Source organism: Nipponia nippon, unplaced genomic scaffold (assembly GCF_047370975.1).
Source record: "Nipponia nippon isolate SJK-2023a ecotype South Korea unplaced genomic scaffold, ASM4737097v1 scaffold_2, whole genome shotgun sequence".
Lineage (NCBI taxonomy): Eukaryota > Metazoa > Chordata > Aves > Pelecaniformes > Threskiornithidae > Nipponia > Nipponia nippon.
In genome coordinates this window covers 2032554-2101369 of record NW_028262336.1, presented here as the reverse complement: position 1 = coordinate 2101369, position 68816 = coordinate 2032554, and the positions used below count along the sequence as shown (strand labels likewise).

General features: G+C 45.3%; 1 protein-coding gene across 5 annotated transcripts; it reads right to left on the bottom strand.

Annotated features, from left to right (window-relative positions):
- Positions 1-16552: 16552 nt before the first annotated feature.
- Positions 16553-60481, bottom strand: WARS2 (tryptophanyl tRNA synthetase 2, mitochondrial). Of its 5 annotated transcripts, XM_087757553.1 has the most exons (7): positions 60354-60413; positions 42260-42518; positions 37506-37763; positions 23829-23909; positions 22006-22091; positions 19237-19355; positions 16553-17159 (listed from the first exon to the last, which is right to left on the bottom strand). In XM_087757553.1, exons 3-7 carry the CDS (start codon positions 37632-37634, stop codon positions 16711-16713), a joined length of 864 nt encoding a protein of 287 aa, XP_087613679.1. In that variant the 5' UTR covers positions 37635-37763; positions 42260-42518; positions 60354-60413; the 3' UTR covers positions 16553-16710. The 5 variants fall into 5 exon arrangements, with proteins under 5 accessions (XP_087613679.1, XP_087613677.1, XP_087613678.1 ...); XM_087757551.1 differs by lacking the exon at positions 42260-42518 and having other exon boundaries at positions 60354-60481; XM_087757552.1 differs by lacking the exons at positions 42260-42518; positions 60354-60413 and adding an exon at positions 59941-60041.
- Positions 60482-68816: the final 8335 nt, after the last annotated feature.

Sequence of the window (68816 nt, the reverse complement as noted above, 5' to 3'; positions counted from 1 at the left end):
CCGGGTTTCGGAGGAATGTCGGCTAAACCTCCCCATCTGCTGCTCTCTTTCCCCTGCGATGGCAAATTCGGCGTCATTTGCGGACTTGCCCAATGCAAACACTGCATTAAGAAGTATTTCAAGGCATTTTATTGCTGCTCTGCAGTCCTTTGATGTGGTCCATAGGCACCAATTGTTGATGTCTCCCTGCGACTCCTCGGTGTCCGCATTTCGTTTCTGTCGCTTCCCTCCCCCCCTTCTCAAAACAGGGGTTTCGAACGGTCGCGACAGAGCCCGCCACCCCGCCCGCGGCTCGGCGGGGTCCCCTCTCCCGGGGGAGGGCCCCTCGCAGCGGCACCGGCTGCGCCCTCCCCCGGAGACCACACATTTCCCCGCCCCGAGGCCGCGGCGGGGGGCGGCCGCGCTCCCCTCCTCTCCCCCGCGGGCACCTCGCCTTCCCGCAGCGCTGCCCCGCCGCGCCCGGCCCGCGGGGGGCTGCCGGCGGCCCGGCACCGAGACCCTGCCCGCGGGGGGCTGCCGTGGGCAGCGGGGCCGGGGGAGAAGGGCGCATTCCCAAGCCCCCAGGCAGGTGGTCGGGGCCCGGGGAGCCGCCGGCAGCCGCCCCGCCGCTCTCGGCACCGCCCCTGCCATCACCGGCGGCCGTGGCCGGGGACCGGGATGCGGAGCGGGGGAGACACCGCGTCCCAGCGCGGGCGGCCGGGCTGGGGTGGCTCGGTAACGCCGCCCCCCGCACCCCCCCGGCGGGGAGCGGGACTCGCGGGCTCGGCGGGGGAGAGCCCTGCGGCAGCGCAAAGCGGGCGGCCGCGCGGCAGCGAGGGCGGAGGGGTCCCCACAGCTCGGGGGGGCGGGAAACGGCCCCTCTGCCAGGGGAAAGGGGAAAAGGGAAAAGAGAAAAGGGAAAAGGGAAGGGAAAAAGGAAAAAGGAAAAAGGAAAAAGGAAAAAGGAAAGAGGAAAGGAAAGGAAAGGAAAGGAAAGGAAAGGAAAGGAAAGGAAAGGAAAGGAAAGGAAAGGAAAGGAAAGGAAAGGAAAGGAAAGGAAAGGAAAGGAAAGGAAAGGAAAGGAAAGGAAAGGAAAGGAAAGGAAAGGAAAGGAAAGGAAAAGGGAAAAGGGAAAAGGGAAAAGGGAAAAGGGAAAAGGGAAAAGGGAAAAGAGAAGGGAAGGGAAGGGAAGGGAAGGGAAGGGAAGGGAAGGGAAGGGAAGGGAAGGGAAGGGAAGGGAAGGGAAGGGAAGGGAAGGGAAGGGAAGGGAAGGAAAGGGAAGGGAAGGAAAGGAAAGGAAAGGAAAGGAAAGGGGAAAAGGGAAAAGGGAAGGGAAAAAGGAAAGGGAAGGGAAGGGAAGGGAAGGGAAGGGAAGGGAAGGGAAGGGAAGGGAAGGGAAGGGAAGGGAAGGGAAGGGAAGGGAAGGGAAGGAAAGGGGAAAGGGGAAAAGGGAAAAGGGAAGGGAGAAAGGAAAGAAAAGGGAAGGGAAGAGGGAAGGGAAGGGAAGGGAAGGGAAGGGAAGGGAAGGGAAGGGAAGGGAAGGGAAGGAAAGGAAAGGAAAGGAAAGGAAAGGAAAGGAAAGGAAAGGAAAGGAAAGGAAAGGAAAGGAAAGGAAAGGAAAGGGGAAAAGGGAAAAGGGAAGGGAAAAAGGAAAGAAAAGGGAAGGGAAGGGAAGAGGGAAGGGAAGGGAAGGGAAGGGAAGGGAAGGGAAGGGAAGGGAAGGGAAGGGAAGGAAAGGAAAGGAAAGGAAAGGAAAGGAAAGGAAAGGAAAGGAAAGGAAAGGAAAGGAAAGGAAAGGAAAGGAAAGGAAAGGAAAGGAAAGGAAAGGAAAGGAAAGGAAAGGAAAGGAAAGGAAAGGAAAGGAAAGGAAAGGAAAAGGGAAAAGGGAAAAGGGAAAAGGGAAAAGGGAAAAGGGAAGGGAAAAAGGAAAGGGAAAGGGAAAGGGAAAGGGAAAAGGGAAAAGGGAAAAGGGAAAAGGGAAGGGAGGGAGGCCCTGGCAGGCCCCAGGGGCGCTGGCGGAGGCCGCTCCCTGCGAAGGCGCGGGATGTAACCCGGCCCCGAGCAGATGTTCCCGCAGCAGGCCGGCCCGCAGGGAAAGCCCCCCCGCCCGCGCCGCCCCTGGCCTCACTCCCGGCATGTTTGCCATTACGCGCTCAGTTACCCAGCCTTTTTTTTTTTTTTTTTCTTTTTTTTTAAAAATTAAAAAATATAAATTGCTGCTTTGTGAGATCAAAGTAACGATTTCTGGTGCATCTGGAGACTGGAGAAAAAAACTGGAGCAGCAACAGTTGCACAACTTCAAAGTAGTTTTTAACAACGATTTTTCTCCTTCCTCTCCTCCCCAATCTTTCAAGCATCAGATAAAGACAATGGGCTCCGTGGCTGTTTTCCAAAGAAATAACCTGCCTGAAGGGCCGCACAAAGTCTCAAGCAGACAGCAAACACCTTACCCGGCTTTCTTCTTGCGATCAAATAGAAAGGATACCAGACTCGTCTTTCTCCTAGCCCCAATCCCGTTGCTACCAAACGGCGCCTGCGGACCGCGTTATAACGTGTAGGGAAACGAGTTTCGGTCTCGGGCTGCCACCAAGCCGTTATCCTCTCACAGAGGCTCGCAGCAGCCCCGCAGATGCCCCGATTAACGCACAGCCCGGAGGGAGGGGGCAGCGGGCGGCGGCGAGGGGAAGGCTCAGCAGCGGACGCCCTCGCTCTGAGCGGGGACGCCGGGGACGGAGAGGGGCAGGTCCCGGGAGCGGCAGGGAAACGTGCGTTCCCGGTGTTAGGAGGGATATGCCTGGCCCCGGACCCTCGGGATCACGGATCCCGAGAAGGGAGAAGAGAGCGCGGGGGGGAACCCCCGCTCCCCTCAAGCCCCGCTCCCCGCCGGGTCGCTCCCCCGGCAGCTCGGCGCCCTCCGCGCCACCTCTTTAGTCCGTGTCCGAGGGGAAGGAGGGTGGCGCTTCCCTTCCCCCCGTGCCCCTGAAGCCCCCGGGTCCCCAGGTCGGGGCGATGCCGGCAGCCAGGGGCTGAGGCCGAGGAGGCTCTCACGGCCCCGTGCTCCGGGCCCCCGCCGCCCCCGCCTCGCCCTTCTGCCCCCCGACCACTTCGGGGTAACCGGGAGCCGGGGAGAAGGGGCCCCGACGGGCTGGGGGGCTTCCCGCGACAGGGGAAAAGCCGACCGCGACTGTTCAGGAGATGGATCTAGAGCCCCGCGAACAGAAACCTTCGCGAAGAAGGTTTTTCAAGTTCGCGGACACGCGTGTAAGGGCGGGGAGGGAACCACCCGGAGAGCGGCGGAGGGGAAACGGCGGCGCTTTGCTCTCCGCCCGGGAACCCACGAGCAGCTCCGGGTCTCTCCTCCAGCACCGACAGAGGCCGAGCTGGGTCAGCGGGGCCGGGGCCTTCAGCTGCAGCGGCCCCAGGGGACCGCTGCCCTCCCCGCCCCTCACCCACGGCCTCCGCTCCGCCCGCCGGCCCGGGCAGCCCCGGGGAGGCCCCGCCGGCCGCTGCGGCGCGGCACCTTCCCTTCCCTCCCCGCTCCGCCCCGGCCCCGGCCCTGCCGCCACCGCAGCCGCATCTTCCCCGCTTTTCGCCTTGGGTTTGGCTTGTCCTGCCCCCGTTTCGATTTTTAGACGCGGGTCTCGGGCGGACGCCGTCCAGCCGGTGTTGGGCGATTTTGCTGCTGCAAAGGCTGCCAGGCTCCCCACCCCCTCTTTAGCTTTCACGGCCGAGTCCCCGGCGCCTCGGTTTCCAGCTTCGCACGGCGCCTCTCAGGAGCCGCCTTCAAAGGCCGAAACGAAAATGTTTCGGTTTAACCTCGGCGTTAGAAAACGATTCAGCAAACGCTTCCCCCGCCCCGGGGACACGGAGCGCAGGCCCCGGCAGAGGAGGCACCGCGGCGGCCCCGCAGCGATCGCGGAGGTGCCCCGACAGCTCCCGGGCTGCTCCCCTGCCGCAGCGGCGGCTCTCAAGGGCTCGGCTTCGCGGCCCGGTCCCCTCCGGTGCGCAGAGCCCGGGCTCCCCGCCGCCCCTGGTGCGGACCGCCGGCCCCCGGTGGGGATCGAGAGCCCCCGGTGCGGACCGCCGGCCCCCGGTGCTCATCGCCGGCCCCCGGTGCGCATCGCCGGCCTGGAGAGCTACGAGCTGCGGGCCGGGGTCTCCGCAGCTGTAGAGCTTCCCCCCTCCGCAGCTCCTCCGTCCTTTCCGAGAGCACCTTTTCTTCAGCGTATTGCCATTTAAAAAAATAAATCTCTGTCTAGAAACAGAGCTGGGTGGGCGGCATTAACTCTTCTCGTCCTCTAACCGCGATCCCGGATTTCGAAACGGTTCACCTCCCGTTTGCAACGGCAGCTACGTCGCGGGAAAGGGGGAATACCGGGGGGGAACGTAACCATTTCAGAAATCAGAGCATGTTTATTTCTGGAGGGAAAAACCCCAAGAATAAACCGGGAACCTATTTCACATGCGGAGATGAGTGCAATCTCTTTTCACACCACGCAGGGGCTGACACCCTGTTTACACGCTGGCGCGGCTCGGGAGCTTTTCACGGGTCCGTGTGCGTGCACATAAATACAAATACAAATACCAATACCAATACATCTCTTCCGAAGGGCCCTCTGAACTTCGACTGCTGTGATGGGCTTGGGGCTGGGGGCCTTAGCTGTTCAGGCAGGAGACGGGTCTTTGTCTCGTTACTCAAATACGAACGAATTCGGGGGGCAGGGGTGAAACCCACCCCAAACAAACTGGGAAAGGACTGGACGTGAACTTGAATACTCACTGGTTGGGCCTAGCTCGCCTCTCCCAGAAAGTCCAACCCCAAAGGTAGACGGACGGACGGACGGACAGGCGGACAGATGTCACACGCTAGAACAGGAGCCGTGAGAGGTGGGGAGCCCCCGGGCGCAGGCTCCGAACTGGGGCGAGTTGCGGGAGCCCCCTGCTCGCCCGGGGCCGGGGGTGGGGGGGTGCGGGGAGCCGCCCACACCGCACACACACCGCACGCCAGGCCCCTGCCCGCGCCCCTGCCCGCACCCCTGCCCACACCCACGCCCCGCCGCCCTCCCGGCTTCGCACACATCCTTTCTAAGCACCTTCACACGTACCTTCCCTCCCTCCTCTTTCTATATATATAGTTTTTTCCACGCGGGACCTTAACTCTCATCCTTAACGCGTCCGCATTACAGCGGGTCTCTCCGTCCTCAGCCTGTTTGCCGCAACAGCAACAACAATTTTCCAGGGCGCTTTTGGCTCTGTCTTAAGGACAGCCTCGTTTCCCCGGAATCCGCTTTAAAGTGCATTTGCCCGGGACTTGGTTTAATCTCTCTGCCCCAACAGATCTCCCAAACCATCCTATACCACCGCAGCGCCTTAGAATGTGGAAGGAGTCAAATCCATATAAATATGCCTTTCCCGGCTCAAAGCTGCCCGGCTCGCAAGAATTAGGGGGGAAAAACCTAAACCATATGTGTACAACGCCACATTCCGCATTGCACTATAAGATAAAGCGCTTTGCAGCATCGATTCCATGGAAGTCACTAAAAAGCAAGCCCGGGACGATTACATCCGTAGTGGGGAGGCAAATGCTTGTTTAGAAAATTTATTTCGGACGCAGCAACGCTGGGGGAAAGCTGGCGAGGGGCAAGGCGAGGCGCGGACGCAGCCTGAGGATAGAAGAGGCAGAGCAGCCCCCCGGCGGGGCTGGCCCCGGGAGCAGCGGGGAGCTCCGGCCGGGGGAGCCCGGGGAGCGACGGGCGGCCCGCACTCGGCACGGGGATCCGGGACCGGCGGGGGTCAGCCCGGGAGCGGCGGGGATCAGTCCGGGACCGGCGGGACCGGCCACGGCAGCCGCGGCCGAACCGGCGCCGGGCGCCCAGGGCTTCGCTTCTCGACACCTATTGACTCCCTCGTTGTTTGCTCTTTTCTTTTTCTCCCCGAAATTGGTTTTCGTGGCGGGGAAGCTGCGGCGGTCCCCCCGCGGAGCTGCCCAGGCGCCGGAGGGCTGCAGCCCGCCGCCGGCCCCACGCACGCCGGCCCCGGGGCGTTTTCAGGCGGACCCAGAGCTTCACCTCCCGCTCACCCGAAGAGCTCCGGCCGCGGGGAGCGGTACGTGGCGGGGTGCCGCCCGCAGCTCTGTTCCCTGCCTCAGCAGAACAGGCTGGCTTTGGCCGACGGAGGAGGAAGGCAGCCCGGCGTTACCCCCGAGAGCCCCGGAGCGGGCAGAGATGCCCGCAGACCTGCCCGCCCGCGGGTGCGGGGCCGGGGGGGGGGGGGGGACGGCAGAGGCGGAGGGCTCCGGACCGGCCCCTCTCCTCCGCCACCCCTCCGACCCGCAACGCCCCGGCCCCGCGGAGGCAGGGCCGGGGGCCGAGCATCGCCTCGCACGGCGGCGGAGCCCGGAGGCCGGGCTCGGACGCGGCTCCCCAGAGCCCACGTCTCGGCTTTGGTTTCCAAGGCCCCTTTAGCTGGGGGGGGGGGGAACGGGGACGGAGGAAAGGCAAGAGCCGAAGGCGGCCGCCCTTATCTGCCCACGCACTCCTCCTGCCCCCGCCGCAGTCAGCAGCATCAGGTGTGCTTTGCCCTGTCGATCCTATCGCTTTCCCTTGAAACCAAAGCAATGAAGGCGTCCCGGCGATGCAGCACGCTTCCCTCCGCGCCGCGGAGGCGGCGGCTCGGGCCAGCCTTCGGCTCCTCTCGCGTTTTTCGGGTTTAGGGAAGCGGGGAGGGCTGAGCAGAGCAGATAACCCTGCCTTCCCAGCGCCCGGCCTCTGGCTCGCCGGAGAGCAAGCCCCGGGAATAATAAGCGTCGGGAGAGGGACGGAACGGGGGACCCGGAGTTACCCTCGGTTCCCCTGCAGGGCTTCACCACCCCGAAGGTGGGGCAGGGTCTGCCCCCCTTTCTGCTCTGAAAGCTGCGGGAGGGCGAGGAAAGCGCCCTTGGGGATGCCGAGGGGGCCTTCAGCGCTGGGGCTCTGCTCCGTGCAGTGAGCAGGCATCGCCCCGGGGGGGGCAGAGGACAAGGGGCTCGGAAAGGGGCGTCCAGAGGCCTCCTGGCCCTTTCTGACCTTTAGGAGGGCTCGGTGGGCGCCCAGAGGCCACGGGGGAGCACGGGGACACGGGCCAGCCCCGCAGACAAGAGGGGCCGAGCCGGGCTCCCTCCCCGCGGGGCCGCCTTTGGAGGGGGAAGGCCGGGCTGCACCCCCTTCCACCCGCGGGGCCGGCGGCTCCCCGCCCGGGGGTCCCCGCTCCCCGCCCGGGGGTCCCCGCCCGCCCCGCGGCCGCCCCCTGCCGCCCGCCCTGCGCCGCCGCTCGCCGCCCCGTCCCGCCGCCGGGGCCGGGCGAGGCTGCTCGCCGCAGCGGAGCCCTGCGGGGCTTCTCCCCCTCTTTGCCCCACGGGCTGCTGCTCCCGGGGCGGGGGGCGGCCGGCAAGGGCAGGCGGGGGCATCCCGCCCTAGGGACGCCCGCCAGCAGAGCCCGGGGGGACGCGCAGAGGGACCTGCTCCTCAACAGAAACCCAAACAGCAAAGCGTTTACTGTTCAGGACATCTAGTAATTATTTTCCCCCCTCCCTGTAGTGGCATTACCCTTCTTTTGATACGACATCCTTGCCCGAGGCCCTCCCGTTCAGGCTGCAAGGAGGAGACGGAGATGAAGGAGCTGCAGTAGGGACCGCAGTCTGCGTTTCTTCCAGGACATTTTCAGGCATTTTGCAGCAGAACGAAAAGTATCAAAGCTAGAAAGCAACAGCCTACAGGTTTCTGCGAAGCAGACAACCTCAACGCTTTCCCTGGATCTGTTATTTATTGCTCCGGATTGAACCGTCTGCCCGCCAGCCCATTTCACTCTGTTCATTCGTGCCCCAAGCACCGCTAGTAGAGCGCCTCGGGAAGAAGTACCGTAACTCAGCGCCAAGTGAGGGCATCTTCAACTGGGAGGCTCAAAACACTTAGCAAATATTAGTTCAGCCCCCCAATACCTGCGTAATGAAGTCTCCTGTGCCGCATTTTACAGCGAAGGAAACTGAGGCAAAGCACAGTTAAGCAACCTGCTCAAGGGTATCAAAGAAATAGAAGGTAAAACAGATTCTTCGATTTTCTTTGCTTAACCAAAGAGCAAAACTCTTCCTGCAGAAATAATATTAAAGGAGCAGAAAACCGCAAGGCAGACAACAAAGACCCAAATCAGATTAAAAACAACGGGCCAAAATGGCCTTGCTGATGCACATTTTGCTGTTTTCTGTGAAGCTGCAGAACAACACTCTATGAAGTTGGTAGGAAATCAAATCTCTATTTATGTTATTTCTCAGCTGCTGATCCTCAGCTGAAGATACACTCCTTTTTAAACTAACGAGAGCTATCCCCCACCCCGCAACCTGCCGGCATCCATTAAATCTCCTCAGGCCACCCAGAGATATCCCTTGACAACCCACTCATCATCTGCTGAAACCTCCTCACAAACCACAAAGACGACACTTACGCTTCAGCTAATCCGTCTTCTCAAAGGCAGGCAGAGAGCAGAGCGAAGCCCTTCGAGTCAGGACTTTGCTGGCTTAAAGACGGGAAAAAGTGGAGTTTCTGCTCCAAGGCAGCCTGCCGGCATGCGATGCTGGTAAGCAAAATGGATTAAAACAGCGGCGATGCTCACCACCTCAGTTTTGCTGTTACTCCGCACAGCTATGTTGTAACTGAACACTATTTTAACAACACTCTTTCTCTGTAAGAATCAAGCCCATTAAAAATACCACACACCCCCCCCCCAAAGCACATTTCATCTTCAGCAGAGCCAGAACAGCCTGCTCCCACACAGAAGGCAGTACCACACCTGAATCCCAGGTCGTGAGAATCCCAGCACATCCCCGAGCTGTTTCTGCCATGGCTATTGAACGCCAAAATGATACTTTCCCAACAGGTCGCACCAACGCTACGCAACCTATGGCCTTCACGCAGCCCACACAGTAAATTCATCCGCTTCACGGCTTCCTTCGAGGGGGGTTCACGGTGCTGAACACCAGCCAGGAGTGTCAACAGCTTGGATCAGTTGTCTCAACAGCAGCAGCAATCCTCTCCCAGCCAACGTTTTCCCAAGGTCCACCGAGGCCCTTCTGCCTCGTGCGTCAACATGCACGCCTGGTGAACGCACCGGCTCCGAGAAAGAAGGGCGTTCAGTCGTTCACGTCCAGCACATCCAGCCTGCAACTAGGCATGAACTTCGGTGCTTCTGGAGAAGTGTTCCTGATGCAACGGGGAGGAGCTTTCTGTGCATCAAAACTATCGTTAAACCCTGGTCCTTTGAGATGCCTTGTCCACATGGATTCCACATACGCCCCGGGAATGTCTGACTGGATTCTTTTAAGCGACACGGCCACTGAAGCCCAGCGTTGGCTCTGCACACCTTGCCTCCTGTTGCCAGAAAAAAGTGTAACCTCTATTTAAGACCAAGAATCTCAGGAGCAACTTTCTGATCAGAACAGACGGAAGGCAGGACACACAGCACATGTGGACAACAAGCCTCAAAGAACTACAGCTACTGTAAGGTAAATACCCAGCCTTTCCCCCCCCGAATATCCATACAACTTCAATTTTGGGAAGTTGCAAGCACTTACGTCAGCAACAGAAAGCTGATGAGGGCTGCCTAAAAAGAATGGATGCCACACTGCCACTCACAGATTGCATTTGGCCCACAAGCCAAGACAGAAAATCGCTCTTTTTCCCGTTCTCGCTGTAGGAACATCTGCCGGACAGGCCGTGAAGGAACACGGGTGGGCAGAGAAAGCCCCAACCCACTCAGCAAGGTCTTTCTTGGCTTCAGTACTCAAGAGGCACTTATGGAGATCTTTGTTCTTCATTCAGCAAACACCACGAAGAGAGTCTTGAAATACATTTGAACGACTGTTTCCAGTCACAATAAAAAGTCCGGCTCGCAACATTCCACATATAAGATTTTACTTTACAAGATTTTACAGAGAGGGATGTGGTTTAGGGAAAGAAACATGAAGGTAAACAGGGTGAATGAAGTCAGAGACCACCTGCACCAGAAACTCTGGGTAATGCCAGCCAGTAGCCTTGTTTTGATAACTCTCATCTGTATTTAGCTGAACAATATGTTTCTATAAACCCTGAGGCATCAGGAAAGAAGTTTTCACCAAAGACCGCAGAGAACATACATTCGATGTTTCTAACAGAAGTTTCATTGATTTTATCAGCACATGACTATTATTTCACGTTGATGGATGACAACAAAGCCACACCACCAAGGAAGACACGCCTCAGAAATCAGACTGACCGGAGGGTCGTAGATACAACAGCACGCGGGACAAGTGGCGCTGCCCACGCAGGACCTTGCCTGTGCTTTGTACGACCTGAAGTCCCCACCTGAACTGCAAGCATCTTGTTTCAGGACGGTCTAGGACAGCAAGAGAGATCTGGTACCACCTTGCTCTGCCATAAGCTGCTGCTTCCCACCTGTAAGGGTTAATCCATTAACCCTTCAGATTCGACTTCCACTGTCTTTGCACGGACTGTATCGAAGAAGCAGATGGCTCATGTTACTCCACCATCACATACAGCTGGGCGACTTCTCGTGTCAGCTGTACGAACGAGGCTACAACCATGCTATCTTACCCAGGCTTTTACAAGCGTGCTGGTACTACCAAACATTTAATGACTTTTGAGGATTTCGGTGCTGGAACTCTTGTCCTGACATTTTGTCTTGCAGATACACCAAATACAGCACATCTGGAACTGACCGAGCCTCCTGGTGCGGCACAGATTCGCTGTTCCTGTCCCACAGCCGTATCGAAGTGCCGAGAGCACGACAGCACAGCAGACATTAAGCTCAGTGCTGAGTTTCACGTCCACAGGCAGCACGAGGAGACCACTCGTAGTGGATAATCTCATCTTCGGTCATGGTGTTCTGTGACAGCAATTTACCACAGTAGCAAAATATCTTCCCAGATGTTAAACTGTGTATTGTGACGGGGCACATGTGCTCAGCCCTCAGCGCAGGAGGCTGGCATTTGCTTTTAGAGAAAATAATTGTGAAACCAGAGCCACTGCCTAAAAGCAAAACGATCCATGAATCTTCCATTTGCATAACAATGCGGGACTGTTGCAGGTAGAATGATTTTTCACTGGCACAAAACAAAACAAATACTTTTCTGTCAAACCTTCCACAATACGACCATTAGCACAACCAACAAAACCGACAGAAAAGACAGTGGGCATCAGCACAGAATCTTTTGGGACAAGAAACAGAATTTTCCATTACTTCAGCTGTCGTCTGGTCACCAAAGGACTGTGCGATAGAAAGCTTGTTTGGAAATTCAAAGTTTAACAAAAGTCTTCTCTCTCACAACCCAGTGAGTTCAAAACACCAAACCAAAACACAAAAGCTTTAATTAGACCAAGGAATGCCACAGAAGATCACAGTTCTGCTGCAGCATTTTCCCTGAAACTGGCTCATGCAACCAGTAAAGTCCCACGACGTAAGGGACTTCTGAAATGATGGGAGGAGATGCCTGGGTCCTTCCAAGACTTTTGACTACACAGTAAAGTGACATTCTTCTTGTAGCTGTTATTGCCAAGTTTACCCAGAAAGAAGGAACAGATCAAGCCATTTAAAGGAAATTTAAAGGGTTTTTGTTCTCCTGGCAAGAACAGGTAACACCTTTCCTGAACAGAAAACCTGTTTCACTAGACTCCCCCAGCTAGCATGCTAGACTATTTCTCTCTGTGAAGCAACCAGTCATAAACAAACAAGTAGGCAGCATCCAGGAACTCAAACGCAGAGTATCAGTACAGGTGGAAGGTCCATCTGTTGTTCTCAGCATAAATCTAACCAAGCCGGACCACTGAAAGAGCGTGCTCATTAGGTTCAGGACTCAAACCCACCTGGGTCCATGTTGTTGCTATTGCCAGAGCCACACGCAGACCCTCTCTGAGCTCTGTCACGGCCCTTGAGCCGTACGGATAAGCAGAACGTGCATCAGAGCAGTAATGACAAATCCGAACGAATCCTTCAGAACGGACCTCTGGCTCTTACTGATCCCGCAGCGACTACCGACACTGGTACTGTAGCTTATCAAAACCAAGCCGTTTTGGGACATCCCCATTTTGGGAAAACATCCAAAGGCTTTGGGGATCTGCGGATTAGATTTGGCTTTGGCTAATGGTTTCCAAACAGATTTCGGCTGACACAATCACCTAGCAAACTGCAGAGACCAGAAAAGTTCAAGTTTCGTGTTCCAGTACAATCCTCCACAGATCAGATACAGAGCGCCTACATAAGCTGACATAAAGGCTTTCAGCAGCAGCATTTACTGCTGTAGTCTCGTCAGGATCCTGGTGGCCCTAACCAAGGATAAGAAAACGCTTGCTCCGATGGAGTCCCCAACCATTTACCTGCAGGTCAGCCCCCAGGGATCCCTTTTCGCTGTCCTTCCTTAAACTTTCAGCTTGCTCCTATGAACCCCCTAACCTTGAATGGAGGCAACCATAATCCTGCTAAGCAGTTTTGCTTGGATTGTTTGTAGATAAACACACGCTGAATCAGAACCAGGCACAAGGCCTCCTGGAGAATCTGAGAACCCAGATCATGGAGTCTGAAAACTAAGTGTACTTCAACCACATCTTTAAGAGTCACAAACAAATTCCAGTATAATGTACAATATACATACACTGCAGTTATTTGAGGCGGGGATGTATGCAGATGCCGGAGCAGTGCCAGAGGTAATTTATGAGGCCAATCATCATCTGGAGTCTCTGCTGAAGAAAATGTTGTTCCTGAATCTAAAATCCCCAGTAAATTGTGTGCTCCAAAATGGGAGCACAGAACTGAGACTCACTATCAGCGTCTTCTGATAAGTGATAAGACGACTTCCTAGGAACCACTGGCCACAAAGATAAACGTCTCAAGTGTATAAATGTTTTAGTTAGATCTTAGTAAGTTATTCACTGTGGAGTTCATCTCTGAAGGTAAGTGAATCTCTTCAGTTACCTGGAGATGCTAGGCCCGATACTGCAGACCCCAACCACTACATACGTACTTGCCATGCACTAAACATCCAGGAATGGGAAAGGAGGAGACTTCAAGACTAAAACACAAATTACTGCGCATATTCGAGGAAGATGATCGCTGAAGAAAAGGAAGACGAAACAAAGAGCAACACAGCAAGCGGTAAGGATACCTCTCCGCCTTTCAACTCTTCCTTCTTCAACTAGGAGAGATGTGATTTGATCTCCTTCCCACCCGCTCCTGGAAGAACACTTTGCAACGACTCCCACAGCACCACAGGGCACGTCTACACTAGCACTGCGGCTGGGATCAGGAGGGTGCTTCTGCAGAAGCTCCCCTCTGCCCCCACTCACTGCACTTCAGCAGGCGTCACGGAGAAGTCTCGGCGAACACGAACTGGATGAAACCAAAGACGAAGATGCATTTCAGGAGTGCACCTACTGCTCTCCAGATGTAAACAAACAGTAAATCCCCGGCACACCGGACTAGAGTTAGCGTGAAAAAAATCCTTCTGAACCACAGGGCATCAAGCCATCTCTAACTGTTTTCTAAAAAGCTGCTCTACCTTATCTGCACTACTTTGCTAAAGCAAACACGGCCACCGAACGCCATCTAGAACGGGCGCTTACAAAAACGGCCTGAAGAGGAAACAGGAAGGTAGCAGAAGAGCAGAGAGATCCGAGTAGCTTGGTATCAAACAACTTTTACTCATCGCAGCGAGCGCATGTTGCTTCAAGCTCAGCTTCTTCCTGCCAAACTCTTCCCAGATGCCAAGTAAACGGCTCAAGGAATGCAAAGAGGCAGCCAGGCGAGGTCCAACTAGACTCTTAACCCGGATGCCAAGACGGTTAACTTCCCAGAAAAGCCATGCCCTAAGAAAACTGAAATAGGCAGCAGATACCTGCAAACATCCACATTACAGTCGTCTCCTCTCAGGGGACTCTAATGACCGTGGTTGGTAGTGGAATTGGGATTGTTTCGCTGGGCAGACACAGCTTTTATTTTGAGAATTCCTCCACAGGAGCTACTAAAATAAAAAGGCTAAGTCAACAATCAGTAGGTGAACATACCCATTTTACACAAGTTTATCTCTCCTGAAGAAGAAAAAACAGACATATTTCCTTACTTGAAGGAAACGGGTCAGGAAAGTCAGATTTGTTTGACTGACAGGGAAAAGGGAAGGGGAGAACTCCAATCTATTCTTGAATTAAAAAGAGATAAAACAGTAAATTTGATCGAAACACTGCTAAATATGTAACATATTAAACCCCTACCCAAAGAAAGGGCTTTTTCGAAGCTTTTCTTCCTGCTTCACCCATGCGATTTTCTTAACAGTTTTGGAAAGACTGCTCATAACAGCTTGGGTAATGAGCCTGAACTGCCTGTTGATGTCATCTCCTCCCCCCCCTTTTTTTAAAAATAAATTGTATTGAAGACATATGAATACTCCTATTTCTTTTTCACTGCAAAGGAGGCGTGCTGAACGCCAACCCTATATGTTAGGCGATTCGAGTATCGGAAGCGCAAAGACACCTTGAAACTATCATTTGTGTTTTGAATACGTGCTCCTATCTTTACTAGTGAAAAAGAGGAACAGGTAGAAACTAGACACCTTACTGTGAACCATTTTCAGTGGCCCCACGAGCACTGTGCTAGCTTCTCTCAAAGAACCTGTTGCAGGACCTTTGCAGATATCAACCCACGTTAAGAAGCGTCACGGCAAACACTTTATGCCAAGTCAGCAAGCAACGGTAACTGTGTGCCTTAATTTTCCCTCCTAGTTCCCACGCAGACTAATGCAGCTGTTAAACACTGACGAAAGTTTTGTAAAACTACAGTTATAACTGCGCCCTTTCCTAATCTGCTACAGCTAATTTGAAACCAGGGACTATTTTTGAATACACTTCTTTCCAGAGGGCATTACCTTGGACTTGTCTACACCGAGTCTGGTTTCCCATCATTCTGTCTCCATCCACTCTGCTCCTCTAGTCTTGACTAACTTTAGAAACTCTCTCATCATCAAGCTCTTGCATGGCAGTTCTCTTCTTCAGATCCCTAACAAACGAACACAGGTCTCAGTACAGATCTGCAGACGCTCAGTCCACAACTTCTTGTTTTGCAAAATTAAATAATTCCTTCTGAATCACCTCACTATGATAATTAACTATATTTAAAACTAAATAGTTTTTTTAAAAACCAAACAAACAACTGCACTACGTAGACCCCCCCCAGTTTTACTAACTCAGTCATGTAAGACTGCGGTCCCTCATGCCAAATGCCACAGGCACGGTTATGAGCTGCCGGAGTACAGGATGGACTCCGTTTACATTACAGTATAGCAATTTCAAACGCAGCACCAGTAAGTGCAATGATACCCCTAACTATGCTGGCACAGGACCTGTAGGCCTTTCGTTACCTTTTAGCACGTACTTCAGAAGATGGTGTCTCCTTTTGGCAACTCCCCTTTGCCACACATTCCCCGACAAATGCCATGGTCCATGGTCCCAGTCTGTCGGTCTCGTGAGGCCTAAGATCAGCAGAGGCTAACACCATTCTCCCATCACTGAGTTTTCTTGAGGCTCAGTACTGAGATTTCATAAAGATTTATTTAATCCCATTCTGTCTCTGACCTCAGCATAATTTTCTAAACAAGTAATTTTGTAAATTTTACAGAAAGTTTTCTGATTTCTCAACCTAAGATTTCTTTCACACAGGATTTCATCTTCTCCCCTGCACCTTTTCTAAAGGAATCCTAGACCTGATGCTGAACTGAAAATCCTGGAGCTCCCTGCTACACCAAACAGCAGCTGAAGCGCATGTCGTTTCTCATTGAAGCACCTGAGACCCGACCAGCAGGATGGGACAGGTGGCAGAAGTGAAATTCAGGTCCACTCTCTGGATTCTCTGGAGTGACTATCAAAGAGGCACAGTAGTCACAGTGAGTTTTAGAGTATGGCTATCCATATTGAGGCCCCATCCCTGGAGGTATTTAAAAGCCAGGCAGATGCGGTGCTTAGGGACATGGGTTAGTGGTGGGTTTGGCAGTGCTGGGTTAACGGTTGGACTTGATGATCTTAAGGGTCTTTTCCAACCTAAACGATTCTATGATTCTATCCATAAGACGCACTGACTCACTTCACACAAACTAGGTGCAGACACAACATTACACCGAGTTTGAAGACGCGATAGGGGAAGGCAGTAAGTTCTCTCTTCATCACCCTGAGCAGTTTGATTTGTAAGCCTGAGCTTTTATTCTGGTTATCCAAGAACACATTCAACCATCATACTGAAGCTGAACAACCACCAATGGGATGAGCTGTCCATCTGTAACAAGCTCACATGCACAGCTAAGGATGTTCTTGAGAAGATTACAAATTCTCAAATGCTAGATTCCGATCACCTCGCCTATACCTCAGCTTCCTGCAGTGGTCAATGGAAAAAACCCAAACCCCATTTGGGCAACCTTATATTCTGCTTTTGTGGGATTTCTTCGTGAGCTGTGATTGCTTCTGCCCTCCCTCTTTGACTATCCAGACAAGCTCAATGCTGGTCCCACTGGAAATATCTGGCTTCATGCACATTTTTTATTACAAAGACCTTCAATGTCCTACTTGGATTTTCCAGGAAGAAAAGTTTTTGTTTCAAACCAAAATAATTAAGAAGATACAAATAACAAAATGTCTGTCCCAGGAAACAGAAGTCCTTGCAACTCAGCAGTTGCTACTGAAATCCCACCAGTCGTCTTATTTCTTGATAGATGGGGGCAGCCAGTTCTTTGGCTTTCTCTGCTCCATCCTCCAAAACCTTTACCAGATGGGATGTGTCTTCCTGGAGTTTCTTGATTTCATTCCTGATAGGTGCAAATTTTTGAATAACTGACTCCGCTACCACCATTTTGTAGTGAGCAGTGTCGAGACCAGCAGCTTGGTGTAGCACTTCTTTGATGCTAAGCCCCGTCACTGCAGCATGAATGGACACCAGATTGGAGACACCAGGGCGACTGGCCGGGTCGTAGGTCACCTCAGAGGTAAAGTCAGTCACAGCTTTGCGGAATTTCAGCACTATTTCATCAGGGCTGTCCGCTATGTTAACGGTAGCTAACTTCTGCGGGTCTGACTTGGACATCTTCGCTGTTGGATCTCTGAGGGATTTTATTTTCTTTGTTGTACCTTAAAAAAAAAAAGGGGGGGGGGGATAATTATGAACACACACAGACAACAGTTTCTTATGACAGTTTTCTTATGACAATTGCTAAGAACACTTTGTAGCAGCATGACGAAGTTCTCTGTTGATCCTTGCCTAAAAGTGAGTTGTGAGCGCAATTGCGTACGTTCCTATTTCGTCCTTATGGCCTCCCTGTCTTTCTAAGCCACTTTTCTCCTCCCATAACCTAAATGGAAACCTGCTCCGTTTGTCCCCTCCTCACTAAGCACAAACTTCTGCTGGGACACTTTCTAATATTTGCTGTGGCTACACGCTGATCTTCCCTGAAAACTCCCTCCTCCCTTGTATTGCTGGCACTGGGGACAAGTGACCTAGAGAGCATGGACTGCACATTACTGAGAGGTTCTGTAACAGTGGGGAAACAGGTTAAATCCACTGGCAAAAAAGAATCCCAGAACAGTTAATCTCCTTACTTTAGGAAAATCTTCCACCCACAATCTCTTGGTAATTCCCCTAAAGATCAATAAAGACAGCTCTTAGAAGTCCCCTAACTGAATGCTAACCAGCTCCATTAGAGGGAAAGCACTGTTCAGGTAAGAGAGCTGTGGGTATTGTACAAACTACGAAGATATAGGCATGTACACGGAACAGAATAGTAGCATTAGGGGAGTATTGCAAAGTACTTTCTTTAACAGCATAAACCCAACCAATTTCAGTCTTTCACTAAGAAACATGGAGTACACAAAGTACCACTGATCTAGAAAGTACTCACACCAATGGTATTTAGACACCTAATACAGCCAACTAAATTACCCGCCTACTCCTCACAGACGGCCCAGGTACTCAGTGAAAGGATAAGTGTTCTTCCAGGGCACAATTCAGACTGCCCCCGAAAGTGCTCTGTTCTGAACCACCTTTCGGAAGGGTCTCTCTCTTTTCTGTACGTTTGAAGGAGTCCAGGTAATCTAACTGCCTACAGCTCGTGAGCCTGAGTAGGTCCCCAACTCCTCCATTCGTCTAAGATATTTCATTGGTTTGCATATACTTGTGCACTTATGAAGGTATGCTTTTCATGAGGAAAGTTTAAATATTCTTTTTCTTTTTTTTTTTTTTCAAATTGAGCTCTTTATTTGCTGGGAAACAGTCTCGCCTGCATCATAGGCTATGCTCAGCTCCTCATTACAGTGCTTAGTATTTAATTGTTCATTAGAAACTACAGAGCTTGCAATACCTAGTATTCTCTGAGCTCCGCTCTGGGTCTAACACCATTTTTGTCACTGAGGCTTGAAAATTGAGAAAGGTTTATTACTGCCTGTCTTTTCTAAGGTGAGAGCTCCTTGCCCTTTTAGGGGCGAAGGTCTCTGCTGTGCATTCCTCTACATTACTTACAACAAAGATGCAATGCTTCTTCCTTGCCCAATTCTTCACGTTTCTTAACAAACATGCCATTTGCGCCATCTGACTCCTCCTCACCCCCCGGCCTATGACCTTATAGCTCAAAAATGGCTGAGAAGATTTTCCTCATAAGTCTCCCTGAGTCTAAGACCAAAACCAGAACGTCTAAACTCTGTAAGAGACCCTTACTGAAATACACAATTATATATTAAACACACTTAACAGATTTTTGAGCATTGTAGCAATAAACCTATAAGCTGTTTAGCATGCTTCATGTAAACATCTACCAGTCAGACACTGAAGAATTCTGCTTGCTAGAGGTGTCTTGTCTTCTTCCTTACACGTCTCCTGAGCTAGCAGCATGGAGCAGAGACCCTGCTCCTAAAAGCTCCAGACTTGAAGAGCAGGGCTGACTGGCAGCAGCAGAGAGCATCTGGCCCCCTGGACTAGAATACCAGACGTCGCATACATTCCTCTACCGGGGATTTGTAAAGCCCTATGTCTATCTTGGGAGTTCAATTTCACAGCCTCTAGTCTCTTGTTGTCAGTTTTTAATTTTCCACTCCCTTAGCATCAGTTTGCTCCCTTTTCTTGGTCCCCGAAACCATTTCCACAATATTTAAATCCATCTTCAACCTTGAAGTGCAGTTAAGGGGAAGAAAAAAAACCAAACCAAGACCAGCTCACTTAAAATGGCTTTGGGCACAGGAAAGAATTCTCCGTATTTCTTGTTGAACTGTTGTGCTATATCTTGGGCCAGTTCCAGGTGCAGGACTTGATCTTCTCCAACGGGAACATGTGTCGACCTTTTAATAAAAGACAGATACAGGAAACTCAGCAAACCTCTCTGGTTCTGCCGAAATGTTACTCAAGACCGTCACAGCTTCTGCCACGACTGAGGGCCAGACTGAGCCAAACGCTCAGCCCCAGCCAGCCAGAGGTGCTGTGGGAACGAGATCCCAAAGTGACCGCAGCCCGGGAAGAGTCTGCTTTTTGTGCCGAACTGAAGCACATCTCCAAGGGCAAAAACAGCCCTTCACGAAAAACATACACAGTAAGGATACCAATAAGAGCAAATCATTAAACTCAGCTCAAAGAAAGGTTTTTGTAGTATCTCCTGCTGTCTCTTTAGAGATCAAAGAGCACGTGTTGCAGTGTGCGAACAAAGTAAGATCTGCAAGGCATAAAGCGCAAGCACCTTGCCTTGTCAAGTCTCAGGAAAACATAACTGTTGTTGAGAAGTTAGTCCTGTGGATTCATCAAGGGAAGGAAAGAGGAGAGTGGTTCTTCCTCATGGGTCACCATTATATAAATATCACGTGGGCCAGTGCCTCTGCTGCCACAAGTGTTATCATTCATAGATTAGAACTGGTAGGATCAAAGGATCATTTGATCTTCTGTATTGAACTCAATAGCTTGAAGGCAGTTCTGGAGGAAAACACAATCTGCATCAGAGGACATGAGGAGGTGAAGAATCCATTACTTCCCCTGGTGATTCTTTCCCACATTTAATTATACTCACTAAAAATGTATGGTTCTTTTAGATGAGGCAGACTTGAAGCTTTGCCAGCTTCTGGTTACTCTCCCCTCCCCCAGCAGATTTTTTTTTTTCCTAAGGCTTGTGGGGTATTCCGCTCTGAATCCTGGATATGTTCCAGTCTAAGAAAGTTCACTATGCATCTTTTAAGTTCCCAGAAAATTTCAGTTCAACATGGTACTCCTTCCTTCCGATTCTGAATTACTGGGCTGGCATCCAGGAATCAATTTGTCCACCTTTATTCCCCACCTAACAGTCAGTAAGGCAACCTAAAAACAGTTACAGTAGCCAATAGGAAATCACAGTGGCCTACAACTAGCAGAAAGAAAATCAGTTACCATAATCAATATACTTTAAGTAGGTCAAAAGAAATGTTTCCATATGTCAAAATGGTTCCATATTCACAAGGTTTGCCACTAAACAGAAAACATATTGTCTTTATAAATGCCTCTGCATGATTCTTTGCCTTTGTCCTTGCTGCTTTTTTTAATATTTCTGTCCTGGTGCTATTTTTATTCCGTTCTGTCATATATTTACCTTCTATCCATTTTCCTGTCTCTTTGATCCTTGGTTCATCTGAATTAGTACTGTTTCGCCCCCTCCTCCAGCTCTTAATTCTTCTTCACAACTGCTGTTCCCTTTCTGTGCTTCCATTTCTCCCTGATTCTTGTTCCCTATATTATGTTTTACATTAAAACATTTCTTATTAAAGACATTATGTCAAATTTCTTCAAAGAGATATTGTTTCTCCTTCACTTCCTTGTTTTGTGCTCTGTCTGGACGGCCTGCTGTTAATACACATGGTAGCAAACAAACCGCAGGCTTCGCTAAGGAATGATGAATCACGTGATCTTAGTAGAAATGGAAGAGAGACACACGGTTGAGCTCAACCAAAACAAGGCGATTTCTGATAAAGTTGTCTAATTTCACCCTTAAACACTACTTGACAATCAAATGGGACTCACTGCTTACAAGATTATTTTAATGTTCAAATTCATTCTGATTTGTGCTTCCCATTATTTTCAGGTAAAATTCAAGTGAATTAGAAATATCATCTACTGGTCTTCTAACATTACTGTTTTCCCTTACTAATGGTCACTTTAGGATTTAATTTCTCTAGATAGATTCTTCTGGGTTAACAACTTGCTGATCTTGGTTACTCTGTCCTCCTGAAGTCCCTGCCCTCTTAGTTCTGTATTACTTCTCTGTCCCAACAAATATTCACAACTTCAGAACAATTCCACAAAGTACCTATGCTCAGAACAAAAATAAATTAATACACAGTGCATTGTCTCTGGCATTTACTTATTGCGACAGTTTAAAACATATTACGAAATACAACCAGTCACAACAACGCGCTACAAGTTCTATCAGCTAGGCTACAAACGTGGGCATGTGGAGTCACCGGTCCCTCATTAGGGTGTATTTCCATGGCAGCATGTAGTACACCACAGAAAACCAAACTAGCCCCGGTACCACAAGGTGCAGTAAATTACTCACTTCATCAGTATCAACAGTCCTACACAGACCTCACACTACTCTGGGTACGCTACATACAGCCAGCTTAAGTGTCTCTGCAGTACACTGCATAAAATAAAGCATAATTCCTTAAAAAAATATATGTATATGTATGTGTGTGAATATGTAATATGTATAATTAAACATCAAGGTGTTATAATTCCCTAAGAATTGTTCTGAAGTGACCAGCTTTTTCTCTTTCCAGCCCTGTCAGTTGCTTTCAAGCCAGGCTAGATTTCAACCAGCCGCTTGAAAGGTAAAAAAGCTGTCATCCATTTCCAATCTTCTGATCTAATCACACCCAGCTCCCCCACGTAATAAGGTAGCATGTTGACCTGACGAACATTCATTCTAATGCAGCTGAACAGACATTGCCCATGGGCTCACGTTCTGCCTCTTACTTGTACAGCAAAATATCTGCTGCTTGAAGCACAGGGTAAGTCAACAAACCAACGGTTCCTTCATTATTCTGGCTGGTACGCTTCATCTGTTAGCAAAAGAAAAACAGAGAGAAATCACCCTTTTGGCTAATGGTACCAAAGTCCGTGATTTTAATTAATTAGAATTCCGACTAATTCGAGTAACTTACTGTGTAACTCTAGAGAAAAGCGTGCCATGTAAAATCCACTCCTTGTGAATACACACATCCCATTTTATGTCCTATATTTATGAATTTCCCTACACTGTTCTGATATTGTAGTGAGGAGAAGACATAGGCTTGTGTTTTCTTTCTGTTTGTAACCTTACTAATGAAAACGATTATAAAGACAAAACAATCGGGCTGGGTTATTACACTCATTATTGATAACCCCTACGTTTTTAAATAGCATTTTCAGCAGTAAATTTTTGAAACGCTTTACAATAAGATAGAAAAAGGCATTAATACCCGTGTTTCACAGAAAAGAGATCAAGACCTAGTGATCACACACAGTCACCGGGAGAGTCGGTGACAGCCAGGAGGAGAACCCAGAACTACAGAGGCAGAGTCCCCTGCTCTCTCCATTAGTTCACGCTGCTCCCAACAATCCACCCGCTGGCCTGAAATCCTTCACCGCTCTAGGATACGGATCATTTACACCAAGACAGTCAGGCTACAGATACTCATTCTGTTCTAGCAATGGCATATCTACTTTTTGCTTTTAACAATAGTTAAATACACTAAAATCCTTAAAATCTTAATTATTTCATTAAGACTATTCAAGTAGCTTTAGATTTTTCTCACCATCTCACACAGATCTTGTCTTCTGTCTACATCTCTAGGTGCCTGGGGTTCAGGGGACCTAATTTGCAAAGCCTAGCACCTGTAACACCTATCTGTAGATCTGGAAAGTCAATCCAGTCAAGGTTGCATTTAAGAGCTTAACTTTAGAACCTCAGGTTTGAAGAAGTTGGCTTTAATCTATGCCATGCATTAACACTGCTTGCTGTATTTAAGTTTTACTGTTTTTATTTAATTAAGAAGAAAAACAGGAAAAAAGAAAACATCTGGAGGTATTTAAGACTGCTCTGAACTCTGCAAGCCAAACTGCTCTTAAGATTTTTTTTTCCCTTTTCTGATACTTCTCTCTCCTGCCTTTCGTTTTTTCTGCTTATTGAATGCCAAAATACAATACAAGGAAATTAAAGGCAAGAATTCAGCTGATGCAGTACCAAGAATTAAGAAGATGAACACTTGAAACTTGTAAAAGCAAACATTTAAGGTGCACTAACTTTATCACTCAGCACATTTTTAATATTTATAATTTCTATACTCCTCTTTCAACATATGTTTCTTTTGCACCCTCTTCCATAAAATCTACAGAACAGCCACTCTTCAGGGTGGAAAAAGAAAAGCTGTTTATGGAACTCCTTAATCAGCAAGGCTCAAGGTTTCCACTGCAATATCTTATAGTTGTTGCGCATTATTAAATAAGCATTGAAATAACTCCAAGCATTCTAGCAAAATCAGTTTAACAACACTAAACAACCCTCCTACTTAATACAGCTTCTGCAAGTTTCTCCCAAAAATATTATCCTGTAGCTTCCAGCAGAAAAACACTCGCTGAAAGCAACAGACCTGGAAAGACACGTTTTCCTCCTTCCACCAAAGGACTAGGGAATTACTTAAACCTAAAGCAAGAATAACCAAGGTACAGTTGGTACTTCATAGATAACAAGTATTTCAAGGACAGCAGTTCTATTGAATTCCCATACATTTCCTTTCAACTTATGAAACCGTCCATACCTTCCACTGGGGCAAGCGCAGCAGACGTGGCACGTTAGTCAAGCACCCAAGAATCCAAGCAAGTTCTGTGTGCTCAGGAACCTGGAAGTACAAAGTCAGAACCTATTTTAATCTTCGGCATTTATATGCCTATTTTCTCAAATCCATACAGATAAACAGTATCAGAGATCAGAAAACCATTTGTTTTTGTCTATTATTTTTTCAGGAAGGTCAAGCCACAAGCTAATGGAAAGTTTTGGGCACCGCAGGGATTGAATGCACTACACTCAAGCAGCACAGCAAGATTCTTGATCCTATCCACTCATGTTCTAAAAAAAGAGAGAAAACGCTTGAGTGATAGCAGAGTTGAACACACGTGTAAACTAACCAACTGCTGGCCGCTGTGCCACAGCCTCCCCACGCTTTGAGATAACACCCAAATAGTTACGAAACCTCTTTGCCTTTCTCATTTCCAGTGCCACTAAGTTACCCAAGCTTCATTTCTTCTGCATCAGGGCCCTGAATGCACTCATTTCCCTGAACCATCCTCACCAGCCCCACCTGGGCCCTCCACCCATGGCCCCAGGAGCCCCATTTAAGCTCAGGCCAGACTGCCCCTAGTCCTTGCCTGAGCTGCCTTGCGGCACGTCTGGCAGGCCCTTCGCCGGAGCCTGAGCTAACGGCCGGGGAACAAGAAGAGGCGGGCTGCAGGTACGCTGTGAGGAAGCTCCGGTGAAGACTGGGGGCCTGAGCTTCAGGGGAGCTCCTGGGGCACTGGGCAGAAGGGGCACGGGTGGAGGGTCCAGGTGAGGCTCCTCAGGGCTTTGGGGGCACCGACAGGTCTCAATGACCCTGACCTGCCTGCAAAACAGGGATAATAGCTGAAGTCAAACTGCAGTACAGCCTGAATTGTGGCTTAATTTGTCCCTCAGTTCTGCAATCCTATCAAAACTAATACTGATCTGCAGGTGGAAGAGAAGGATCAGGCCTCCACATACCCTTTGCTACAAGGGTGGTTTGAAAAGATGGGAGAGGAAAGAAGATCCCATTTAAGCTCATACAACAAACTCTTCGTTTAACATTCTGGGGAGACTGCGGTGATAGTGGAATTTTAATAGTTTCAGAAGGACATCAGAGTGATTGCCCCCCTCCTGCTAAGAAGATGACTTTGTACAGGCAGAGACAAGAAATGTGCCGTGCAACCACCTCTGCCGGGTGAATCCATGTTTAGCTTCTTTATACACACTCTTCAGCTTTTGCATTTCAAATATTCATTTTAGGATTAGTAAAAGTGGCAAGCATTGCTGATGCATACGCTGTTCTTTAATTTCTCCCCTGTCATTTTGTCTGTTGTTAGTTAGCTATATATACGATAATCATCAAAAGAAAAAGGTGATCTATGTTCTTCTTCTTTGCTTACATGTCTGATTCACTCTTTTCAATCCTGGCAGGTTTGAATGTTTAAGAGCATGCTGACCATCTCAAAGAGGTTCAAAGCTTCATGCTTGCAACATGATATAACCACCCAGATGGAAGGCAGTAAAAAGTGTTTGTTAACAAGTAAGAATTACTAGCATTGTTAATGGCAATTCCTTTGTTGTCACATTTTAAAAGTAGTAATTTCCTAGCTAACAGTCATTAGACTATTTGGTTGCCAACGTTGTATAGAGGTATCCGACCTCAAGACAACAGCTCAGCGGTTAGATATGAAATATCCCAGGTTGAGTCTCTTTCCGCCTTTCCCACAGGATTTTTTTTTTTCTTTTAATTTCCTCATGCTTACTTGACCCGCAATCTTCTGCGCACAAGGCGAAGTGCAGCAAGATGCACCAAACGTACCTTCTGCGAGACACGAAGAGTGAACTGAACTTTATAGAAAATGCTAAGCTCAAGAGCCCCATTTCATTTAGAAGGAATCACCATCTGGTTCAAAGTGGTTTCTCATTCCTTTCTTCTAGTCACGGACAGAGAGGAGATGGTGCTCTGTTGCACTTGTGTTGACAAGGACTCCCTTTAAAAGCTATGCAGTCATTGATCCAGCTCTGTCAGAGACTGCTTCCACAGCCCAGACTGCATCAGTGGCGCTGACATTACATCAGTTACCAAAACACCGAGTGGTCTAAACAGCGTTTGTTGAGTTGAGTCCGCAGTTCTGGGGTCCTAGCAAATTATACTCACTTCTAATCCTCAAACACACACAGTTCTTTCCTAAGTAAGGCTAGAGTGCTGAATTCTGTGAAGAAAAAGCCTGATAAAAGGGGGAGAAAATATAAAAAACTGCACAGAAGGGTAGAGATTTCAGCTGGAAAAAAATTCAGTACTGGAGCCTAATGAGTTAACATTCATCACCCAAATTGCAGTAACTGACTGTATGTTGGTCTGCGAATCAGGAGGTACTAGGCTTAAACCACAAATCATTTGTCAGACTAAATCATGGTTTAAGCTACTGTGTTTTACTTGGCAAGAGGGGCAGGTAATTGCTGCATTTGGTCGGTCACCCTGCATCAGCTCAAATGTGGTTACTCATTAAGCTACAGTACTCCATCACTTTGATTGGATAACTTTGGATACAAAGAAACTGGAAGAAGTAAAGATGTATATGATACCAGTAAAATAAAGGCCCAGTCTACTCCTCCTTTCTGGCACTGAGCAATACCAATGGGTCACAACTAGGAGAAGCCATTCTCTCAGACAAACTCAGCCAGCCTCTTGCCCCGAGTCCATTTAAAATTCTGAGCAAATGCCTTCATTAAACAACCAAACCATAAGAACGCAAGAAGTAATATTGTACTGGATCACAACAGGGGAAGCTGTAGCCTAGCGCTCCATTTCCAGGAGCGGCAACAAGAGACAGCACTTCGGGCGAGCACATGAGCCTATCGCTTCCTACAGTCTCTCCCCCCCATATTTCTCCAGCGTCCATAGTTGTTGTAGCAGGGAATATCGGAAGGTATTATCCCTGGCCCAGTCCTGTGGGTATCCACGTTCCCCACGAATGCCCCATATCCCTTTCTGAACCTGCTGACACCGCCCACTTCACAGCCACACACACCAACAAGCTCCGGAGGTTCAAACCTGATGTGGAAAGAAGTACTTTCATTTATCCACTGAACGTTTTGAATAACACCCATTTCTTGTATTGCACAATTTGGTGAACAATTCCGTTTATCCCGTGCTTTTCTGATTTTGTAAACTTCGATTGCATCTATACCTCAGCCTTCTCCTCTTCGAATTGAAGCATCCCAGACTTCTAAATTTCTCCTTTTAAGGCAGCTACTGGATCCCCTGTAGCATTAATTTCCCTTCTTTGTATCATCTCTAATTCACTGCTTCCTTCTTGAGATGCAAACACTAAAGCTCTACCCAATATTCAAGATATGGGCAGACTAAGGTTTTGTATAGCGACAAAACATCACCTCTCTTGTTCTCGAGACCCTTCCTGGGATGTGGTGATGATGACATATTGTTGGCTTCTTTGAAAATTACTTGTGCTGAGCCAATGATTTCAGAGAACTGTCAACGATGACTCCAAGACTTTTTTCCTGCGTTGTGACTCAGCTCAATACTGCCTAAAGAAGGTTTAGATTACTTTTACTTCGATGCTTTATTTTGCATTTAAAGCTCTTCTACCACTAATTTCCTTACCCACGCTGTTTTACAAGTCCTTTTGGAATTCCTTTCCTTGGCATAGCATTTAACTATCCGGAGGAACTTAGCATTGCCCACAAACTTCTGTTCGCTACCTTCTTCAGGTCATGAACGACGATGTTGACCAGAATTGCTCCCAGCACGAATCCCTGAGGGACATGACTACTGACTGTGCCATTCAAAAAAAAGCGATCCCTATACCCTGTTTGGCTCTCAACAATAGCCAGCTGCAAGACTGGTAATGAACATTTCCTCCCATACTTTTTTTTTTTAAAAAACTAAGAATTGATATAGAACCTTGTCAAAGGCTTTTTAAAAAAATCAAATCCATTATGTTCCTGGGATGCCCTTTATCCACATGCTTACTGACGCCCCCACGGAGTCCCGCAGCTTAGTGAAACAGGATTCCCCTTTCAAGAAACCATAGCGACTCTCCGGCGAGACTGTTTGCTCACGCACTCGCTGCCCTATTCTTTGTTGAAGACTCTGCCATCCCTGGTAAGGTGAAAGTCAAAATCATCAGTTTGTAAATTCCGGGGTCCCCTTTAGAGCTCTGCTTCCGTACTGCCAACATGGCCTCGACCTACTGTTCCTCTGGCAGAGCGACCACTCATGGTGGCAGGCTGTTCACCCTGGCCACCAGCTCTGCCATTTCACAGCTGAGGGTTTTTCAGACTCCCAGCTGAATGCCATCTGGTGCCTAAACTATCTTTACCTAATAGCTTCTGTAAATCTACAATAAACTGACTTAGCTCTTCTGATCTGCTGCTACAAAATGCATCAAGTGGCAACCTTCCCAATGCCTTCGGCACCAGAGTCCAAGAGTGAAAACGGAGCCTTGCTCTTAGGGCCTATCAACCCGGAGCGTCTCCTGTACTTCGTACTCATCGATCTCCTAAATGACCTCCTGGTTTTGATGCAAGACCACTTAGTCAAGAATCCTCTGCAGGGTGCTCCTCAAATTCTTTTTTAGCCCCTTTAATTTTTTGTTTAAAAAAAAGGAACTTGCCAATTTTATATGCTTTCTTGTTTTTCTAATTTGGACAAGTATTCCCTTCTGAAAATCTAATCTTTTCCTATGATTGCATCCTAACTTACGGAACCACGGAAAGGGATTTGCTGGACCAACGTTTCTTCATGAGCAGTGCCACACATTTAACTGTTGGTTTTGTTGTGTTTTGGTTTTGTTTTTTAAATACATTTGGTGTTTTAAAACACAACCTCCAGGATAGTTGTAGCTTTCTTGCTTTTTGTTTATTTATTTCTGACTATTGGACTTTGTTTTCACCTAGCTCCCTTTCTCCAAACAGAACACTCACACACTTTATTTGGTCAGCTCTCTCCAGCCACAACGCTGAACACTGCTATGATGAGGTGGTTACTACTCAGAGCCCTCCCCTAAAACATCCCGACCTAGGTCCTGCGCACCACCCAAAAGCAAATGTAGAATGGCATCATAGCTAACAGATTGTAAAACTAGGAAGGATCATTTATTGCATCCAAAAATTTTACCTGTATGTCTCATCCCGGTAAGGCTGTATGTGGACAGCTGAAGTGCAATACTATTGCTCCCTGTACTAAATTTGCAGCTTCTCTCACCTCAGTTAACATCTCCTGATCACTACCATCATCTCGAGCAGCGGGTCAGTTGTACAACCCCAGTCACGCATCTTCTGTTAGATTCTGGTATCTTCACCCACAAGTATTTTTATTTTCCCATAGTATTATGGAGAGAGGCAATCCCTCCAGGAAATTCAAACAATGGAACGAAACAGAGAAAAGACAGCTCATCTTTGTATCAATCTGTCAAATGATTTTCAGTTGCTTCCTATTCTGTTACGTAGCATGTATGGTGCCGTCGCAAGGAAGGCCTTTGTCAAAGAAGCATCACTATTCACAAAATTATCATTAAAAAGAGTAGGACTGTCAGAGAGGTCTTTTACTTGCCTTTTTTTTAAAAAAAAAAAAAAGAGTTCATACAAAATTTAACTATGACTCTAGGAAATAAAAGAATAAAAGTGTATAGAGTTCCAATCAATTAAGGTTACTCTGCATATACTTGAACGAGTAAAGAACTTAATTTGGTTTGTATTTTAAAATCTGACAACAGAAGTACCCTCTGGAGCTATAACGTAGTTCAGGACCGTCCCACTTTCCCGAACGAGAACAGCTAATAATCAGCTTTGCCCTTCTACAACGAAGACATCGGTTTCTCAGCAGTGCTCTCTCCCCCAAATACCCCAGTATAAAACCACTACAAAACTCAGAAAAACAGAATTGCATCTCCAACAAACAAAACTCACAACCAGCGACAGTTCCTGAACTGTATGTCAAACCAACTTCCAAGAATGTCGCAATCATTGGTAACTGTGAAAAACAGCTATCTAATCCATTAAATCCTTCATGTCAACTCCAGCTACTTTTGTGTCCTGAAATAATATAATAGCCTGTTTTCAATATAAGCATTATTTTCTCAGGAAATATTTCTTGCAGCTTGGCTGAAAATATCTGGAGGACTAACAGCCTTCTAAGTCCTCTATTTATTGTTTCCCGTACAAAGCCAACTATTTCCCACTTAGCAGTTTTCACAAAAAAAGCTGAACCAGATCCCTACAGTGAACCCCTCTTTTCAGACAGCCCAAATCCTACCCTTTGCTTTTCTCAGTAACTACATCAAGTTTCTCTCTTTTTCCCTGCTCTGTGCTCTCTCCCACTTCAACACAGTTTTCTTTCCTAATCTGTTACAAGTCTGTAAAAACCATCAACATTTCTCAGAGGGTCGAGATGGTCATCTCTCTGCTATTACCAGCGACACATTTCCTCCTTCAATTTCCATCGCATTAAGCATCCCCCACAACCTGGCTTACTAATCACTAATCAAAGAGTTATTTCCAGAACAAACGACTTACATTCCTTCCTTGTGGCCCGACAAGCCCGAGTCTGCGTAATCAGATTCCCTTCGCTCCATTTTTTATTGAGCACGCTTACTTAACAGAAGCGACCGCTTCCAAATGATAACGAGCAGTTATCGAGAAGGCACAAAACACCTCTGTTTCTTCACCTGGCCGAGGGCCCTGCTCCTCCCTCTTTACAGAAAAATAGCTTCTTAACTGTTCGCTTGTGCGGCCATTTGCCGTTATTAAACTCGGATCATACTGTACACTCGGATCATCTCTGGGGCTTTATATGCTGAAGTAGAAGCTCAGGGCTTCTCCCTGCAGATCTATCACTTTGTCCTTGATCCTAGCTATTCCCCACCGGATTATTGCTGCTATTCCCTGGCCACAGCCGCAGGTGATGATATATACGTGGAAAACCAATAGCTACAGTTAGTCCAAGTAATTCTAGATGACTTCTCATGCCGAGACGTACGGCAGCGGAGGACAGCAAGCAATGAGATTCAAGAACAATAACAGAAGGAAAGGCATGGATCCTGCGAGCAGCTCTGCAAGCAGGCAAATCAGCAACACTGGAACTCAGCTGTCTGAGGCTTATTATATCAAGTTGTGCGTTGGCAGCTGAACTGCCCTCCTGCAAAAAGAGATGCAGTGTTTCATTTTCAAGATGGATTTCCTCACGTTGCAACCTACAGCCCTTCTCTGTAAGGGGCTGCAAATTTGCTGCATATCCGTTATGTGGAAAGGGCTTCCCCTCAGCAGCGTCACCTCCTGAAGGGCTACGTCTTAAACGGGCAATAAATTCCAAAGATTTGATTTTGACAGCGTAAAGGCCAAACAAGCAGGTCTGGGGAGGTAATTTGGGTAGCTGTGTACTAAAAGAAATCTGAACAGAGGAGGGAAAGTGTCCTAAATTTCAAAAGAAATGAAACATGTTTTTAGGATTTTTGTCTCTCCTAGAAGTACCAGTTAGTGCTGCCAAAAAATTTAAGAGGCCTTTTAGAAGAAAGTGCTGCTCACATTTATTTTTCTTGAATAAGAGGTAAGATTTTATTAATGCCTAAAGTTGCAAACAACATGTTCAAGATACTTTGTAACACATCTCTGTATTATACAGCTAGAGAATAACGGCGCCATAAACAAGACAAATTAGACTGCTCTTCAATCAAATGCACGCAGCAACTGAACACCCAGTAAGATACTTTTGGGACAGAAGATTTGACATGGTATCCCACATTCCTGTTCAAAGAAATAATTCAAGTGCAGGTGGAATATGTTCATGGTTACAAAGGCAACATCTGCTTTAAAGAACATGTTAAGCAATGTATTGGATTAGGTGTGGTTATCTAGCTCTCATTGGTAAATCTATCAGTGTTTACAGCTTTCAATACTACCTTTAAACAATTTAATCACTTATCCTTGTTTATATTTGGCTAAAACTTACAGAAGTAAGATCTGTCTCTCCTTTCCAAAGAGCCTGACCAAGAATACCCCTACTGGAATCAGATTATATGGAGATAGAGCACAGTAATTTGGCCCAGGCACCCCTTTCCCTCCCTTTATTCATTATGAAATGAACTTATTTTCAGAAACATTCTCCTACTTTAACCCACAATACTGTTGGAGTAATTAGCTTGGTGTATCCAGAAGATTGGTGGAGAGAGGAGCATATAACAGCTACATAATGGTATGAAATAAACCAGGTAAATTAAGGAAGAAAGAAGATGATGAAAAAAAAAAAAAAAAGAAATCCTACTGAACCATGACTTTTCTTCCCACTGAGCTCTAGCTATGTCTAGCCCAGTCCTACGAGGGAGAAAAGAGGGATGAGAGAAGCAGAATTTTCTAAATTAAATATCACCTACTTCCTCTTATGACAGGAAGTTTTCAATGGACCATGCTAAATTAATGTACTTAAATGAATTTATAAGCTATGATGCAATGGAAGCTTTTAAGCCCCTCTGAAAATTGGACAACAAGTAGCATGAACCCATTCAAACTCTGCCCACAAAACAAAGCAGCTGGATATTTCTGGAAAATAATAGCAGTGAAACAGTTAGCGCACACATTTAAATCGTTGTATTTTGGCTTTTGGAGTTAAGGCTAAGACAAATTGGCAAATTCCCACCTCCCAGAGTTACTGCTTCAGTTTGCTTGCACACTGCAAGAATATTGCGGCTGATTATACTCAACAAAATAAATCACCCCATCCAGAAGGCTGAAAACTGCCATTTTCCACCCAGAAACCGAACGTTAAATTGTCCAGAAACTCACAGGGCTCCTCAGAGAAGTGTTAGTGCAGCACATCAACCACTGCCTGCCGAATCAACTCTGACGGAGTTTTAGTTTCTGTTGGGACATTTAGCATGTGCCTGCTACAACGGGTAGGTGGACAGGAAGAACAGCCGGAGACCACATACACGCAACAGCAGTTTCTAAAATTGTTTTGACTGTGAAGCAGATGAGATACAAGATGGTTATGGGTAAGAACTGAAATGTGTATTGTACCCACCAGGAAACAGAGAAAATGGTTTATACCATATAAGCTTACCATGTGTGCCGATTGCTAACTGTCTTCCTCCTTCCCCCCTCCCCGCAGTCCTTTGTGTTTTTAATAAAACATTCTAAGTTTTATGAAAGACGACTGTTACAGCTTTTATCAGTTATGATACAATTTAAGGAATATATTTGCTCTTTCTTCTAGTATTCTCAGGATACATTGTCTAAGTCATTATTCTGTTACTTCTCTTTTACGCCTGGTAGACAAAGGCAGCTATCTTGACATTATTTTCTCTAAGAGCAAAGAGCATTTCACACATCTTGCAGCTGTGCTCCAAATAAAAACGCGTAATTTTGAAATATGCGTTCATTTTTATTCTTACAGAAATTGTCACTCTTCTATGACTTGTCTTCCAACTTCAGAGAATTTAATTAATCAAGCTGTAGTGAAAGAGCTTTTCTCTCTGGGAGGCCATTCTGGTGTCCAACATATTCCACAATTGTGTGTTCCTAGATACTCTAATTACATGTGCTTGTTTATAACCCTTCACAGACAATGCGATTCCAGACACTACTCTAAATATTCTTCATTATCCTTCTTGCTTCTAAGTATTTTCAAGTTATCCTCTCTTTGGCTCTTTGTAGCCACTACTTCCCTAAGCTGGAGTTCAAGTTTGTATACGGTAATGTAAGTGTGGGAGGTATTTGGTGACCTGCTATGTATGGAGACCAAATACGGAGCCAGACATTAACTTGCCATTTATATATGCTATAAAAAACTATAATTTACAAATGGTAGATTCTGAAGCATAGAAACCTAATTTTCATCAAACTAGCACTTTCCATTTATAGGTAACTTAGCTGTATACCTGATACATAAGAACAGAGGCCATATACCCTCTAAGCAATACAGGAAAAATCAGTCTATGCAAAACTCCTCTCACTTTTATTTCATTTTACTTGCAAGGCAAGGACATCACTGAAATCAGTTCTGGGACTCCAAGACAACTTCACCTGCATCCTTATCGTAGCAGCACCTTTTGGATCTAGCGTCAACGTGAGAGGTATCTGTTCTCACCACACTTTTTCCCAGCGGTCAAGCTGTGATCAACATTGTTCAGCCTTTTGTCTCTTGCTTGTATTAGAAAGGATGATAAAATGTGGGAAAACGCTGGAGGCAGGTATTTCAGATAGCTCTGGAGTAGAGATATGATCTGCATAAATCCTGCTGTAAATAAAAGCCTACTGACAGTGAAAGCCTTACCAAATGCGCAAGCCTTTCGAGAAACAAAGTAATCAATATTTTTTTCCACATATGGCAAACATATTCCAGGGAAGCAATACAAGCAGCAACAGAAAGAACGAACAGAAAGAGTAAGCCAAACAAATAAACAAACAAAAACCCTCTTCAGCAATTCTAGACCATTCTTGCCCAAGTTAACCCAGAGGAAGTAAGAAGACATGGGAGCATTTCCAACAGTGACTGCACGAGCAATTCCCTTAATGGGAGCTTACCATTACTAGCATGCTTTTGCAGTGCAAGGATTTCATTCTGCTATGTACTGCTACAGAAGCAGGGTGCTACCAGTCATTAGTTGTAGCCGGTTTTGGTGATTAAACCCAAAAGTTCTTATTCCATAATAATTTAATTGCATGATGTTTGTTTAAAAAAATGAACAGAAGTGTGAATCAGAAGTGACTGCAGTAGCACTTCTGTGATCTATAGATTCGGTAACTTTCAAGATAGAACTGAAAATGCAGCAATAATTGTAGCATGTTCATCTCCTGAGAAGTGCCTCATTTATCAGTTTGATCTGGTATTGAAAAGAGAAAGCTACTTTGCCCATAACCAAATACCTAAACCAGTTCTCTATTTGCAGCTGGATTTTCACCGCTTTCCTGATGACCTCTGGAAGTACAACCTATTTCAGTATACAACCGGTTTCAGTCACTTCGCTTTACACCTCAGCCAAATGTTTGTAAACAAAACTGTGGCTTTTTAGACCACCCTTGGAGACTGCTACAGCGGCTGAAAAGGAGAGGCCAGCTCCTTTTTTTGAAAACTGAGCAATTACCTGTCCAAAATCAAGCAATAAACTTTCTTGATTAGCGAGAGCTGCAATCCAGCTTGCACCTTTGTTTTTAGGTACAATCATCTTGATATTATGACATTCCATAACGTACTATTTCATTATCATACTAAAACAATAATCACATTAGCAAGGTTCCTGTCTCCTCTCCTCGCATCAAGAGCTACACGCAGATATTCCTTTTAATTGCTTCCAGAGAAACGTCTGGTCCCGCCAATGCAATCGTAACAGACCCTAGTGCATCTCTGGGTACATCTGACCACTACATACAGCTCGAATAGCCCTGTTTTTGGGAAGCCAACAAACCTCTTCAGCCCGAACCATGACTGAAACAGTCGGGATTCACGAACAACTCTAAGAGCCCTTCTTCTGCTTGCAGCGTGACAAAGGGCTTACAAAAATCTGCTAGGATCAGCCACTTCTGACAGTTGTATTGATACACGCGTGGTAAGTATTAGTAAGAATATGGTTCGAGACATCAGGCACTGCCCACAGAAAGCAAATACTTAATGGTTTAGATTGAAGAAAAACCATTAGATCAGGACAGGTAAGGACACCCAGAAAAATTAAGATAAAAGGCAGTCTATTAACAGAGGCCAGCCTAACCACTGTAACATAAACCAGAATCATCTTTGGTAGAAACTTGTTTTTGATGAAGCCAAATGTTTTTCAAGTCTAGCCATCTAAAGTTTTCATTGCTTGTTGACTGTATTGGTTCTGTAAAAGCATCACTTACAGTCCTTCATTTCTTGAGTCTGATACTTTCTCTTTGGGGACTCAAAGACTTAATCTCTGCGTTATTATATTGTGAAAGATATAACATGCTTTCTGCGGCTGACTGCAAGGTAAGATTCTCACTGATAACTGCTGGCTTCAAAGGAATTCTGCGTGGTGGCTTTAGCAAGACCTGGAAGAGCAGTAGTTTAGCTTTTAGACTCGTAAGAACATAAGAAAAACAACACCGGAACAGATCAAATACCCATCTCTGACAGCAGCCAACAGAAAAGAGCGTAAGTACAGAAAAGCACAGATACTCTCCCAACTGTGGTTGCAGCACTCCCTGCAGAGGTGGCACCTCAGGTATAGCACAGCCCTCAACGGATTTTTCAGATTAATTTGTTGAGTCCTTTTCTGAATTCATGCACATTTCACCATGTGCTGTATCCTTGTGCCAAGGAGTCCTGTAGCCTAACTGTGGACTTAATGAAACGCAGCGTTGTTTTGCTTGTGCTGAATCTACCAGGTGTTAACTTATTTTGATACCTGTTAGTTCATGTTCTTCAGTGGATAAAACAGTTGTTCCCTATCTGTTTTCTCCATTTCACTTGCAGTTTTATAAACCTGTACTTTATTCCTCTCTAACCATAACCTGCAAACCACCTCTCTTCTAGGCTGAAGAGTCCTCTCTGTGTATCTAGTCACTGCTCCTGTGTTGTAACTAAGTGAATTGTTCAGTTGCTTGAACACAAGAAAAAACAAAACTCCAGACTGGTTTTTACTGCATCACCAGCTTGTAACTCACCTTGAGATTATTCCAGTTAACGTCAGCCTCAAGGTGAATTAAGTCAGAGTAGAGCCAAATTAAAACCCAAGCTGTTAACTTATTTAAAAGGATAAACAGATTTGAACCAAGGATAAATTAATTTCAACATATCTCCACCAGAATTCTGAGCTAATCTAGTTAGACTGTTTTTTTTTATACGGAGGAAAAGCGAAGCAGGGAGCGTACCTGTCTTCATCATTTCAATATACACCAGGGATTAAGGAGCTATGATTGTCATTTGCAGTTTGACAACCCCAGGAAACTCTGCCTGCGAAGAACCATGTTCAAAGGAAGAATGCAATACCATGATTTCATCTTGCAGTGATAAAATTCAGACCCCGTGCACATCACCGTCGCAGTTCTGTTGCAAGTTGGACATCCGTTTAAAGATGTTTTCACAAGAGCAGAAGCTACGACACATCTACCTCTGTGGGAAATCACAGAAGTTTGCTGGTTTAGAGTCAGTTACAGAAAGTGAGTCAGGCAAGAAATTTAAGTTGTGTTCCAGGAAAACGCAGCATGCGATAGACTAGGCTGACATGTGTAAGAAGGTAAGCCCCGTACCCCTTGGGGTGGTCAGGAGAAGCAGCAAATACTTCACATACGAATTATCAGATCAGGTGGAAAAAGGCGCACATGAAAAGGAGGTTATAGTGAAGATGGTTGCACAGACTACGTTTAAGCATTTATGAGTTAACACTTTGCAACTAAAGTGAAACTCACCAAGCTAAATTAATGCTCTCCTAACAGGTCTTTTCAGTATAGTACTCATAACTCACACAAGCCCCTAGCTCTGCTTGGGAAATTTAAAATCTACTTATCCCTAAATGAACTTCTCAATCATGATTTCAGCCCCTTCGAAACAGCAGCAAGGGATAAGTTTGAAATCCAACACTGCTAACATTTTCTAGGACCACCGACGCCAAGATGATAAAGGAGTTCAGTAATGCTACGCTCATTCATTAACATGTCTGGAAAGCCACGTAACGAGGAACAAATCTAACGTAACAGGAGCACTAACCAGCGACTGTCGGAACAGGAGACACTTCTTTGGGTCAACACCGCAGGCAAGGACGGCAGCAGTGGTGTCCAGTATGTTCTGGCGCAGGAGAGCTGGCTCCCTGGGCATGGTGAGAGAGTGCATGTCCATAATGCTGTAGAGCACTGAGCCGCACTCCTCCTGCAGATTCACCCAGTTCTGAATGGCTCCAAGGTAGTTACCCAGATGAGGTGTCCCGGTTGGCTGAATACCAGAGAAGATCCGATCCACGGCCGTATTCTGTTACAAAGCATTGGTAAAATTAACACATGCATTTTTTGACAGATTCTTTTATATCTTTATTAATGTCATTAATAAAGCCTCACTTATGCCTGTCTCTTGTCTCCTCCTGTCAGTGTATTAATGTATGAATTACCTCAGGATTGACTAAAAATAATTGCAGTAAGTCAGTCGAAATACTCTATCTTACTGCAGAGAGACTGACAACTAGCATAATTTTAAGCTGTCAGACTGCATAAGCAAACAAACATAGCTGTAAACAAGACCAGTGAAAACCAGACCTCAGAAGCCAAGCGGTAGATTCTTTCATCCTTTTTTGCGCCAAAGGTGTAGGTTTCTCTTTAGCACATCATCCACTCTGATACAGAAGCTTAGGATCACAGCACAGAGAAATTCAAACATTTTTGTTGAAAACATACTCAGTATCCAAGTAGATGGCAATCTTAATTCCCATAAACACTGAAGTCTTGTTTTTCTAGTTGCAAAGAACATTTTGAGAGGTTTCTGAAAGAAACCTAGTCCTTGACCCAAAGGTCAAAGAATAATGAAAGAGATTATCAAAGTCCTGAAACCCCCCATCTTGGCAGCAGTAGCTTTTCTAAAGCAGTTCTACAAAGAAATACTGCTCAAGATCACACCTGTAACGGTGGATGCATCAGTACCAGTGAAATCTCAACATCTGAAAAGAGTTCGCAGAGAAGCAGCAAAAACTGATGAAGCAGCTGAGGTTGTGAACAAAGATTAAAAAGCTTAAAACATGTATAGCTTGGCTAAGTGACAGTTACCATCTTGGAAAGTTTGTTTTCCTGCATCCCAGCCCTCCATCCAACCATTTTCTCAGAGCCCCAAGCTGTCAGCGTATGATCAATTACCTCCTCGACCTTTCCAAGGAATTCCACCATATTCAGAAAGTAACTCAGCAATGTTTTATGTGAAAATGCTTGTATGTGCCAAGTTGTAAGAGCATGCAAGACTGCTCAACTTATAAATGAGGGTCCCACCAATCTCAGCGGGGAGTCCCAGTTACAAGGCTGTACAATATAAACCCTCAGCCTCTGCCGTGCAGCAGGAACATCAGCTGCATTATGCCTCTGGCTCCATGATTTTTTTTCTTCCTGCTAAATTTTATAAGCAACATCTATAACAACGTAGAGAGAATTTATTTACTGATGCAGTCCATTTTCATTTCTGTGAATCTGTTACAAATGTATGGGGGAGAAAAAAAAATAATAAGGTCATGCAACTATGAAACCACACAAAATGGCAGCAAAGTCAGGGCCAAGTACCACTATTTTTAACTATTACAAAAAAAGGACTTCAAATTGACTTAATTTCGACTCAGACTCAAGAAAAATTAATGAGAATGTCTCCAAGTGGAATAGGACTTTTTTTTTTTTTTTTAATGATCTATGGTTCAGAAAAGCCTAGCCCATTTCCCTCAAAATTTGCTGAAAAAATCTCTCTGCTTTCAAAGTAAGCCTGTTTTTCAGATCAAGACAACGTTCTTAGTCAATGTTTAAGCGTTTGTGCTGACAGGTAAAAGCAGGTTTGGGCTAGCAACCACGCTAATTTCTCCTGCTCGCATAAATGCCTATACATTTAGGTCCAGGTGGTAACCCCCTCACCCCATCCCAAATATCTGCTTGACTTCGAGGTATATTCTTGAGTCATTTTCTAAGTGCTCTTGGAGAGCCTCCAGCACAGGAGCTGCAAGGTAGTCACAGCAATAAAAAGCACACCATTTCCTCCAACAGCAATTCTAACTTCCAGTTCTTGACTACCCACGCCTCTCCTTTCCATTACACAAAAATGGAATTATGCTACTCAATTCCTTGTTTGCCATTTGATCCCTTGTTTTCCTAGGAACCTACATCAGAGCATTCATCACCACTCGCAGAAGCCCTTCACCTCCCACCAAGCTGCTACCTGGCCCCAGGACTGCAGGCAGCTTTTTGTTAACGCCGAGAAGGGCCAGGTGCTCACCTCGAGAAGGAGGCATACAGAATCCCAACATACATAAATAAAATCAACTCTTGTAGAAACTCGGGATTCACTAGGCTTCAGAGCTGTGCGTCTGTTATTAAGGGCATAGAGCAGTGCTAGGCAATGCAACAGGTACTTCACAGGCATAGCATTTGTCTTTTGCTTCCCACGTCCCTGCTCTTCACCAAGCAAATAAGAGCTTGAGAAGATAACAAGGCTATAGACAGACGATCACTGAGATTGTTTTCTGCCCCTACAGGGACCCCAGAACAGCTGAGTGCTTGTCAGAGCACATCTCCTCATCTCCCTGTCTCCCCTCACTCGGTTCAAGTCCTGATGCTCCTTCCCACAATTACTCCTCCCCACAGTGCCTCCTGCTTTCCACTGCCCATTCATATGCCTGGTGAACCACACTCTTCTACGCAGGCTACAGCTTCTTACAGCGCTACTCTCCATTTATCTTATCAGGTAGTTTCATCCCTCCAGCGTTCCCGTATTCTTTTCTTCCTCCGCTTGTGCTTCCCCACCTCCTGCTTCCCAGAAGAGCTCTTGCATGGTATATGAAGACAGTAAGAAGGCACAGAGTTTACCCTATGGTAAGGAAGCTATTACTGCCTTGACTCCAGTGACTTTTACATAAAATATGTTTCCTACCTGCACTGTTAGGATAGCCAAGAAACTTTACGGTGTTCTAGAAATCCACTACGGATGTGCATCAAATAAAGTATGTTAGGATGACCGTGTTAAAGCATGGTACAGAAACTTGCACATCTTCCAACCGCAGCCTAGACAAAGACAGCATCACCTGAAACGCCTCCTGATGTTATTGCTTCTTGTCCCTGGGACCCTGAAGCTGGTGTTACTTCAGTGCAGAAACAGCTCTACCCCCGGGTAACTGTCTGTTACACCAGACAGCGGGAATCTCTGTGCAGTCAGCACAGATCAGCTCACATGCCCATACCCTGACCCAAAAAGAGCCGGCACCCTGAGCCTGTGGAGAACAGCTCTGCCTACAAACCTTCTCGGTCCCCAGGGCACACAGACTGCGTTCCCTTGCAGCCGCAGTCCCGGCTCCATATGCTTCCCACAACACGTTCATTATCTGCCTTTTCCCCCTCCCAGGTCACTGTAGATTAAATCACTATGAACATATCCGATGTATTGCCAAAAATTATGTCCCCTAATTTGAGAATCATACACTCAAATAGATGGTACAAATGCAATAGAGACATTGAAGTAGGTAGTTTAAGCACATTTTTTTACCAAGAAAATACAAGATGTCCATGTTTCAACATACACTACACAATCAAATTCTGTACTAAGGCCAAATTATTTGAAGGGTAACAATGAGCTAATTAAAGATAGGTTTACTGTAACACTACCTAAGTTAGCATCTGGTGACACACTGCATGTTGGAAAGAAAACACCCAAGTACACTGTAAAATGGACACAGTTTCATATAAAGAGATAAAGTTCTCTGTCCATCCAGTGAAGAGTATACCTGTGCAAGCAAGCATGGCATCTTTAACGGTGCTTGTACATTCAAATGGTAAACAACTACTTATAAAAGGTTTGTTCAGTATACGGGCAATAAATATCAAGTTAAACATGAGAAACAAACAGCAGCAGTATTATACTGAATCTAAGCTCAGAAATTACTTAGCCTAAGTATGGAATTTCCAGAAACAAGTAAATGCAATAAAGAAAACTGAGCTAGGCTGGACCTGGGTAAAGCGCTAGCGAATACGTTACAAAGAACAAACTCACACAGGCTCCCAGCTGAGGGACCAGTTGACTGGGAGTCTTTCATCTTTAACTCCTTTGATTCCATTTAACAACATAAAGCACGAGATGTTACAGCAAATAGGGTGGTATGAAATATTCCATTGTGTTAGCCGAAGTCTATATTAAAAAAAGCCCACACAAAACACCCTTAAATGAATCTTGGATTTCCAGCACTAAAAATATACAGAGAACATTGCTCCTTTGGAGAGAGTTTATGTTCCCTGTTTGTTCGCTCCGTGAGAAGCAGCGGGCAGCATAGCAGCATGGCAGGGGAGTTCTGCCTGGTACCATGAAATCATGGGGCTGGAATGCACTTCAATGGAGCTGTTAGGTCAGGGGATAGGAGCCGTGTGCTCGAAAGTACTGGAGTTGGAAAAGGATAAAAACAAAAGGAGTGAAGACTTCCCAATGGGGCAGAGTGAAAGCCGCAAGACATGCAGCTCCAGCCCACAGGCACTCACTCATTCAGACATCTGTAGTAAGCACAGTGTGAGCCTGCTGTTCGTATGTTTAACTCTGTGTGGTGTGTGCACCTACACCACTAGTGCTGCATGTTAATCCTCACTCCTGTTAAAAGCGTGGTATCTGACAGATGTTTTAACATCTATTATTTGTTTTCTCTCAATAAGCCTTCTGCATGGCAATTCCAAACACCACGGCGCATTTCTCAGCAGCATTTCTAAATGAAGCTTGGCCCAAACCCCATTAAGATTCAGGTATTCTCTTACCTAACCTCCTTTTTCATGAGGAGGCGAACCACGGCTCTTCCTCACACTGAAAAACTGTCAGCATCCAAATGCTCTCAAATAATCAGGAATAAGCGTTACATTCTTGTCCCAGAGCAAGATGGATGAAGTCTGGCCCCGACACCCTGCAGTATGGCCACGTCCATTTTCAACACAAAAGGGAATACTGGAAAAGATGAGCGCTTCCCAAATCCAACGCTGCTCTCTTGGACCCAAGCAGAGCTTTTCTCATATGCCACACCTGTAGTAAGGAGGGCTACAGTCGTCAAGGCATCAATTCAGCAGTCAAAACCACGCTCATTCCCCGCTCGTGAGACAAGTGTGCCAGAACTGGGGAACAAACCAAGGCTGCTAGAGTTAAGGAAACCCTATCTGTGTGTCTCCTGAAAGACCATCGCAAAGAGCTTCATTTTTAAAGGAAAGAAGGTGTTAACAGCATGCTTGTCCAATCGACAGAATTTTTACAGAAGAATATTAGTAAAGTCAACTTGATGCTGTTCAGTTATATAGGGAAGTGTATGCATAATACACAACTTTCTCACGTTATTAATGACGTGGGCAGACTGACTTGGAGCCCACTGAATGTTACATCTTTGAAGACCACCAGATCTTTAAAAGAAACATGCAAACTGTCTAAAATTTATGCTCACGACAATCTACCACAGCAAAAAAATCTTCAAAGGGAGAACTCAAAAAAATACAGCTGCCTTAGACTGAGTTTGGATTTTGCCCTTAGTGGGCCAAACTGTTTTCACATACTAAGCACGGTCAGCCATTCTGTACCAAAAAACAGCCCCTTTCGCTATTTATAGGAAACCTGGAGAAGGAGGACAATCAATTTTAGGGGTTAAAATGTTCCCCTCAGAACGCAGACACAGGACTCTGGTCTGTTAAAGAGCACGCAGAGGAGCTTCCCAGCTCTTCCGCAGCCTGGCAGTACTAGACCCTAAAAGCAGCTCTGCAGTCCTTTGGATGCTGGTAGCTGTACACACTGCATTTCCAATTGTGTTTAAAAGCTTTTTGCAACCTCCAGAGCAGGACGCCATGTGCTCCTTAAACCATCTGCAGCTGTAGAAAAAGTTTCACAATAAAGGTTCTCTATTTCATTCCATGACTGTCAGCTGACTCAAATTTACTTCGTTAATACCCTCTAATTTAGACATCTGTACAATTTGAGTACATATTACTCTAATAGATATATACATAATTGGTATCTAAACAACACAACAGCTACAAGACATCTTTAAAAAAGCTGAGGATCTACGCAGGCAGAACGTTTACAGGCTTAAAAATTGAAATTAAAATATTAATAGTTACTTTAGAAAAATCTGTGAAAACATGTCTGTCTTAAAAATTAAACATTAGAGAGTCTGGTAAGTAACAGTTCAAGATTCCTTTAAAAACAAGCTTGGAAGTGTACAGCTAACCATACTCCAGAATTGCTTTTCCAAACTAAAAATCAAGTGAAGAGCAAAAGACAACCCCATTGCTGAAAGCATTTCATTGTATCACTGACCATAAAGTTACAGGGCTCCTTCCATGAGCTCAGCAGCACATCTGCAACATTTAAAATGGTAAGTCTCCCTTTGTTTATTAGTATAAGAAGCCACCTCTGCCTCCTTTAAAATTATAGGAAGTTACCCTTTTTCATTCTATTTTTTTTTTTTTTAAAGATTTTTAAGACTTCACCAGGAAGATTATTTTTGTTGTTGTTAAATTGATCAGGATAAGCACTAGGCAAACCCAAGCGTGAAACTCTCCTCATACCGAAACACAAACCACGGATACAAAATACAGCTATTTGGAGAGGTAACTAGTGATTTGGGAAGCCTCGAACTGCGTTCATTCAAAAGAAGAAACCAATTCAAGTCTCTGAAAGTGCTGAGAATCCACACTGAAAAGATCCCTGCGGATCAAAACATCCCATGTCACCAGCCAATTCTTAGTATCCTGATTAATCTCTCGTGTTTAGCTTTATGAATTCTGTGGGGGCTGAATACAAGTATTTACCTGCTGAATACATGTATTTGCCTGGCACAGTCAACAGAAAGCTGCTTCTCAAATATGTAGTAAAATCAGTCATAATACAGTTCCTCCGCTTCACAAAGAAGTTACACAAATAAAATCAAGTGAAAGCATTCACAGGAGTAAGGTTTTCAGAGCCTCCCTTCTTTATAGCTCCACAGAAATATTGCCATCATACACCTGAAATGACAGCAAAAAAGCTACAGTTACAAGGAAACCTTACACCTTATAAACACTTTCATCTTTTTGTGGGTTTTAAAAACAGAAAAAGCTAGCATCCAGCCAAGGAAGTAGGAGAAAGCTGCCAACAGACAGACACGTCTCAGGACTCCATAGGAAAACATCTGTACAATTACATAGAAGTACACATCGAAGTTGGGCTGGTTCGAGTCTGTTTTAGACCTGTTCTTTAACACAACAGACCACAGGATGATGACATTAATCCCGCCCTAGAAGTACAGAGGCAGTACATCTTAGCTTCTCAATCTAGCCAGTGGCGGGGGAGATGGACACTTAAATTTTCAAGACCCCCATTAGCCAGATATAGAGTATAAAATCAGTTCCCAAACAGTCTTTTGTTAATTGTATTCTTTGAGTAACTGAAGGTAAGGACAAGGCTTCAGACTAATTAATTTATTTAGACTTTGTTCATAAAGCTATCCAAGCAAGCTAACCGATGGGAGATAGGCTTATGCCTCTATCTATAACGTATCTAATAAATATTTTAATCTTTACATTAAATAAAGACTTGCTCACAAGCTCACCTTTGGGCTGAAACACAAGCAAGAGATTTCAGACCTCAAAAACCCCACCGTCACGGAAAATCATGACAGTATTACAATAGCAGCAGTACAATAGCAGCTGCAACAGAGATCACCCCGCAACCCACAGTGGTGGTTACTATTCACATGCTATAGCGTTTAGCCGCTCTGCTTTCTTTTAACAGCAGAACAGGTGAAGAGCCGAGCGAGATCTGCAGCATCGGAGCTAATTCCAAACACAGGTGGTGGGCAGGACGGAGAAAGCAGGAAGCCGACAGGAGAATCACTGCTGACATCTGCGACAGGGAAGATTGATGGCTTCCCTCTCTAGTTTTCCCCACTGTGTAGGCACGCAGGGGGTGGGGGAAAGGGACGGAGAAGCTGCTGTGCTGGCGACATAACACACCACACAGCCTCCGCAGCACCAGCGCTGATTAATGAGACTGGAACGACTCAGGAAACAGCAAAGGATCATTCACAGACTTTGCTCCTCTTGTTATAATTTTATCCGCGGCGGTTCGTTTAGCCAGAGCTGTCCCAAACTGAAGCAAGTTCAAGTTTGCCAGAGGAAAAGAAAATGTGAAAGTCAAAGGGAAGAAAGAGCAGCGTTAAGCAAACACAGACACGAGTAAAACACACAAATTGGAAAATCTGAAATTTCGAACACGAGGATCCTCCCAACAGGGATCAAAAAAGGAAGGAAAAAACCCCCAAAACTTGCCTCAACCTCAGAGACAAAAGAAATTCTTTGGCTCACCAAAGCCCCCAACTACTGCATCTTTTGCATCTGTCTATGATTTTTTTATTTCCCTCATTAATACTTTGCAACTTCAAAGCTCTCGTTGCTAAAATGATATGTTCGTCTGTTAATCTTGGCTTAGCAAAACCTGTCTTCAGACAGCTATTAAGCAGCAAAATGAAGGAAACCCAGACAAGTCAGATTTTACTAGCTAAAGCATAAATTTTAAAGCCTAATTGGGCCAATTTAAGTGTTAATGTTATTAGAGAGAAAAAAAATTGAAGGAAAAGGAAAACTTAGAAGCAGTCTATGTACTACAGACTTTGCTTCATTTATTGCTTTTTAAGCAATTACTTCTCCACAAACTTGCTGTAGAAACCTTTAAAACATGTTTATCTTGATCTGGTAATTCCGTATATCAAATTCAGCTGGTACAAATGCTATTTTATCACGCTTAATTCTTAAAATTAGGGATTAAACAGCTAACATTAAATTAGAAAGAAACATATTTAGACCAGAGCAAGTATTCAGATAAATGGCTTCTGAGAAAGGATTAACTCGTTGCTCAGAAACTGAACTAAATTAAGATTTAAATAGCACTGCCTGGTACCCCTTTCTTGAACGTCAAATGCATTTATATTTAAACTTAAGATTTTCATATTTATATTTAAAATGAGAAACACATTGAAAGGAGGAACATTTACAGCGCATGCTAACCCCACCCTATAAATTTAACTCTGCCCTCTAGGGCTAGCAAGAGACTACAGTATAACTGCATTTGGTTAGGCTGCCCTCTCACGCTGCCTTGTTAAAGATGACTGAGCAAACAGATCCTTTAATGGCGTAGGCTGCATCCCGCAAATGCGTTCCCTCATCTGCCTTTACGAGCTCCACGTGCCACTCGACGGGCGAGTGACAGACGCAAGGATTATCTGCAGCCGGTCCCGCAGGTCACGCCGCCACGCAAGAGAAGGCACCTCTGGACGCCAGGCAGCCACGGACCCTTCCCTCCCGCGCCCAGTGAAACCGGTTACGCGAACTCTGGCTAGGGGATTTCTAAGCAGCCGGCAGTCTACAAAGCAGAAGAGCTGGCTCAAGTGCTCTGCAGAGGTCCTAGGACAAGAAGCGCTGGTAACATCTGATGGAGCGGGAAGGGTTTGTGCGCAGTCGGTGAAGGAACCAAGCGCTGGGTCTGCATGCAGCCAACAGTGGTCACCAACCTTGTTCTAAACCACGACGTCCTCCTCAACAAGGACTCAGCCTGATAGTCTTATTTGTTTGTGCTGTGCTCCCTACAGTTTTCCACGCCAACTGGAAGGACAGCACGCTACGGCATCTGTTCAAAGCCGAGAGACGGCCCACAGCGGCGCAGTTACGGAGCCAGTCCAACGTATGCCGACACACGCGCCACTTCTGCACCTCCTGGCTTTCAAAGACGTACACAGAACTGCAGTTAATGGTTTCACATGGTCCGAGACAGGCAGCAGCCTAGAGCCCTAACCCTGCACTAACTATTCTCAAACCATTTACTTCCCTTTTGTTAAGCAAGGGCATAAAGCTTCTTCAATCAAAGTACCTAACTACAGACATTAACCGCAGGCCTTATCAGCCCATTTCACCCAGACTCAGTGAAAGGGCAAAGGACTTAATAACACCATGTTCTTACAACTGCTGCACAAGTAAGGTGCTAAGAACCAAACCAAATGAGTGCCTCGCTGACAGGAGGCTGCAGTGGGAGCTAAGCGTGCTGAACCATCAGCAGGAACATTCTGGCCAGCCGGGCAAGGCACGAGGCTCAGGCCAGTTCAGCATGTGCCGCTTCCAAACCCATTAGATGACACACAGCGCTCAAAGCTGGAAATTTGATAGTTACAGTACCGTAGGCATGGCTCGGAGAAGGTGGCACAAGGGAAAAGGGAGGGAGCAGAGACACAGGCTTATTACACTGTGGAGAACACCCCTAAGACACAAATCCACAGAAAAACTAGCTTACTGTCCATTGAACAATGTGGCTGAAGCAGCAGCAGCCAAACAATTAAGATTTGAGGGCACAGAGGCTTTCTGGAAACCGTTCTTCGGAGCACCCACCAGGCCTGCCTTCCTCCTGGTCCAGCGGCAGCCCCGGGGCCTGGCAGAAAGCACACTGGCACCAGGGAGAGAGCGGAGAACCTCGTGCTGCTCTGTATCGGTCAGCTTAACTTCAGTTCTTGGAAAAATACAGGAACAAATAAAGAACTTAGAAGAAATTACAGCCATAAACAGCAGACAGCAGTATTTCTCAAGAACTAGTGATGTCAGCTCACTCTAATAACCTTCTATAGCACAAGAGATGCTAGAATGGAGAAGCAGTAGTAAAGATTATATCCTGATTTTCATTAAGTTCCAATATTATCTCAGTTTCTCACAAGCTAGGGAAATAGCACCTAGAACATAATATATGCTGCGGCTGGAACTGGACAGAAAAAACCAAAATGGCACTTATTGATGGCTTACAGTGATTGGGGAAAGATACACCAAATACAGTTTTACAGGGTTTTTTCTTGGGTCCAGTATTATTTAATATTTTAATATCTTCGTTAGTAATCTGGATGATGAAATAAAGAGTATTCATTAAATTTGCAGATGACACAAAAGTAGAAGGATGATAAGGGCCCAAAATGATATTGACGAAGCAAAGAAACGGTCTGAAAAAACAGGATGTGATTTACCAGGGAAAAGTGCATGGCTCTATAGCGAAAGGACTACTCAACTGCACCAATGCAGGAGGGAGAAGAGCTGTCCAGGCAGCAGCTGCAGAACAGGGTCTGGGGGTTGTAACGGTCTAGAAGCTGAGTATGAATCAATACCATGCTGCTGCAAAACCACCACTTTTACAAAACACAGCAAAAGTTGCACAGAAATATACGAATAGGATTAAAATCCAGATGACACAAAAACTATTTACTCGCCCTACTAAGGATGAGGATGGCCTCAAACTGGAGCACTGGGACATGTTTTAGGTCCTGTGTTTCAAAACAGGGGTAGAAAGAGGCCACAGAAGTACGACCAAGTCCAACGAGACCTCAGAAATAAGACTACAGAGGAAAGCCTGAAAGAACAGAGGTTTAGCCCAGTGGAAGGAAGACTGTGGAGGGACAAGGTCTTAAACATGTCTTAAATATGTAGTCTTCTACATACGACTTTTGAGACCATGGGTAATAGGGTAAGAAACAACGAGCTTAAGTTGCAGTAGGAAAGATTAAGACCAGATGTAAAGAACGGTTTCCAACAGTAAGAGAAAGAAAACATTTCAGAAGAGTGCTTAGGGAGGTTCTTTATTAAAAAAAAAAAAATATATATATACACAAAATGTGTTGATAGAGATGTAGGGGCAGCTAATTCTTATTTTGGGCCAGGGGAAGCACCAGATCACCTCTAGTTGGTCTCTTCTGGTCCTCTGAGCCTATGATCTTATACAGGCATGATTAAGGTCAAAGTGCAATGACCAAAGAGGATGGAAGAGAAATTAAGAGTTCTCTTTAGGTAGGCTAGATCTCATAGCATCTCAAGATTCAAGTCTTTCTACCTGCATTTAACAAAATTTAAGAATTGAGGCCTTTTCACAGGTAGCAGCTGAGCACTGACATGCTTTGAAAAACCATTCCGTGTTGTCAAGAGATGTGAAATAAAGGTTACCATTTAATACTTGTAAATTGGTATATACCTACATTCAGAAGTGTACACTGCTTCAACAGAATACAACCGATTGCAACAAGTGAAGCATTAACACTCATTTTGCTACATGATACAGGCGTTACTGTCAAAAAATAAAGTATATTGTATTTCTAAATTATAAATGTAGGTTATTTGATATATGAAGTGTTGATCTGCTTTTAAGTTAACAGATGAAACCATTTTAAGTATTGAAAACATCGCAATCTTAAAGCATAACAAAACAAAAAGCTAAAGAATGCCCCCATAACTAAATACTTCCCTCCCAGAGAAATTAAATAAGTTTTATGTTTTTGATCACAGTAGTATCCAAATCTCTTAAAAACATCTGATCACTCTTGCTCCTCCTCTGATCTCTAGCTAAGAGTTTATTATATTTTTTATATATTTTGTTCCAGTGAGGAGTCTGCTTGCTACCAAGACCGCCCTATGGGATATAAACAAAGACTATCGACTTACATCTAGAGGGATGATTTTTAAAAAATATTTTTTGTTTGGAATTACTACGTTTCTTCAGAACATTGTCCTAGAAACTCAAAGAGTAGTTCATTTCCTCTCCATTATTTTATTTGGCAATTTCCTGTAGCAAGGAAAAGTTGGCTTCATTTCACATGGGGCCAAAATTAACACAGCTGTTCAAAAAATTTCACCTTGTGGTCACTGCCTGAAATTCATCTCAGGTGAAAAGGAAAGTTTTAAAACCACCTGATGGCTGTTGAGAGGCCCTAGGAGGTTTAAGTCTCAGTAAATTCCCTAACGGTGCACACATGCACAAAGAAAATGCTACAGCTGGTCCTCCTTGTCTATGCTGAAGAGAATTCCATCAATTTAAATATTTTAGACATAATAATCATAGTTGTATCAGGAACTTCTACAGAATTCTAATAACTTTTTCTGAAGACAGACAATACTCACACACTACATTTAAACTATTTTTATCAGTGCAGGTTGCTCCTGAAATCACCAGACTGGGCTGTTTCCACAGGAAGGACAAACGATGGATGAGGAATGGATGAGGGGGACAGAGAGGTTCATTTGTGCTCAGGTCTTGCCCTCCAAGGGGATGTAGCCAAGGCACGTTCCTCTGTCCAGCAGCACATAAGCTCATCTGGACGCCCTAGTTTAGATACAGGCACTGACCCCAAAGAGTAAATGATCAATAAAAGCTATATCCTCTTCCTAAGGAATTTAATCCAAGGTTAAGTTGAAAATGAGTGTAGTCTCTGTATTTCCATCGAAGACTGAATTTACAACTGATGAAGTTTCCTGTATATAGAGCAAATTCTTTGCTTACATGAGAGGACGCTCTTGGAGGACTGATATCTAATGTGCACCAGCACCTTCAGTCACTAGCAGAATAAAGCGCTGCTTAAAAAAGTCTGCCCCTTGATCACCAACATCTAAGGAACATAAAAACAAAAGCAATACAGGTAAGGATTTGTAGCAGTACAATCAAGGGTTATCACGTTTGAGACCTAAAGCATGTAGAAGTTTATAGAGCATTACCTGTGAGACTAGAAAGGCTGCAGCACACACCGCCCACGTCACAGCAAACTGTAGTCACAATCCCGCTTATTACGCACCTTGAGCCCAGATAACGTCAAATGAAAAGTTCCCTTGTTCGTGTGTGACGCTCACCGCTTTGTTTTAAAGATGAGCTCTCCCTTGCTAGCTTACCTGCATTATTCCAACTGGCCCACAGGAAACCAGGCAAATCACCAACTCCCAATTTGGATGCACCCTTTGGAGTACCTCAGGGTAAAAGAAGCCGACTGCTTGTACTGCAGGTATCCCAGAGATGGGTAATACTCCGTTCTTCCTTGAGTACTGGCAAGTATTCTACTAGAGACTTAAAATCAGTGTTGCATGGCCAACTGCAAAAATGTCCCTCTGAAGGGAGTGGCAGCACCTTTGGCTTTTCTGGCCTGGCTTAACGCTTGATGAACATGCAAAGTGCTGACACTGCTTTAACTCTGAAGATCTCAAATGTGGCTGTCTTCCAGGGGAAAAAAAAACCAAAACAAAAAAACAAACACAAAAAAACCCCAGTGGAAGCGTACGAAGAGCAGAATGCGTACTCGTTCTTGGTGGCAGCAATTACATGGGCTAATTTGTTGCCAGCAGAGATGCAAAATGAGATTCGGTCAGGAATTCAGAGGGCTGGACCCCTCATTCCCTTTACATAAGCAACAAAGAGGCTTTGAAATGTTTGAAACTGTTTTGTTCTTCCATGCAAACGGAAAGCACCCTATGGATGCCTATTAAGTAAAGTCTTTCCACATCTTGGCAAGTATGTGATTTCAAGAAAAATATTTGCAAATGGATAACCCAATTCAAGTAGAAGTCAAAGACCACCTTTGAAAGAAACTTTGATGTGGCTATAAAAAGATTATATTTAGGAAGGATAGTGTAACGTGGCTCTGTCATCAGAAGTTTGTACCTCTCCATATTTCTTTGCTGTTGTTAATGTAAAAAGCAACGCTGGTAAGCAGAAAAGAGAAAGGATTAAGGCAGAATCCCTGAAAAGAACTGTTCCTGCTGTTAGATAAGCTCAAAACAGGCCATTTAGCAATCTCGCTGCCAAAGGACAGGGCAAGTGACAGAAATAGTTGCTATGTGAATCTTCAGCGAGATCATCAGGAAGCCTGGAGTCTTTTATTAACATGAAAATGTTGCTACGTCTTGTCCAAGGCACAGCTAACATGTCAGATTCCAAAGTCAGAACTTGCATCTCGCAAAAGGAAAAAAAAAAAAAAAAAAGATAATGGTGAGACTAGAAAGTTGTGAAGATGCTAGCAATTCCATTTTTTTTTGAATGCTGGCCAACAACCTTCCAAATGAGATTAATAGTTCAGTGCCCAGATTGTGAGGAGGACACTACGAAGCCCAAGGTATAATATTTGATTGTCACTGAGTGTATGTGACCAGCAACGACAGTGATGGGATTCAAAAACCACATATACTTCATCTGTCAGAGTGGGAGTATGTATGCAATTTCATCTCATTTTACTTCTGGGAACTAGAATAGTTATACAGGAGCTCGGAGCCTCAAAAATGGAAACTTAGCACTCTCCAACCCTGGGATCTTTCTCAAAGGAACGTAAATAATGACACCCACCGAACTAGGTGAACTAGATGGGCTTACCCCACTTTGAAATATCAACGAGAAGCACTTAATTCACCTTCTAATGTGTACTGTAAGGCTCTAAACCCCTTATCTACAAACAAGGTAATCTAAACAAAAAAAAGTTCCTAGTCTGTACAGTTATGAAAGTGCCTTCTAAATACCTATGAAGCATAGCAGGGTTTTATCTGCCTGGTTATGAAGATAACATCAGCATCCTGCTAGTAGTTCATAACATGATCTATGGGCAACACCATGAAAATTGAGGAAACCCCTATTAGTGACAGTAATTCTTCATTCAGATATGGTGCAGACATCACCGAAGCAATCAGGTAAACTCCACCTTTCCATTACTTCTGCCAGCTCCAAGAAGTGGAAGCAAGCCCTAGCATACTTCCAAGAACTCAAGGTGAAAAGTAAAAGCAAACATTTCATTTCTGGTAGCAATCATCACAAGAATGAGGGAAATGAAAAAGTAAGTATATATACTTCATTGTATATTTGTGTGTGTGTGTGTCTACATATATACAAACATATATCTATTTCCTTTCCCTCGCAGCGAGAACGTCAGCGCACTCTCAAGGTGGACATCTCTGGGGGCAAAAATGTATTTAATCCTGTCCGGTGGATACACAGATTTGCCTGATACAACAGAAAATTCTAAAATCTGCCACGTGATTTGTCTGAGTTGGGCACTGCAAGAATGGTATTGTTACAGTCAAGGGCTCAAATAACCAAAAGGAAAACAATTTCAATTCACTACTTACGAACTCAGCAGAGCTCAGAAAATATATGATCTAAGGTGACTTAACTGACTTAATGTTTAGGGGTTTTCTTCACTTCAACTTCTGATCCTACTGTAATTTGAGTCAACTCCACAAAATGTTTGTTCATCTAACCCTAAGAGTCCCAGCATAAACCACAACTTGTGTCATGGAAAAAGTAATTGTTGAATGTCTAGAATAGCACTTGCTGTATTAGTAAATGGAAATTCTACCTGCCAATCAAGCAGCATTAAAACAAGACCCCAAGTCTGCGGTCTAGAGACAGAGGTGATCCACTGCAGACTGCACAATTCACAATGTGTTTGTCCAACACATGCACCGGAGAAATTTCCACAAAACTTCAACATCCAGGACTGCCAGAGTAGCATCTTTCATTAAACTCACTGTACAAAAACAAGTTAATAAAAACAGAAGTCTCTCAAGAGAAAAAACAGGCTCAGCCAAGAGACTGAAAGCAAGGGCCAGAGGGGGAAAGAATGGTGGGACTCTACCCAAGCCCTGCCAAGACGCCAGAATAAAGGGCTGTTTCCTGCTAAAACAATCTACGTTTGCCAGACTTTATTGTTAGAACTCCATTATGGAAATGAATAGGACCCGTTCACGCCTCAAAGATCCCTCATTTCTGTCTACAATGGGGGCTCTCTCCTGTGCAGCTACGACAGTGGCCAAAATCCACTAGAAAGAAGGCAGCAAGCAAGGCAGATTAGGAGAAGTCTCTCTACGACTGGAAGGTCCCGTAAATCTGTGTGGAAATCCGAGTTCTCTCAAACCCAGCGAAGACCCAGGAAATGTAAATTCTCTCTGCATACTAACTTCCCTTCAGCCCTGAAAACGATACACAAGCTAATGGTTTCATTCTGGCATAGAGAACGCTTCTAATGCTTTATCTGAAAGGTAAGCCAGTTTCCTTAGAGGATGAAACATAAGTTATTTAGTGACTAAAATAAAAACAAACGACTGATTAGGAAAGACTTCCATTCCAACCTGGACAGGAGACACTAGAGGTTTAATCCAAAGGCTGGCACATGTTGCTAAGTCCAGCTGATTTCATGAGGAGTTGGGTAACTAAATAACTTCTAGTATTTGTGCCCAACAACAATAGTAAAAAAAAGTTAAAATTCAGGAAAATAGGAAAACAGGAAGTTAAAAAAAGGTACCAATTTCTACACATGAATCCACATAGAGGCTACTTGTATTTGGAAAGCATTTCTCAAGCCCCTTATAGCTTTCCTAAAGGTCCTGTAGATAACAACATACCGAACCACCCCGTACTGGACACCAGGGAACCGCACGGGTGTTTGCTCTCTAAGAGGTATTTCCATTTCCAGCTTTTTTTCCTCAGTCAAAAGCACTTTGCTACCTCCAACCTTCATACTCTGTAAAAGAAAGAGGTGCTACACCGGCGACTGTCACAATCATAAATCCAAGGCAGGTACTTAAAAAACTGTCTGCTCATCCATCGATCTCAGGACACGACTGCCTGGACGGACGTTCTGGAGTTGACCTGCTGCAGTAACCCGTGTAGGCGCGCCGCTTGTTACACGCATCTGGGGACTCATTTCATTAATGGTTAACAAAGTGACCCCCATGCGACAGCAACAAATTCAAGATGGGAACACGGATGCTTTTAAATTGTTTGCATTTCATTCATAACACATCTGAATGATACTAAAAATTGAGCTCTCTCTCCCACTACAGTTTTAACTAAATTTTTGAAATCCTTAAGGATTAGGGCCTGGTAATTTCAGTTACTTCCTTTCTCCGGAACCCATATGGTAACTACAGCTACAAATTTTCAAGATTAAATTTGCAATCTGGGAAAAAGCATTTTAATGGTCTCCTCCAAAACAACCCTTCAATTTTTATCTAACTGCCTTTTTCACAGCCATCTTCATTAAAAAATATGAAACATGACCCGTCATTAAGATGACTAGCACAGCAACAATGGAGCGATCAGGTAGCCTGAAGACAGAAAGAACAATAGTTCCTCAAAAAACGAATCAAATTTCATCAGAGCCAACCAGTCTGAAGATCTCTTCTTAAAGTACTGAGAATACTGGCCAGAATCACTGAGGTTCACAGGGGCCTAGCAAAGCATCAGAAGGCCAAAAAAGGACAAATGTCATTCCTGTCTCCAAAAATACAGGAACAGAGGAGCAGTCTGGGAGGTAGCCTGCTTAGCATCAGTTCTCAGTGAACAAAACCCATCTTTTGCAATTCCCTAGAAGATAACTAGAGGAAAACAACAGCAAACATGGATTTGTTAAGAGCAACGCATGCCAGATGAGTCTAACTTTGGCCTTGAGACCCATTAGGCTGTCACAGTCGAGGAAGATGCAGTAAATGCGTCTTGATTTTAGCACCACCTTCGGTCACAAACTGTAAAGCAACCTAGAGAAACTACCTACAGGGATCTATGCTGTGGCATTTTTTCAGTTATTAACTCAGGTGAAGAAACAGGAACGTTCCCAAATGAGCTGCTAAGATTACCAACATGTTGGCTAAGATTCCTTGGATTTGAAGGTCTTGTACTTGCAGCGGCCCTGACTAAACACTCCCCAGAGATGTTTTCTGTGCAGCACTCACTGAGAGGCAGAAGAAGCAACCTTGGGACTGCGGGACTCAAAGCAAACTTCTCTTTGCGTGACCCAAACAACGCCTGCTAGAGTCACTGTCCTGAGTGTCATTACAGCAAATCCAACTTTGAGTGCCAGAAAAAAAAATGACCAAATTCTAGCACCAAAGAGGAAAGGAAAGTATTTTGTGTTAAAAAATACCAACCCTTGCGGCTGGAAGATGCAGTTCTGTACCACATAAAGCTGAAAGAGAATCCCCTTCCCAGTGCATCACTCCTGTGAAAGCTGACAAGAGATGAAGGACATCAAAACGTACGGCTTAGCGACAGCAATGCAGCCATTGTAATAGATCATGTGTGAAGGCCAGGGAAGGCTTACCTACCAACGAGGGAAGACCGGGCTAGGGGAAAAGGCAGCAAAATGAGGGGTTCATGTTTTCTTTACCAGATGCTCTCAGGAAGAAAAGCAATATAGGTATTCTTACAATAACTGTAATAGTGATAACTACTTTGCTACTAGAAAAGGAAAAACGGTGCCAAAGACTCCTGACTTCTTCTTGAAGGCAAATAACATCTAAAAGTAGGCCTCCAGCGGGGAGCCTGAAAAGCCATCGAGTGATGCCTGATACTCTATTATCAAAAGCAAGACCTCATCATTCTTCTACTTCACTGAGGTAACCCTGAAGGTAGTAAACTACCTTCTGGTATGCCTCAAACATACTACGTAGCAGGAGCTACGTAGATCAGAAAGTCTGAAGGGGGTATGTGCAATGCTGACTAGGCTCCTCTCTGAACAAATCAGAAGTCCATTACGGGGTATACAGGAGAAAAAGAGATACCTTGTCTAAGAGCTTGAGTTCACACCAGTACAGAGATGCTCCACAGTTAGTCACTGGCATTGGTAGTACTGCTGATAGATAAAGATTTTCCTCCCCAATCACCTAAGCACAAACAGTCCCTATCTTTACTTCATTCACGTGCTTAGATTTTTTTCATCAGCGGCTGTTACGGTTAGCCATGAAGGTCTGAATTGGAGCAAAGAAAGCCTACACAGGCTGGGCTTCGACCACTGGCCACTTCTGAGCTTAAATGATTTGGCTTTGCAACAGTGAGACTACAGCGAGATTATCCATCGAGGATACTGAGGTAACAGCTAACCCATGAAACTCACTGACTGACTCAACGTGAGGCCTGATTTAGTAAGATTTAAGATATAAATGAACACTTACAGTGATAGCAACAACTTCTAGAGCTTTCCTGACAGGACTAAACCTAATTCATATTTTATCAGGCCATACACCAGCAGCTGACTGACTCACCTCAGATTCAATTTTCCTACTGACAGGTTATGCCATAGTTGGATTTCTCAGAATTTTATCAGTAATTCCCCTGAGTACCTGTTAGATGCCATTTTTAAGAGTGTCTTATCAAAGTAACAGACTTGAAATGACTTTCTATAACCCTGGCTTAGAGACCACTGAGGAACAGTACATCAAGGAATTTGAAAATAAGCTCTTAAAAGTCAAGATACCCCAAATACAATTAATCTCTCCAATAAAATGCTACTTTCTTCTTAACCACATATATTATGCCTACATATTCCAGTTGTGTACTAGAAATATGTACAACAAAAAGTGTAGCGGAACTTTTCCACAGGATGATAAATCCAGCATAATGATGAACTGTGCACTACAGTGAAACAAAGCCGAAACCACAGAAGTTACACATTCTAATAAGCATGACTATTATCAAACGTTTAAAGACCAAAACTATAAGGGTGCCAGCAGATATATACTGCTCAAGCTTGAAGACAAACACATTTCCAGCTTGAAACCTGAATATTCCTCATTAGCACACAACAAATACATGACCTGTTCCAAGCTGCCTGCTGTAATAGTTGAACTACTCTGAAGTCCAGTCTGGCAACAGGAACAGCATAAATTAGGAAGCCAGGTTTTTTTATTCAATTCTTTTGAAGAAGCACTGAAGTACCACTTCAATTCCAGTGCAATTCTTTCCAGACAGACATAAGAGGGCACTTAAAGCGAGAGGAAAGTGACAAAAGCCCACAGCATATTGGACTTGCAAATTTAAGATCAGAGAAACAGCTTAAATTGCTACTGTTATTTGGGGGCGGGCGGTATGAAGTTACATAACTAACACTAACTTCAGGCTTCTTGCTTTTTAAATTGAAACATTTAAAGAATAATAGGAAGGAAGCACATTCTCAGACCTATCACACCTGAAGGACATCAGGTAACGAACCAGGTGACAAATCACCTGATGAGTAATCTTGATCTGAGGGGCAACTCAGAGGTGGCAAAGAAGTTCACGTCAGAGCGAATATTAAGATATAACAGAGCCAAGCTCGCTCAGAGCAGATTTCTCTATTACACAAGATAAACCAGAATCTTTTGCTAGGGGAATGAAAGCAGGGCAGGGTACCTGCTAGGATACTGAACCGATGCCAAAGAGCCACCATGAGTAGCTGGAAAGATAAGCATATACAAACCCTTTCGATATTTTTCAAAGAACTTTGCAGTTCTCGTTCTAAAAATAAAAAGTGGCTTGAGGCATCTTTGCAAGATCTGCGTGTTGTGTGCTTTGGCAAACGTATTACAGGGACAGTGTCACTGTTCAAATTTTAAGTGTTAAAAACCTAGGAAGATTTCATAACAAGTGAAATGAAATCAAAGCACCTAAAGGAACAGGAACACCCAACAAGCTTATTGAGTATGCCACGTCAAGACGCCTTAGGTCTTCTATATGGTTACAATTCAAAGTAGTCTTATACACAAATGAATTCTGAGACGAAAAAACATAAGCGGAAACCTTCCCTCTGCCTCATAGGAACACCTAGTAGGAAGCATACAGTTACTAAGTAAAATACTGGTTATGAAAGTTTCATATGGGATAACAGGTCCTCCCTCTTTCCTTCTCATTCTGCCTCCTCAGTAGAAAGGGCAGAATCAAGGTCATTTGCACGCTATTAGCTGTCTTGACAAGTAACTGAAATATGCCTTAATTTCTTAAGTTTAACCTTAAAAATCCCAGTTTTGAGATAACTCAAACATTCCTGCAACTTGTAGTTTACCCAGGCTCACCACTATATACACCAGCTTTTTGTGTACTAGTGTATGTTTTAGCTTGAAATTCTCAGAGTAACAACTCCGTAGCTGAGGGTAACAGCTAGAATTCAGTTGCCGCAAGGTCACAGGCAGCACAGATAACACCAAGAAACTGAAAGCCACCTTTGATCTTCTACTTATCCTATTTCTCCTCACAAGCAACATAAGACACATCCACCCTGACACCTGTCCTGGATAAAGCGCTCCATTAGAGAAGCATAGCATGCCATTCGGGATTTGGATGATATACGAACGTGAGCGTGATTTTCATGGAAAAGCCAATTGTCCAGCTAAGGGAAACATTCACTTAAACGATGCAGCATTAGTATTATTGTCATCAAATTGTTTTAGTAAGTAATTTTTCCATTCATTTTAAAAACACGACTACAAGCTACATAAAAATTTAGATTCATAAGGCAAATAATTTACAGACAGAAAACGTTATGAAGGAGGTTGCCTACAATCACATGCTCGCTAAATACATTCCTACCTGCCTTGGCTGATCGCTTAGGGTATCTTCCGAAATACGATCAATGCACTCAATTGCTCCTTTATTTCAGTTTTGTGATGGGGGGGGGGAAGTTCCTGTCCCTTATGGTTACAATGAAAATCCCAAATGCGTTAAGCAAATTTAACCACTACTACACCCCACTGAAACTGCGTAAGTACCAAGGTTGACACACATCCTATAACTAATGCTCAGACGCCTATACGGTTTTTTTTCCTGCTGGAGGAGATAGGCAGGTACATTTAAAGCGGGGAGACAATGCTCTGGGGAAAAAGCAAAGACCAAGGCTGCACAACGCCCGCGGTACCTCAGCGCCGGAACGACCACCCGGACACCCCCCAGCCGCGGGGGAGCAGCCGCCGCGCCCCTCCCCTCACTCGCCGGCCCAGGCCGCCCGCTCTCCCCTGCCCCTAAACCCCCTCTGCCCCGCGGAGGACAAGCCCCTGCGGCTGAGAGGCGCCGGGGCCAGCGGGCCGGCAGGCGGGGAAGGAGGACGGGGCCGCGGGAGGGCGGCCTGAGGGGCGGCAGGAGCCGAGGGCGACCGCCCCGGCCCCGCCCCCGCCCCGCGGCCCCCGCCGCGCATGCGCGGAGCCGTCCCGCTGCACGGAGGGGCGGGCTTGGCGCTCGGGCCGGCCCAACCGCAGAGACCGGGAGGGGGCCCCGCGTCTGCGCCGGGCGGGGGCCGTGCGCCGGGCGGGGGCCGTGCCCCGGGCCCGTTACCTGGCCGCGGGCGCCGCGGTGCAGGGCCCGGATCAGTCCGCTCGGTGTCGCCATGGCAAAGGCGGGAAGGGGTCAGCGCATGCGCCCCGCAGCCGCGTGCCCGCCGGCCGGCGCGCGCACGCGCACGCGCAGCGCAGGAGCGGCGGCGGGAGGGCGGGGCCGCCGGTGGGCGGGGGGGGGCGGTCACGTGGCGGGCGCGCGGGGCCGGGGAAGGCGGGCCCGGGTCCTGTCAGCGCCGCGCCGCCCGCAGCCGCCGCTCGCCTCAGGGGCCCGCCTCGGCTGCCCGCCGCCCCCGAGGCGGCCCTGCTCGGCAGCGTGCCCCCCGCCCCCGCGTAACCCCCGAGGTCTACCCGGCTCCCCTCGGGTCGCCTGGCCGCGCCCGCGGCAGCTTTTCCGCGGAGATCCGCAGCCTAGGCCCTGCTCGCCTCTGCCTGCCCCGTTCCTCGTCAGGCTGTCCAAAGTCCGTCCCCACAGAAAACCCCGAGAAGCTGCTCTCGGCCCTGGGCCTGCGCTGCGTTGTCCCGAGCGCCAAGGCCGAAGCAGCTCTCTCCATCCTTCACCCCTGGCGCGGCGCGTCCCCAAATCCTGTCCTTGTGCCCGGGTCGCTTCCCAGGCGCCAGATAACAGAACCAAGCCAAATGGGTAACGCTGACGTTACAAGTGAGGTGTAACGTGCTCCTGAAGACGTCGTGCACCAACCCTTTGTGCCGGCTTTTTTGGGAAGGGTGCCGGGTTTCTCCCCACTTAACTTCTCCCCAGTTCAACTCCCAGGCTGGGAAGCCACAAAATCCTCGTTACCCCTGTTCAGGTGATGAGAGCTCCCGCTGCTCCTCAGGAGTGGAAACGCCAGGGGCAGTGGCTGTGGGAATCCGTGATGGCAGGATTTGGGGAAGCGAAGCAGCAATCGGGAAATCAAGCGCGCTCGTAGGTCTGTTACCAGTGGCGCTGCCCATCGCATGGGTCGTTCTTTCCAGTAGCCAACTGGTACTGAGCAAGATTCAGCCAAACCCTATCACTGGGGCTAATTGCCATAGAATGTTCCTAACTGTAAAATCCTGACGTGATTTTAATAGCTAAAACCACTGTAAGTTTACATTACTGTTTATTTATTTTCACTGCGATGCATTGATTAATAACAATTTCTAAATTTTAAAACTGCATGTGTACAGTGCTTAGGACATTGGAGCCTAATCTTAATTTAGTTCCCCAGGCTCTACTATACTACAAATTGTACAATAGTACAATACAAAATTGTGTTATAGTACAAATTGTATTATTTTATTTGTATTATAATACAAATTGTATTATAGTACACAGTCAATAAGACGACGACTACTGCTACTACTTTGCACAGTCAATAAGAACTTCAACTTGAACCCAGAAATTGTACATATAATTTTACCACCCTTTGCATCATCACTTTAGATATTGTTTATAATTTGAGCTGAAAGCTTCTATGTGCATCATTCATCTTTGCCTGACATTTTTGTTCAGTGTTATGTTTCAGCAAGAATGTGTCAGCCATTTCTGAGAACATAACTAGGCAAAGCTCACGTGAAGCTGGTTGAATTGTAGGAGACATCAGGAAAGAAGCTGAAAAATGGAGAAGTCCAGGTGATATTTTTTGAGATTTTCCGGTCCTAAAAGGCCAAAAAATTGGCAAGATCCTGTGGCTGCTCCGCTGGTGTGAGACTGAAGAGGTGCTTTGAGTGGAGCACCAGGTGACAGCCCTGACGGCGGGAGGGTGCACAGATGCCTTCGCCTCTGTCTCACAACTAGAACTGTTCTCCCTTGGAGACTAACTGGGGCGGGTAGAGCTGTCGTAAACTAACGCAGTGAAGAGGGGGGTGCTGAAGAGGCAAATGGAATATCAACTTAGCTTCAACAAGTCGTAAAGAAAATTGAGATAATGCGATAAGGAAATGTTAAGACAATTTTTCAGTTGTAAAGAATTGAAAAACAAACTCTTTTCCAGTATGTAATTGCCAAGGAGAAAACTTTCAGCATCTACTAAATAAATATAAATATTATCATGTTATTATAAATCAGTGAGACAGATACTGGTTTGAGGCAAAATGATGAAGAAAAAAGCTATGTGGGATTCAGTGATAAAAGACTAAAGAATGAAGGTATAGTTAATACTGCTTTAAAAGTATTAGTGTTCGTTTTCAAGGTTATTAGAATTTGAGTTAATAAATGGAACGGTAAAATGTGGTACTTTTTACACTTTCGTAATACCTTTGACTTAGTACCACAGAGCGTTCTAATTAAACATACCAGAGAGGCACACATTAAACGACTAAGGGCTGATTAGCTGACAGCTCTCCAAAAGCGCTTGTTAAATTTGAATTGGGAGACTTCTGGTGGAGTTCTGTGGTGACCTGTGCTTTGCCCTGCTCGGTACCGTTACTGCTAATCTGGAAGCAGGTACTGAATAATTTATGTTGAAATGTGCCCTTGACACAAATATTGACAGACTTGTAAATAACGCTAAAACCATGGTGATCACGCAAACCATTCTGATGATAGGAGTGTATTAAAACAAAGCATGTTTTAAAGTCAGATTGAAACCGAAGTAAAACTTGAATTAAAGTCATTTTGGTTTTTTTTTTTTTTCTTTAACCAGAACTGGGCCTGGGTTATTACTTTGAAGTCTTTGTTGAAGCCAAACTCAAGCTGAAAAATTCAATGCAATATTTAGAATAGCTGTTTAACACAAGAAGAGCCCACTACTGTGCTAGAGATCTGGCAGGGGCAGAAGAATAAGCACGGGCTATTCTTGGTGCAGGCAGCGAGGCAGAGTGGTGGGAAAGTGCAAGGCAGGTGAGAGGAGGAGGAGGTTGGCTTGAGAATCCCAGCAAAGACGAGGCGGCTTGCATCTGAGAGACGGCCCGGTCAGGGGAGGAGAAAGATTCACTGCTCGTATCTGTTGTCCTCTGAAATCTCCCGCTGCCGCTGAAACTCTTCTGACCCTTCTCATGTACGATTCCGGACACTTCTCCCCTACCCATATCACCCCAACGCACATTGTGAATCCGTTCAAGACTGTTTCGGTGTGCGGAATCTGAGCCCAAATTAGGAAAATACCAGGACCGGGTGAACATGAACCAGAACTCGGTCAAAATATCACTAGTGCGATTCTCTGTTTTTAGTATCGCCAGACCGACTGTTGACCTAGAAGCGAGTTCTAGACTGTATCGTTCAGATGAGTCTGTGCCTCCTGGGACACAGTGGTTCTGCAAAAGATCTAGAGTTTGTGTTGGACAAGCAACTCTCTTTGCTACTGCAGTCCTGTTGCTGAAATGGCCAATGAAGTGATTTTTTAGTACTGGGCTACCAGTCAGTAAATACTAAGTCTACGTTGGGTTTCCATGCTTAAAAAGCGATATTGAAAAATCAAGGGAAAAACCACAGACAATAGCCGTAAAATGATTTAAGAGAAGAGTTTGGCATATGCTCAAGTAAGTAATCAGTGAAAATGCAGGATAGTGCTAGGAGCAGAGCAGAAAGGCTGCGGTTCTCTTTTCTGGGTGGAAAGACCTCCGTAGCTGGGCTACAGCCCGCAAAACTTACTTTCATGAAGCCTTGAAGAGGCCGTGCTTTGCACGAGCCCCGGCCTTGGTTGGTCTCCAATGCGAATGGGGTCCTGGGAATGAGTTAGGGATATGTAGAGAGCTTTTATGCACAGCCTCCTCGTCTTATTTACTGTAGAAATTACAAGTTGTTTGGTTGTTGGCAGCAGAATGTAAAAAGAAAGAACGGTTAAAGAAGCTGAATAAATTTTGAAAACCTGGTTTTATTCCTTGCCACTGTCAAAAATCGTGTGTACTAAAATATTTAGTGTTCCTTGCCTGAAAAATGAGCAGAAATTCTACGCACTCCTAGCTAAAAGCTAATTTTTTGCTACTGTGCTTCTAACATACCATGTGCTAAAAACATGAAACAGCCTAAAATATTAGCACCTATGTCTTTTAATTTAACATGGAAGAGTTATGTTTTATGCTTAATCCATTGGGCATAGAGCTTTAGCTCCCATCTTTAAAAGAGAGTAAGAGCAACAGCTATTCAAGTCAGCATGCTCAAAATAATTTCACTGATACCCTTGAATCATTCACATTCTCTGATAAAAGTAACAAAAAATAATGTAGAAGGGAATCAGTAATTTTCTACTCAGTTGAGGGATTATGGCAGAAAATCCTATGGTAAGAAAGTTTTAGGACACCATTTTGAATAAAAAATCTTTTAATAAATGAACACTAATCCATGAGGCAAGACCCTTGCAGAAAAAATAGTGTGCTATCATATAGCTGTAGTACCATATATGATATATAGTATCATAATATTTATACAGAAGAAGAGAGGGAAATGAATTAAAATCACATCACAGAGTTGATGCTGTCATTTCGCAATTTCTGAGCGTTTGGGCATGTTTTTTAATGTAGCTTGCGGAAGGGGTAATTATAATGGCAATTGTTTTTCTTGTTTGCTACAGCGTTGCTCAGGTGCTGCCTAAAATAGGATCCCGTTGTGCTCTGCGTTGCGCAAGCACGCACCAGGGGACAGCCTCAGCTCCAAACAGCTCCTCGTCTAAACAGACAAAACGGACACGGATCAAAGAGCGTATGACGCACAGCGGGATAAACGAACTTGCAGAAATCGCCGTGTAAATGTTGTGACTCCCGTTGGTTTTGGGGTGAAGGATGTCATCAGCAAGGTACTACCGGAAGGAAGGAGCAAGGGCAGGGGGTTTAGGCAAGCGAGAGAAGGCAGAGAAGGGAGACCAGGTAGGGTGGGATCGGAAGAGCAGAGCGAGAGGAGAAGTTGGAGCAGGCGACCCCTTCGCGTGTTGTACATAAAGAACTTCACTGGAGACATGTGAGTTGGCGGAGTTTAAAAGCGTGGCTTTGAATTTCTTGAGAGCCTCGAGGTTAGCGGCAAGACTGGCCGGGGAGGGTGAAGCAGTTCCTGTTACCTGTTTCATTTTACATTTTACACGTGAAATCTTTGACCGTTTTTACACATCCATCTGTTCAGTGAGGCTTTGGCGGGGTACTCGTTTGAAAGCACTGAAGATCTGGCGGGGAGCGTGAAGGAGTGCCGTATAATCTTTTGTGTGCTGAAACTGTTGATAGTATCGTAGCATTGCGGAGCGCTGTGTCCTGGGCAGTTCATGGAAAAACACTGTACCGGTAGCCACCGAGAAATAAAAACACCTCGAGTCTTCTGAAATCTGCAAACCTTTTCTCCCTATAATATGTTGGGAAAAAGAAATCTTTCCTACATGTTCTTTTGTATTATCATCAGTTATGGTGACTGTGTTCTTTACATTCATTTTGAATCTGTGTTTCCTGTCATGAGCAGATTAAAAACAGAAGAGAGCGGAGTGAAAGTTTTCTATTGCAAACATCTGTGTCTGAAAAAGGATTGTATTTCCATGTCCTGGAACATCAAGGGGAACAGCTTGCCCTCCCCAGACACACACCTTTGGTTTGCAGCAATAAGGACTTTATAGACAAGGTTGCTTTACTACAGTAAATAGAAAACCCAATTCTGCTGTTATTTCTGGTGGTTAATCCAGCCTGGGTGTCTGAGGAGACCTTCGCTCATTGTTCCCAGCAGAGAGCTATCTTATTCTATATCTCTAAAATGCTTAATGTATTTTTGGGTGTAACATAAGCAACGCTTTTAATAACTCCTATCTTTTGTATCTGAAATTCAGCTTTATATGCAAGTATTGCTGTCCGGATAAGTGTTCTTAGGGACTGTCAGCAGAAATGGAGAACGGGCATACTTACCCTCTGTACGTTAAATGAAATCCACAGACAGAAAAAAATGGCTATGTCAACGGACTTCACAAAGGAAAAAGCTAGTGCTGACGTATCATCCATATCTGTCTGCTTTTAAAGAACACAAGTCTGGAAGAGGAGAGGAAAGATGTAAGAAGCGCTGGAGGCCAGATATGCAGTACTTTCTCATGCTTTCTGGTATTCTTACAGGAATTTAGCCCCGGAAAGAAGGAAATTTATTGGTTTAGATGCTGCCCTGAGACCTTCCTAACTCCTACATAAACGCCCTCCTTTTAAAACTTCAATGTACTAATACGCATCAATGCAAATACCACCCAAAATGTATTTCACTGGATTCACGTACTCCCTCAGCCCATCGTACCCAAAGATCTGTTACGCTGTGTGCGAAACGGGAACAAATCTGGGAAAGAGTTTGATAAAATCGTTGTCTGGACTGGTTCTTCAGTCACAGTCGTCTTGGGCACGGAGGAGGCTTTTGCTGGTATGCGACAGCGATTCTTCCTTTCTGAAGTGGAAGCACATCTTCAAGTAAGAGTCCATGGGCTAGAGTTTTGCTTTGGGCAGTGTTATTAGTGAGGACGGTCTTCTCTCTCCTAATCATGTCCCCCGTCTGCCAAACCTCCTTCAGCTGTACCCAACCAATGGGGATATTTCCATGCCTGTGAACATATTAAAGACTCTTAAGACTGCAAACAGTATTACTGGAATTAATAGAAAAATGAAGAAAACGTAACAGTTTTAAACAAGCTTGGCAAAATTAAGAAATTGTCTGTTAGGAAAAATGTCAGAAGCGAACAGATTTGGGAAATTTAGGAATAGGTAGGAATTCAGGCAGTCTGAGCCTCTGCTTGGCAGCTCTGGTTGTTCGGTTTAGTAGGAGAACCTCCCCGCTGCCTTTTGGCAAAGGCAATTAGCGTGACGCCTCGCTCGCTTTCTCTGGAGGATATATTGCAGGGTGAACACTTGCCTGTGACTTAAACGCCTGTCCGAGGTTCTCGGAAGAGACTACAAGGAATAATGAAGTGAATCCCTCAACCTGCTTATTGGAATAAGGATCTGGGATAGGATACCGGGAATAAGGATGGAAGAGTGGGGCGCAGAGAGATCTGCTTGCCTAATTCGCATTTAAATCAGGGGTCATTAGACACCAGACGCTTTTGAAAAGTCATTGGTGTAAAACCTATGATTTATTTTTATAAATTGTTCCAGTTCCTAAAAATATGCCCTATTTCCAATCTAAATTAGTCTAATTTCACTTTCCACTTTTAGATTGCATAAACTCATTGCCTTTTAAGCTAAAACACCTTTTACTTTCAGAAATCTTCTCCCTTTATAATCAAAGTATATTTTGTTTTTTTTTTCTTAAAGAAATGGCACGGACTGATTTTTTCCAAAACTGTCATAAAATAAGCTTTACACATTTCAAATTACAATTGTGGCTCCTTAATCTTTTCAGGTTTTCAAGCTCTTCTGTTCAGGATAAGCACCAACATGTGCCACAATACTATTGCTATTCTCAGTATAATTTGTCTGCTTCTACTCAACCGTCTGCTAAAAAAAAAAAATAGAAGTGTTGCTAAGGAAGTTTGCAGATGATGCACGGATTGATAGAACAATAAATAACGTTTATATATCTGAGAATAGTGCTAGCTGCTGCGCCGCACTGAGAGCTCACATGCTTTCTATCTGATCTCTGTCTACCAATTTCAGTGCCGGTGATTTCCACAGTCCCCCGACGTGTAAGGGTGAGGTAGGATTTTTGTTTCCAGGTGTGCGACCTTCCCCATGTATGTGTTTTCAGACAGGTTGCTTGAACGAGTTCCCCTTCCTACCAGAGAACCCAGCTGTATGTAACTGGCTCCCTCAGTCCTGTTTGTCATGCCACCAAGCTGTGCATCATCTGCAGACTTTACTAGCACTGCTTTCGGGTTTTTTTTCTATATGTGGTTAATAAAAATACTAATTGCTAATATGAGATCAGGGGCTTACACCTGTTGAACTGGTAATGATTTAACATCTGTTTAATGTACAGTTCCATATATACTTCACTGGTAATTTTATGAATTTTACGTTAATTTAAAAAATAAGACTGTCACAAAGTACCAAAACAAACACTTTACAATAATGTAGATATGGCACAGCCAAGTGTATTTCTAGACACCAGAAAGACTGAAGCACATAAAATGCAGAGCTGTTATAATTATCTCTAAAAAAATCACTCAGGTGTGTTCGTGTAATATTAAATAACACTCCCAGGTAAAGGTTTATCAATGTTAGGTTTTTTATTTTACCATTTACACGCACATTCATGGCTATGCTCTGACTATTGCGTTCCCATCTGGGGAACGCAGAACGCCTATGGTTTATGGGATACCTGGACTGGATTTGCAGCTGCTTTGTTTCACCAGAGCAATGAAACGTTGCTGAAGTAGACTCTAGCCCCCTTTGCTTTCTGCACTCCAAATTCCTGCTGATTTGTTGTTGCCTCCCACCATTAATTATTCTTCGTACGCGACCCCCTTGTTGGCATTCCCTTAGCCGGGCTTTATCCTGGGAATGTATGAAATTCCCCAGGCTCCACAATCCCGCTCCCCTTGTGCGGCATGCTGGGAGGGTGCCCAGCTGCGCAGAGCACCGGCTTGGCTGGGAGTGACCG

Bases quoted from the DNA above. Each gene is read 5' to 3' on its own strand.
- WARS2 (XM_087757551.1), bottom strand. From the start codon at position 60,407: ATGGCGACACCGAGCGGACTGATCCGGGCCCTGCACCGCGGCGCCCGC. The intron at 37,764-60,353 runs GTAACGGGCCCG...GCTTTGTAACAG, and splicing joins ACCGCGGCGCCCGCGGCCAG to AATACGGCCGTGGATCGGAT. The intron at 17,160-19,236 runs GTGAGCTGGTCT...TTTTTTTTTAAG, and splicing joins TGTGCCCAAAGCCATTTTAA to GTACAACAAAGAAAATAAAA.